The following is a 72,089-nucleotide window of genomic DNA, read 5'->3' as shown; positions in this document are numbered from 1 at the left end:
CCCATGAAGATTTTACATAGCTACGTCATAACCTACTTACTCCCAAATTTTGGTGCACTATCTCCGTCATGAGCGCCACAAAAAAAATAATAAAAACCGCGATTTTTACCCCTTATAACTACCCTCGTCAGCCACTCTGGTTTCCGCCTCTGGGGATATTACTTAGTTATGTCATGGTCTACTAATTCCCAAATTTTGGTGCACTATCTCAATCACGAACGTCGCAAAAAACCCCTTACATTTTTTTATATTCACCCCTGCCCCACCCCTTTGTCGGCCACGCAGCGTTCCACTCCTGGAGATTTTACTTAGTTACGTCATGACCTACTTATTCCCAAATTTTGGCGCGCTATCTCGATCATGAGCGTCACAAAAAAAATATTAAAAAACGGAATTTTGACCCCTTATAACTACCTTCCTTCCCGACTCTGGTTTCCGGCTCTGGGGATTTTAATTGTTTATATCATGGTCTACTTATACCCAAATTTTGGTGCACTATCTCAATCACGAACGTCGCAAAAAACCCCTTATATTTTTTATATTCATCCCTGCCCCCACCCCTTTGTCGGCCACGCAGCGTTAAGCCCCTAGAGATTTTACTTAGGTACGTCATGACCTACTTATTCCCAAATTTTGGTGCACTATCTCGATCATGAGCGTCATAAAAAAAAAATAAAATCCGCGACTTTGACCCCTTATAAATACCCTCGGTCCAAGGTTTCCGGCCGTTGGTGAAAGTCATGTACACAACTAACTCAACATATCCCCGTATAGTTTTTCCATATTACTTATCACGCACAAAATCCGCTCCCAGCTCTTAGACTACATGCATTTAATCTTTTTTGGGGAAATTAACATGTTAAATTTTCTAGCGGTTATATTAAATTCGTGCATTTACTAATATAATCTGTACAATTTATAAGATTATACAAATCAAAGAAAATACCATTTTATAAATGCAATAAACACAATTGATTTGTTTTTAGGCCCAATTCTAAATAAAATGTGACAACTGTCAGTTTTAACTAAAATGTCATGTCACTAAAATGTCTATTATCACGGACTTCCCTTTTTTTATAATTATTTGTGACACACTGAAAAATGCTCATGAAAAGAAGCATACCTATCTGATTTTTTTTAGTTATGACAGGCCTATATTAGCTCCTCAATGTTCATTAGATTTTTAATGTAATTTGTTTTGTGAAAATTTACTTATCATTTTTTATCTTTACGGAAGAGTTATCATAATAATATTTGTAATTAATAAAAATGATGTTAGTTATGGGTAATAATTTGAGAAAAACTTGCAAATTTTTTATATGCAACTATCCTTTGTCTCCTGGTAGATAGAGATCATCTCCCATAATTCAACCAGTTTTTCTGCAACGTTAGATCTTCCGTCCATCGTGTTGGCGGATGTCCTCTACTTTCAGTAAGTATCATTTCTTTTAGTTTCAGTATCTGCTTTGTCCATCTGACATTTTAACCAAGTGACCTGCCCAGTTCCAGAGTATTGCTATTCTCTCTATAGCATCAGACACTTCTGATCCTCATCGTAGCTGGTTGTTTGAGATATTTTATCGTAGAAAAATGCCCAATGTAGCACGCGCCATCGCCTTTTGGGCTACATGGATGTTTTGCACTGTTTCCCTCTTAAGATGATTTCAGCTCCGTAAGTCAAAAACGAGCAAGACGCATTGCTTTAAAGGTTTTTCTTTTAAGGAATATTGAGAAGTATGGCGATTTGAAAACATAATACAGCTTTCGGAAGGCTACCCAAGTCAGTCATATGTATATGATCGAGAAGCTTAACAATTTAATTATTTTTTACTATGTGAATCTTGTCACCTAAGTATTTATAGACCATTATCTGGTTTGTTATAGACCATTACAACAACAGAGGCAGCAGCAGGGATGGCAGGAGGTTCAACAACAATAGCTGGGGGAAGATGGAGAAGAAAATGAATTAACTAGACCCCCAACGCTAAAGGAGGTCCAAACGACAATCTACATACACAATAGCCATAAAGCCATAAAGTACCGGGAATAGATAAAATACCGGCAGAACTACTCAAGCAAGGAGGAAGGAATTTGACACAACAGATGTACCAGCTAATACGAGAGATATGGATAGAAGAAGAAATCCCCCAACAATGGAAGAAAGTATAATCTGCCCTATTCATAAAAAAGGAGACAAACTGTTGTGTCAGAATTATAGAGGCATCTCTTTACTTTGTTCGGGATACAAAATATTCACAAACATCCTTAATCGAAGACTTCAACCTCTCACGGAAAAAATCATCGGGGAATATCAAGCAGGGTTTAGGCAAAATAGATCTACCATTGACCAACTATTTACAGTTAAACAAATTCTAGCCAAAGCATGGGAATATGACATGGACGTTTACAATCTCTTTGTAGATTTTAAACAAGCCTATGATTCAATAGATAGAACAATTCTACCTAATATATTGGTGGAATTTGGCATACCATCAAAATTAATAAGACTAGTGCAAATGACAATGACAGAAACAGAAGCACAGGTATATATTCAAGGACAGACCACTGATACGTTACGATAACGCAAGGACTGAAACAAGGCGACGGACTGGCTCCAACGCTTTTTAATCTTATTCTTGAATATGTAATTAGACGGTTGACGGTGAGCGGAAATAACATACTTACAAACAAATCTACCCAATTAGCAGCATATGCAGATGATATAAACATAATGAGCAGAACAATGAATGCAGTGGAAGAAACCTACGTTTCGTTGAAACCGAGTGCAGAAGCAGTAGGGCTAGCAATAAATAAGTACGAATAAAACAAAACTACTCATATAAACCAGATCAAGTAGACCGGCGCAACAACACTTTATTCACGATATAGAACATGTGAATAGATTCACGTACATAGGAATGGATCTGGTCTCAAGCAATGAAGAAGAACCGGAAATAAATAGAAGGGTTGTGCTGGCAAATAAAGCCTATTTCGCGATGGGCCACATATTCAAATCGCGAGACGTACACCGGAAAACAAAACTTCGGGTCTATAAAACAATAATCAGGCCCATAGTAAGTTATTGCTGTGAAACATGGGTAGTGACACAGAAATCTGCCAATGCATTAGATGTGTTTGAAAGAAAAATATTACGTAGGATACTGTACCCAATAAGTGAAAATAACAACTGGCGAATTAGGTATAATAGAGAAATATACGAGCAATATAGCGAACCAACTCTAGCACAATACACTAAACGGCAGAGATTACGCTGGGTAGGGCACGTGGTCCGCATGCATGAGAATAGAATCCACAGAAAATTGCTAAATGCAAGAATGCAGGGAAATAGACCTCTTGGAAGACCTAAAAAGAGATGGGAAGACGAAGTCGATGAGGATGCCAAGAACTTCCTGGTAACGTGTTCATGCAAAAGAACAGCGGTAAATCGAAATGATTGGAGAAGCTTGTTGAAGGAGGCCAAGGCTCGATTTGGGCTGTAGTGCCATTGGATGGATGGATGGATTATCTGGTTTGTTAATCTTTTTTAGATGACTATAAGATTTGTCAACATCTAAATTTTAGACATATTTTCAATCCCAATTCTAAAGAGGCAAGACTGAGCTGATTTAGAAGGTTTTCGTCGTTCTGGGATATAGCAGCTATTAGCACAATAACAAAAACCTCAGAAGGCTAAGCTTTTTTCCGTTTATATTTAGGCCGTTTTCGGTCAGATTTAATATTTTACAAATTAGCCCAGTCGGGATACCATTTGACCTTGCATTAGGAGCTGCCCCAAATTTTATTTTTCTAATCTTTAGGGGGAGTCAATAGTAGTATAAATTTAAAATCTCGACTATATTTGACCGTTGCGTTAGCCGCCATCTTGATTTTAAACGAGAACCGTTTTTGCTCAATATCTCCGCCATTTTCAACTTTTCAACAAAAAATATACAAACTGAAATTGTTGAAAATGCGATTTTTTATAATTTCATTTCTTATAATTTTTTTCGTGCGGTCCAGATTTTCCGAGTTATGGGGAAAAACAGTGACAGTTAAAGCATAATTTATTGATTTATTGAATTATCTCGTTTATTATTACTTTTACAAAAAATTTTAACCTACACAAAAATGAAGAGAATTAAATTTTGTACAATTTTGATCTCTTTAATTTTTTTGATAAAATCAATATTTAAGGTAGTACGTATGCGGTAAATGCGCGAGCGTAAGACCCGATTGATTTTAAAGCAATTGTTTTTGTTCAATATCTTCCCCATTTTCGACTTTTCGACAATAAGTGTAAGGACTGAAATTGTTGCAATTACGATTTACTACAATTTTTCGAGAGAACCAGTGGCGGGTTCTCTCGAAGAGGAGGGGGGAATGGGAAAATTACCCCCAATGGGGTCCAAAATTAAAAACAAATTGTTGAAATATTAAAATATGTTAGCTGACATGAAACTTAATTATCGGCAGAAAAATTCAACCAATAAAACCCGCTAGTTAATAAAATTAACTGAACTTAATGCATATAAGTTATTATTTATGTCTTTTATGTACTTAGTTTAGTTGGTGTGTCATTGGAAGTTTCAAAAATTGTATAAAATATAATTCTCTTTATTTTTGTTTATGTACAATTATGTCGTAAAGTTAATAATAAATGAGACAACTCAATAGTTATGCTTCCCCTCCGCTTCCACTATTTTCCTCCTTAACTCGGAGAATATTGATCGCATAAAAAAAAATTTAAAAAGAAATTGTTGGAAATTGCGTTTCTAACAATTTTAGTTCCTACCGTTTTTGTCGAAAAGTTGAAAATGGCGGATATTAAGCAACAACGGTTCTCCTTTAAAATCAATTTGGCGGCTAATGCAACCGCGGAATTCAGTCGAGATTTTAAATTTACACTACTATTGATCTCCCATAAAGGATAGAATTATAAAATTTGGGTCAGCTCGGAAAAAGATTCAATTCAGTAATTATGCTCCCCCACCACTTTTTACTATTTTCCCACTTAACTCGGAAAATATCAACCGCATGAAAAAAATTGTTAAAAAGAAATTGTAGGAAATCATATTCGGAACAATTTAAGTTGAAAATGGCGTAGATATTGAACGAAAACAATTGCTACAAAATCAATCAGGTCTGACGCTCACGCCATTATCGCATACATACTACCATAAATATTAACTTTAGCAAAAAAATGAACGAAACTAAAATTGTGTAGAATTCTCTCTATTTTTGTATAGAAACATTTTGTCGTAAAACTAACAATAAACGAGATAATTCAATAATTATGCTCTATTTATATATAACTGACACTATTTTCCGCTATAACTCGGAAAATATCGATGACACGAAAAAATTTTAAGAACGGAAATGATAGAAAATTACATTTTCAACAATTTTGGTTGTTATACTTTTTGTCGAAAAGTTGAAAATGGCGGAGATATTCAACAAAAACGGTTCTCGTTTAAAATCAAGATGGCGGCTAACGCAATGGCGGAATTCAGTCGAGATTTTAAATTTACATTACTATTAACCCCATCTAAAGATTAAAAAAAAATAAAATTTGGGGCAGCTCCTAATGCAAGGTTACGCCTGTTATTCGTCTAACCCGACTTGACTAAATATATTTCAAAAGTTTAGTGAACAGCATTCGTACTTCACGTTGCATTAGGAATTTTTGAGTTTGACCACTACCACTCTAACACTAGCAATTGCGTAATGTTGTGTGTTTAATTAGTTATATGGGGTGGAAGGCATTTATGGAATAGAACTATTTTAGTCTATGTTGTAAATTTTTTTTTAAACGCTGAGACCCAATTTTTATATATAAATTTGTGTTTTTAAACATAAACTGAAATGCACAGAGTGATTCACGCAAGCGTAGCATATAATAAGCTTTATTTTTAATGGAACACCCTGTATATTTTAATATTTATAAAAGCTGCCTAACAAACTGATTTCACTGAACTATATCATGGATGATGTATTATGAATACTACAGGGTGAAATTTTGAAATTAATTAGGGTGATATTTTATCACAATTTTACTTTAAAATTAAGTTTATATGACTTTTTGGCTTCCCCTTTAAAAATCAAACAAACTTTATTTTACAATGAAATTGTAGCTTATTTCCAACAAAAATTGTAAATTGTATTAAGATGCCACAAAAAAATAGCTTCAGATCAATATTAAAAAAAATGTAGGTGCTTACCTAACACATGATACGAACAAATAAATAAATAGTAAATGAACACTAATAAATGCATCTTAAAGAGCCGTGAATATTTAGACAACTTGATCTTTACTTTGTAATCTTCACGCTAACATCAATATCATTCCAAAAGTCTAATATACAAACATATAGGCACTTTAATATATTAAAATATCGAGTTACTTCTTTTTATTTAAATTTTGGTTAAAGAAAGAACAGTATTGTATTTTAGTGCATTATATAAATATTGAATAATGTACATTTTAATATGTAAAAACAAAGACATTTTCTCTAATAATTTTATGATTGATGCAGATAATTCAAAATAAAAGTCTTTTAGTTTTCCTGATAAATAAACCTAGGAAATCCTTCTAAAAATCCACAAGGAAGAATTTCCTGTAACTGGCTTTATACCATTAATTACAAATAAAATTTAATAAAAAATTTTTGTCCTGGTAAAATGTATATTAGTTTAAAAATCCCCTATATGGCTACAAACATAGAAATAAAACGTTTTCGCTCTGTAACAAAAGCATCATCAGTGTTACAAGAACATGGTGAGCCAACCAAAAAAATACAAAGTTAAAAACCTTTCAAAAACAGACTAAAAGTCTTATATAAATTCAAACATGGCAAAATCCAAAGGATGAATATAATTCCTATGGATACGGCCCTAGGGCAACATATGACTCCCACACTACCTATTGACACACTTGCCACGTGTCGGAGTCATATGTTGCCCTAGGGCCGTATCCATAGAAATTATATCCATCCTTTGGATTTTGCCATGTTTGCATTTATATGAGACTTTTAGTCTGTTTTTGAAAGGTTTTTACCTTTTTATTTTTTTGGTTGGCTCACCATGTTCTTGTAACACTGATGATGCTCTTGTTACAGAGCGAAAACGTTTTGTTTCTATGTTTGTAGCCCTATAGGGGCTTTTTAAACTAATTTACCTTTTACCAGGACAACAATTATTTATTAAATTTTACTTGAAATCCTTATACTTAGCAAAATACTCTCAACGGCAAGAAAAAATGGCATATATAATACAGTCGAACCCGCTTATTGGAATAGCCTTCGTGCCAATCAAAAGTATTCCTATAACAGAGATATTCTAATAACCAATCATATATAGGTCCCTAGTAGAAACGTGCGAGGACCTCAAATTTTTATTCCTTAAACCGGGATATTCCTTTGAGAGGTATTCTAATAAGCGGGTTTGACTGTATTATTTTTTATTATTTATTATTAATAATTTTACCCGTCGCCATGCGACGGGGGGTCCAATCAATCTGCTGTCGTCTACCCAATACAGCCATCTACAATCACTCCACCCAATTTTTTCAAAATTTTAGTGTCACCAAACTTTCAAACAAATTAAAAATTATATTTTAACAATAATAAAAGTCTTGTATGTAGGTAATCCAAATATATAAATTAACATAATGCTTCAAATTATCTATTGTTCTTAATAACGTAACCAATATTTTTGTCAATTTTGCGAAAGTTTAAAAGTACTGATAAAGTACATAGTAGGTAAATACAAAATATAACCTTTAATCTCTACGTAGGGGGACCACATTATAAGGTACAAGCGCCACGATGGGTGACGAATTATTACATATATATTTTGGGTAGCCGAACACATATATTGTAATGTTATTAATAATAATTAATCTCAGGGTTTAGGGTTGTTTATAATGAAAGTCACGATACTCGGATCGAGCTATGTATTTCGTCTTTACCATACAAAAGTTGAACTCTAACAAAAAACAGACGCTAATAACATTGTCTGTGTGTCCTATTTGCATCTGCTGAACAATAAAATACAAACAACGGTCAGAAGACCACACACACGATATAGGTAACTTCACATTGTACAGGGCTTTTGAAAAGCCACGTGTTAGGGTTTGACGATCATATATCCGAGCATAAGATGATTGGATATGGACCTGGATGTTTATTCCTGTTTCATCGACTTCGAAAAAGCGTTTGACAGGGTCCGACATGAAAAACTAATAGAATTATTGAAAAACAGAGATATATACAGACGAGATTTACTAATTATTATCAATCTGCATTGGAATCAAAGGCCAATATAAAGATAGAAGAACAAGAATCCGAGAATATTGATATAAAGAGAGGAGTAAGACAGGGTTGTGATCTGTCGGCTACTGTTTAACCGGTACAGTGAAGTGATATTTCAGGAAGCGATAGCGAAGCTAAATGATGGAATCTCTATAAACGAAAGAATATTAAATAACATAAGATTCGCTGATGACACCGTTATAATGGCAGACGCCCTGGAATCGCTACAAGAATTGCTAAATAGAATTAACGATTATTGCATTCGATACGGACTAAAAATAAACAAGAAAAAAAACTAAATTTATGATTGTTTCAAAAACAGAACATGGAAATGAAAGGTTAATGTTAGAGCAAACCCAAATAGCAAAAGTGAAGACATACAAGTATCTAGGAACCTGGGTTGATGACAAAAATGACCAAAGCCAAGAAATTAAAGTCCGAATTGAAACTTCAAGGCAAGCATTTATAAAATTGAAGACTCTGCTTACAAACAAAGACCTTTAGTTGACTCTCAGATTGAGGGCTCTAAGATGCTTCATATTTTCTATATTGCTATACGGAATGGAAGCTTGGACATTGAATAGACAACACATAAAAAGAATAGAAGCGTTCGAAATGTGGTGTTACAGAAGAATATTGGAAATTCAGTGGGTTCAAAGGATTACCAATGTTGAAGTGCTACGACGTTTAAATAAGGAGTTAGAAATTATGAAGAGTATAAAAACTATAAAACTGGAGTATTTGGGTCACATTACCAGAGGAGAAAAATATGAATTGCTGAGAATTATTATGCAAGGAAGGATCCAAGGAAAAAGAAGCATATGAATAAGACGCATCTCCTGGCTGAGGAACCTTAGAGAATGGATTAACTGTAGTTCATTACAACGGTTCAGAGCAGCAGCCAACAAAGTGATCATAGCCATTATGATATCCAACCTCCGATAGGAGAGGGAACTTTAAGAAGAAGAAGAAGAAGAAGATCATAATATTACAGTCACCCTCCAGGGGCGTAGCGGTAGGAGTTAGTTTGCTACAGTCTCCCTCCTGGCCTCGAACTGTTTAGAGGGGCCAGCAGAAGTTGCAGTTTTCTTCCTGGGGCGTCCTCGTCTTCGTCTTGGCACTACAGGCTTTGGAGCTTCTTTCACGTTTGTCGGAGGTAACCGTTCTGATATCACGGCAGTTTTTCCGGATCAACTTCCACGACGTTCACTTGTTGATATTCCGATCGCAAGTCTATGGTGGACATATAAAATGTTCGGTTCGCGGCTTCTATCATATCATTTGTACGCAGTAACGGATACGAGGCACTAGTCGTTACAGTGTTTAAACGTTGATAGTCCATGCAAAGTCTCGTACCGCCATCTCTTTTTGGTACTAATACTACCGGAGCGGACAAAGCTCTTCCGTGTTCTTCGACGATGTCTTCCCCCAAGTGCCTATCCAATTCGGTCCCAAGCACTTCTCTCTTGGCAGGCGACACTCTATTTCCCTTATTAGCATAGCCGGCAGGCTCTCCCCCCATTCTAAAGGTATTCTTCCATCTTCTTTCGTTTGGTCGAGCTCGTTCATAATCTAGAGCTATATCTACGGAAGAGAAATCTATCGAGAATGCCTCCGTCTGGATACACTCTGGGCAGTTAGCCCTAATAAATACCGGTTTACCACAACCGTAACAAGTTAACGGAGTTGTTTAGGCTTTTGCGCGGCGAATTCTAAGTAATTGCTCTGACGGTAGCACTACCATACGCGAAGAACTCGCAATTTTTTTCGAAGTCGTAGGTCAATCGGTGGATTGTCGATCATGTAATTTTCGACACTTCGAACACCACAATAGCTGCATCGCGGCCGTTTTTTGTACGATTCTCGATTATGGGCTTTGTTTTCGTTAGAACAAAGTTTATCAAATACACTGGGGTGCAAAATTAACCGGAAACCTTAAAAATGGGTCATTTTTGATGTCTCGAATTTTCTAACCTGTTCTCCGATTTAAGTGATTTTTTAATATATTATAGCCTTATTCTTTAGCAATATCGCTGTAATCGTATTGTTGCTAAACAGTTAAATTTTCATTGTATACCGGGTGTATCAATCAAACTGTGTTTTTTTCTCAAAGTTCGTATCACCCTGTGGAATATTCTAGCATTTATAAAATACTGAGATTAAAATGTAACTATAGCCTCACGTTTTTTCAACATTTTGTCTGTTGATTCATTCGCTTATGTTGGATAATAAAAAAGTTAAGTACTTTAACAACTAACCATAGTTTTCATCAATACAGCGTGTTTTTAAAGAATAATTGGCAAACTTTAAGGGGTAATTCTGTATGAAAAAATAATGAGAGTGTGCTTTATCAACGGTATGTCTGCAAATGCTTCGTTTTCAAGATACGGGGTGTTGAAAGTTTTCTTACAAACTGACGATTTATTTATTGCTTTAAAACCGGTTGAGGTGTGCAAATAAAATTTGGTGGGTTTTAAGAACTAGTTATTGCACATTTTTTGACATACAATTAAGAAATTAATATTCACCATTGGCGCGCATACGGGTAATATGAGATTTGAGGTATGCAAATGAAATTTAGTGGGTTTCAAGAACTAGTTATTGCACATTTTTTGACATAGAACTAAAAATTTAATATTTACCATTGGCGCGCATACGGGTAATATGAGGGCTTATAATACCCGTATGCGCGCCAATGGTGAATATTAAATTCTTACTTGTATGTCAAAAAATGTACAATAACTACATCTTAACAGCCACCAAATTTCATTTGCATATCTCAACTGGGTTTTAAGCAATAAATAAATCGTCAGTTTGTAAGAAAAATTTCAACACCCTCTATCTCAGAAATGAAGCATTTGCGGGCATAGATTTATAAAGCAAACTGTCATTATTTTTTCATGTAGAATTACCCCTTAAAGTTTGTCGCACTTATTTATGAACACACTGTATTGATAAAGAACATGGCTAGTTGTTAAATTTCATAACTTTTTTATGGTCCTACTTAAGCGAATGAATCAAAAAACAGAAAGTTGAGAAAACTTGTTATGAATGAGGCTATAGTTGGGTTTGAATTTGTGTATTTTATAAATGCTAGAATATTCCACAGGGTGATGTGAAGATTAAGAAAAAAACATAGTTTCATTGGTACACCCGGTATGTAATAAAAATTTACCTGTTTAGCCACAATATTATTAAAGCAATATTAATAAAGAATAAGGCTATAACATATTAAAAAATGACTTACATCGGACAACAGGTTTAGGAAATTTGAGACATCAAAAATGGCCCATTTTTAAGGTGTCCGGTTAATTTTGCACCCCAGTGTATATCTTCAACTTTCCGTGCTTCTGTGAGCAGCTGAGTAAAAGTGAAAACGGAATCTCTGGAAATCTTTTCTCGAATCGCCTCGTTTAATAATCCATACACCATATCTAGCTGAACTTCTTCTGTAAGGCTGCCTGGTTCTAATTGCGTGAGAACATCCCTACATCGGCAAACGAAGATGTCCACTCTCGTTTTTTCGTCTTGCTCCTCGGGAAATAGCTCCAGGTACACACGATATGTCGATTTTTTCGGACCGAGCATAATTCTCAGTAAACGAACAAGTTCCTCCCATGTCGAAATAGTATCTTTAACGCCTTGATACCATTTCGCCGCAAAATCATCGAAAAGCATCGCGATTCCCCGAAATGCATTTTCGTCAGACACTAATGAACAATCTTTATAGATTTCTACGGCGCTAATTAAAGCATTTACGTCGGTGTCCTTGTGTCCATTAGTAAGCAGGGGTTTTTTGGTAAGGGGGGATAAAAAAGGTATACTACATTCATCTCGATTATATTGATAACTGATAAAAAAGAAGAATTGTTTGAAATGATGAAGGAACTGTATCGTATACAGATAGATCGAGCTCTATAGTGTTACCCTTCCTTATTAACTTTTATTTATTTTTAGCATGTAGGCAAAACGCTCGGACAGGTCGAATTTTAAAATAATCGGAGTATATTATATTATCAATGTTTCGAACTTTACGCGATCCCTCTTCAGGTGACAGGCATAAATTTGATTTTTTTAAATGGGAAAGTACATCATGTGAGACCTCATTTAAAAGCTTTTGAAATACTGATTACAAAAATGTATAATACTTTAATCTTTTTTAAAAGTGTAGGTGCAAAATTTCGATCGAATTCTTTTTAAATGCATTCATTTTTTTTTCAATCCTGAGAAGACTAATAAATATTTTTGAAAAATTTAAACGCAGAATTAAATATTACAGTATTATCGAGGGTGAAAAGCCCCTGAGAACTTCTATAATGTTTATTTTAATACGTCACAGGGGTAAAAAAGAATATAGTCTGATTTTTAATTTCAAATATATTATATCATTCAAATGAAACTTCTTGTTTATTCTAAGGACTGTCTACCCTCCGTATTAATGTAATCTTTCATTCTGTGTTTAAATTTTTCAAAAATACTTATTGGTTTTCTCAGGATTTGAAAAAAATTAATGCGTTTAAAAATAGTTCGATCAATATTTTGCGCTTACGGTCTCAAATAGGATTAAAGTATTATTTATTTTTGTAATCAGTATTTCAAAAGCTTTTAAATGAGGTGTCACATGATGTACTTTCCCATTTAAAAAAATCAAAGTTATGCCTGTCACCTGAAGAGGCATCGCGTAAAGTTCGAAACATTGATGCTATAATATACTATGAATATTTTAAAAATCGACCTGTCCCAATGTTTTGCTTATGTACTAAAAATAAATAAGTTAATAAGGGGGTAACACTGTATGTATTACATTTTATATTTGATTATCATAAATGCATAACCAATAAAATACTTACAAATTAAAAGCTATTAGAAGGTAATTAGAAGGATTAATCCCGGGATTCAATTCGACCATCTAAATATTTTGACCCTTCTTAATTTAGATATATTTATGGGACTCAATTTACCTCCGCCCCTGTAAATTACTGTAAAAATAGATAATCTGGACTTATCCATCTGCGACATGACCTTGACGACGCGTCTTTTACCGATCTTGAGCGATAGTTTACAGCATCGTGGAGCCGCCCAGTATTATCGCTGTTGGTTTAATTTATCACTCTTCATTTTACTGCTACTGCTAGCGTCAATTTCTCGCCCGCGGAGCCGTAGCCTAAGTCTCATAATATTCCCCACTTCCATTGAAGTTCTTCCATTGAAAACTCACATATGAAAGTATTGGCGGTTACAACGTTGTTCCAGCATAGCATTCAAATATTAAACTGATTTTAATAGTTTACCACTTTCCAAAAATTCAAAAATTAAAAAAAAGACAGCAATTGTCCTGACAGCATTTGAACCTGGGACCTCCCAATCCGTAGTCAAATGCTGTACCAATGAGGCTACGAAGGCATTGTTTTGACGGTTTCTCGGACATTATGACAAACCACGGTAACAAATAGACGAAGTGAAATATTAAATAAAAATGTTTTAATAATACGTATTATCTTAATACTCCCGAGGAAGACAAATCCAAAGACACAAAAATTATAAAAAATATATTTACTAAAAACACTAATACATTTTTTCCACGCCTTTTTTTGGACTGATAAATGTAACTTAAAAGATTTGGCAACGAACAACATACTGTATCTGTGCGCATGCGCGCAGAATAATAAAAATTCACTCCCTATCGCGCCTAAAGAAGTATAACTTCAAAAAGTAGTCAGCTACCTGGATCTTTGAGTGTTCCGAAAAAATTCTTATTACCCTGGACTACACGTAAAGTCCACTAAGTAATACCGAAACAGCCAATTGTCTGATAAATAATAAAAAAAAATAGAAAAAATCGTCCGAATAACCGAAACACTTTGAACAATATGTCGACTAATAATTATATACCGAAGCGAATTATGTCCCAATACTATAATTGGACCGCGTTATGTAATAGCGGATTAAACGCCAAAATTTAGTTTTGAGATAAATCGGTTTAAAGATTGTAAATTTGTTTTTGGTACTATTTCTAAAATATAGTACTGACATGTTTCATATTTAATATATTAATGCAAATGTAAATAGACTTTTACATGTGTTTAAAATTTTTTAAAAATAATTTATATTTTAAAAGTTATTCGATCAAATGTCGCTTAATTCGTTAATGATTTTTTAAGATATGCATGAGTTAAGATCCGAATACCGGATTAAGAGACATATTTGGCGCTTAATCTGATATTACCTGACAACGGATGTCTTTTAATTCGATATCTTAAACGTTAGTAAATATGTTATGTTTTGTAATAAAGAATTAACCGACTATTCGTGGCGCTTGATTCGTTATTACACTTACAAAGATGCGGATTTTTGTTTATGACAATGGATTATGTACCATTATTGGCGTTTAGTTCGATATTACAAATCCTAGTCTAAGATTTTTTTAATAAAATAAAAAATGTCGCTTAATACAGGCATTTAAAAACAGCTTTTTTTAAATTTTTTTACAAAAAACATATTTTTATATATAGATTTGCACCCTAGCTGCAAGATGGCACTAATATCTCGATTTTGGACTTTTGGCGGTTAATCCGTTATTACATAACGCGGTCCAATTACCGACTCACTTTGTTACTTGTTAACAAACAATAGGTCCACTAATTATTTATACCGAAACCAATTGTGTCCAAATATGAAAAAATGTAATTAGTGAAGCACTTAATTGATTTTAACTTTGAGTTAGTGAACACCGTTGCGAAAATGGTCCAAACTGAATAATTTAATAACAGTTTTATTGGGTATAGAAATTGAGTCAATACTCACAATCTTAAAGTTTATAGTTTTAATAGTTGTTACACAATCATGGGAAAAACGGTTTCGAGGCTTACAATTTCTGCCTCATCATCAGGCCTAGTACCTAAAGACATAACATAAAGTCTTTACAATTACAAACTACAAGCTAAAAATCACAAAAAGACAAAAATGTACATATATATATATATATATATATATATATATATATATATATATATATATAAGAAATACTGGATATTAGTGACTGTCAATATCAACAAACAAGTGGTTTATTAGGGTTGCAGTCAGAAGTTTGGCCAGGATATCAAAGAAACACTCTTTTGACTTTTTGTCTAGCTTTCGGGTATATATATATATAAATTATATATATATATATATATATATATATATATATATATATATATATATATATAATTTATATATATATATATATAATTTTCCGCATTCTCTATTTCATTTGTTTGTTTTCGTACGAGTGGTCGTCCAAACCAGTACCTGTGGATCTTTTGATCACTGAGTGTGTTTCAAAGATCTACATCTTTTGTTTTTTCATATATATATAAGTGAAGTTTCTAAGTCCAAGAACAACGTTTTTAAAAAGAACTTTATTGACAAGGGACTACTTACTACAGTTAAATGCAAAATAAGAGTGACGCTATACAATGCAAAAGTTTATTTATAAGCTCGGTGACGCCGAGGTGTGGTCGAGGTGAAGCTTGCTGACGCTGTCCTTTTATTATTGGTGATTTAGCAGTTCTGGTTTCTTAACTCCTCCGGGGCTAGATGAGAACTATGGGGTAGCATAGTTCGAAGAAATGGAAAATTTTCTGGTACCTTCTTTTCTTGTTCTGTGGATTCCTTTGGTGATTCTGGATTCGTATTTTTTCTGTATATTTGCCAAATGGTGTAGACAAGGAAGATGATTGCTATGACATATAAAATTATGGTATTAAAATTGACATGTTGAAAATGAATGGGAACTGTGTCTAGATTGTCTATTTTGTTTTCTTGATCTGCTAAAGCACTTTGAACATTATTTAATTCGTCTAATTTTATTGAGTCTATTTTTATTGTTTTAAAGTTTAGATCACTGACCGGGGTTTTTAGTAACACTTCTAAATTTGGCAGTTCCATTTTAACAAAGTTTGGAGTTTTTAGTTCAAATGATTTTAAAACGTAATTGTCTATATAAATTTCGCACGCACTATTGAGTTCGATTAAGTAACTACCGTTTAATGGAATATTGTCCGAATTTTTGTCGCATTTTTGAATACTAATCACTTTGTTTAGAGTTATTACGATCCACTTATTGTTTTCAAGTTTTTGAATTTTCATATTGTTAATTTCTGTTGGCACTGATTGACATTGATTTACAAATTTTGAGTACTGTATTAGTTGAACTTCGCAAGGGGCTGTTGGTGTTACTTCAATGGACTGGACATCGTGGCATAAATATTCTTGTTCTAACAATTTTTGACATTGAACGTTGGCAAGTGCATATTGGTATCGATTGGAAAGTAGGAACTTGGATTTTGGAATAATTGTTCTAAAATGAGTTTGGTATCGGGTCGGAAAGGAATAAAGATGATAATAATCATAGTCATTGATCTCAACAATGGGTAATTCAAGTACAAAAATTATTTTATTTGCTTTACTATAACTTTTTATCTTTATTATTTTTTCGAACAACAAAATATTTTGCAAATATAATTCAAAAGGGAATTTGTTATTTTTAAGGAATTTACTAACGTTTAAAATTTCGAGAAATAGTTCATCTGGGTCGGCTATCGAATTATGAAATGTATTTAGTTTTGAAAAGCTGATAGCAACTTCGATTTTTTTCTAGAAGATCATAAATAATTTGGAAACTAGTGTAAAATTGCGATACAAGTCTTTCTAGTGCAAAATAATGAAATGTCTCAACTTTTTCTATCTTTATATCTTTAATTAAGTTTTGAACTTCTGTTATTCGTGAACTTAAAATTAACTGGTTATGGGCTAAGATTTTTGTATTATTTTCAAAATTCTTTATTGAAGATCTTAATAAGGTGATTTGGTTTTTAACTATAGTTTTAATATTATTCTGATTATTTGTTAAAGTTGATATAGCGTCGTCGTAGCGTTTTGCATCGTTTTGGTCTAGGTTTCCGGTTATAAATTTTATTGCGGAACCTACACCATCAAATAGAGATCTTTTAGATCTGGTATTCCAAAAGGGATTTAATTGTCTTAATTCGAGATAAATTTTGTTTTCTAAAATTTGGATTAAATGATAGGAGTCTTGAAATTCTTTATTAAAGCTTAGAATTTGGGAAGTATTTGAAAGGGTATTTATCATGGAATCATATTGATTTTGTAGAGTAAGGAAATTTGTAGTAATGTTTGTAATGTCATAGATATGTATAAAAGTCCAAACATCTGTCTGAATTCGGGCTGTGCCTAAATGAAGGGGTAAAAGTCCGGGATTGTCGGTTAAGTTATGGAATTTGGATGTGTCTCGTCTTGCGTCGACGTTTGTTGTCCAGAGGGTGAACCTGCAACGGGAGGTTTCTTTAGTTCTTTAATATGTATAATTTCTGTCTGGTTAATGTCTTTTTTATATTTAAGTCTTTGTCGTACAAGTTCTACTCGGTTTCTGTCAAGAATTTTGGTTATTTTGTAGGGACCTAAGTATGGTTGATGTTTTTTGTTACGTTTTTGGGTATTAACTTTATAAACTACTTGTCCAATTTTAAATTCTGAATTTATTTCTCCTTGATCGTTTCGTTTATCAATTACTTTAGTTTTATTTTTTGTTATATTTTCATGTACATTTTGGTAAACGTGTTTTAATTTGTCTTTATGATTATTTATATATTCTGAATAGAAATTTTGGGAAAGAAATAGATCGTTGGGGTTTCTAGAATCTGTATGTCCGAAAGTTAGTTCAAATGGGGTAAATTTTGTGGAACTATGAATAGAATTATTGTAAGCTATAAGAGCATAGTCCATTAGGTCATCTTCGTTAGGATACGTTTGTTTTAGAAGTCTTAAATGTTCGATTAGTGTAGAGTGTATTCGTTCAGCTATTGAATTTGATTCATGGTGACCGGGAGTAGTAAAATGAACTTTGATTTTGTGAATTGCTAATAAATCTTTTATTACTTCATTATTAAATTCTCTACCTTTGTCTGCTACTATTAATTGGGGAATGCCGAAAGAAGTGAAGTATTTTATTAAGGATTTCGTAATGTGAATTGCGTTTTTACCTGGAATAGAATAAGCTTGAGCAAATTTAGTAAATGCGTCTGTGAGGGTCAAATATTTGTTACCGTCATATGTAAAAATATCTATATGAATAATTTGAAAAGGTTTGCTGGCGGTTTCCGTAAGCATTAGTGGGACATAAGGGGTGTGTCTACGATATTTATTTTTTTGGCAAATAGAACATTCGTTAATGTAATTAGTAATAGTTGTCTTCATATTTTTCCAGTAATAATTTTGACGTAATTTTTCAAATGTTTCGTTAATTCCTCTATGGTTAGTTTTTCCTTCGTGGTAGTTTTTTAATAAAATTATTTGTTCCTCTTCGTTTGCTACTGTATTAATTAATCTAATGCATTTAATTAGTTTCGGACCATTTTCAGAAAAATGTTTTAGGTAATATTTATTAAAATCATTATACAGGTTGTCTTTACTGAAGTACAAATAAAATGTAGTGTTAAGGTCTGTGTATGCCATAAGAAATTCAAAAATATCTTTTTCTTTATCAGTTTCAGGGATTTTTACTTTAATTATTTTATGGTTTTGATAAGTTTCATGAGTTATATCGGTTTTTGAGTAATCGTTAGGGTATACTAAGATTTGGTGAACTTTGTTATTTATTATTTCGTCTAAAATGGGTATTCCTTGATTCGTTGTTTCGTTTGCGGTTGTATGTTGTGTAGATTCGTCTGAGCTTTCGTCTTGTGTATTTATTTTGTCTGGAGGTATTCTTATATCAGAAATAATGTTAATTTTTCTCGATTCGTTATTGTCACTTGTTGAAGGTTGTGGCTCTAATGGATTCTCTGCAAAATTTTGGAGGTACTTTAAAATAACTTCGTCTACGTCTCCAGGATTATTTATTATTGATTCATCTTCTAATGCGTTAATTGTAATGCGAGATAGACAGTCTGCGTTTGTATTGTGTTTTCCTTTTTTATAAATAATTTTATAATCGAATTCTTCTAGTTTTAGACGCCAACGTATTAATTTTGAGTTTGGCTCCTTTAGACTAAAAAGCCAAGATAATGGTTTGTGATCCGTGTAAATGAAAAATTTTCTTCCGTAAAGGTATGGTCTAAAATGTTTACAGGCCCATACAATTGCTAATAGCTCCTTTTCTATAGTTGAATAATTTGTCTCTGATTTATTTAGTGTTCTTGAGGCGTATGCGATGGGTCGATCATTTGGTACATTTCCTTGTGATAATACGGCTCCAATTGCATAATTGCTAGCATCTGTCGTTAATATAAATGGTTCGCTAAAATTTGGGTATTGTAAAATAGGATCATTTGTTAATATTTGTTTGCAAGTTTCAAAACAGTCAATAAAATCTTTATCGTGGTTTACTTTAGAACCTTTTTTCAAACATTTGGTCATTGGTTTAGTAATTTTTGCAAAATCTTTTATAAATCGTCTATAGTAACCTAGTAATCCTAAAAAGCTTTTTATTTCAGTTTGGATTTTTGGAATGGGAAATCTTTTTATAGCTGCGATTTTATCAGGGTTTGGTTTTACGCCTTGAGGGGTAATTACATGTCCTAAATACATAACTGTTTTTTGTAAAAATTCTGACTTGTCTAATTGTACCTTTAAATTACTTTTTCTAAGTCTTTCGAAAACTATTTTTAATTTTTCAAGGTGCTCTTGTAAAGATGTGCTATAAATTAAAATATCGTCTAAATATACTATACATGTTTCGTCTGTTAGTCCTCTTAAAACATTGTCTATTACTCTCTGAAAAGTTGAGGGTGCATTTTTCAAACCAAAAGACATTCTTTTAAATTGAAAGTGGCCTTGTGGGGTACTAAAGGCTGTTTTTTCAACATCTTGTGGGTCTACTTCTATTTGGTGGAAGCCACTTGCAAGATCTAGTGTCGAAAAATAATTTGCTCTTCCTAATTTATCTAAAATTTCTGTTATGTTTGGTAATGGGTATTTATCATCTACGGTTCTTTCGTTTAACTTTCTGTAATCTATTACTAGACGCCATTTTCTTTTTCCTGTAGCATCTTGTTTTTTCGGGACCACCCAAATGGGACTCGAAAACGCTGAATTGCTATCTTCTATTATACCTTCTGCTAACATCTTATTTATTTGGGATTTAACTTCTTCTCGGTGAACTTCCGGGAAACGATATGATTTTGTATATATTGCAGAATCATCAGCAACTTTAATTTTATGTTTAATACTATTAGTAAAACTTAAGGGTATGCCTTCACAATAAAATATGTCTCTATATTGGAAACAAAGATTTCTTAGTAATTCTTTTTCTTCTTTGTTGCAATGATTTATCCTTATATTTTTTAAATTCCTTTTTAACATATTATCATCATTAATAGACGTTTCTTCGTCAGTTTCCATCTTTCTTATAAAATTAGTATTTACTATATCTAATGGTTCTATATCTAAGGGTTCAATATTACTTAACGTTGTCTTATATTCGCTCATATTCGTAATAGTGGTTATAGCAAAATTATTTTTTACGTTAACTACTGCTTTATGCATTTCGATTCCTTTACCGAAATTTTTATATTCTAGTATACCTAATCCTTCATTTAATTTTACCGGTATTTTGACTATTTGCTTAGTTCTAGGGGGAATAATTATTCTATGATTAAAAGTTGCTTTGGGATATAATATATTCTTTTTACTGGGTTCAAAAATTATGGGTATAGTTACATAAGGCGTTTTCATTTGTCTCGTGTTGACATTAATTGAAGCTTTTAATTTTTGTAACAAATCTATACCAATTAATCCATCAAAATTTTCGCTAAATTTAAAAACATAAAACTTATTATATTGGTTTACTTTAAAAATGTTAAAAGCTGGAATATTAATTATTTCATTGTGCATGGAAATTCCGTGAGCTGTCTGTATATTAAAATTTTCATAAGAAATAAATTTTTTATAATATTTATGCGCTAACTGTGGAGAGATTAAACTTTTGGAAGACCCTGTATCTAATAAAAATCTGGCATTGAGTTCAGGAATAATAATATGCGGTAAATCTGCTATCGTTGTATTTAAGTATATTATGTCGGATTTTAATTTTCTTGGGTCATGCAAAAATTTACGTTTTCAACATTTTGAGTTGGATTGTGATACGATCTTTCATTTGTGTTGTCTTGAGTTTGATAAGGACTGGATTGAGTTTCATAATTGTTCTCGTAATGCGGTACTGGATAGGGTACTGAACTTTGAATCAGGTTTTCGTAATCATTATTTTCAAAGGGGTTTTCGAATTGTATTTGATCGTTATTTATTTGTTGATTAAATAATTGTGTGGAAGTAAAATGTGGTCTAGATCTTAAAGAAGTATTTCGTGAATTTGTATCCATCGGTTCTGGCTGGTATTGATTTTGATTTTGATTTTGGGGTCGATTATTAACATATCTTTGTTGAAAATTAGGATTATTATTATTGAAGTATCTTGGTCGAAAATTAGAATTATTATTGTCGAAATTTCTTGGATTGAAGTTAGTATTATTATTATTGAAATTTCGGAAATGATTTTGGTGTGGTTGAAAAGTATTGTTAGGATTAAAATTATTATTTTGGTATTGCGGTCTGATATTTTGATATTGGTAAGGTGGAAATCTCATATTAGGGCGATTTTGTTGAAAATTATTTCTAGGAATAAAAGTTTGATTAGTATTATTGTTTCTCGTAGGAGTATGTCTCGATGAGGGTCTAAAAGAATTTTGTGAGTTTAAATTATTTCCGCGTTGTAACGAATATAGAAAATTCTCTTCTTCGATAACGAAGCACATAGCTTTCTCTAAACTGTCTGGGTTTCTCAATCTAATATTTGTTTGTAACGATAAGGGTAAGCCTCTAATGTAAGTTTTTAAACATAAGTCATCGTAACTTTGTATTCTAATTAATTTTTCTGGTGCTTTAATATTAAGGGTATTTAATTTTTGTGCTACTAAACTACGTGTTTCTTGGCAACGCATGCCAAAATTATAAGGGGTTTCATTTTTGAAAGGCCTCAACGTTATCAGGTCTTGGATAAGGCAATCGAGATCTCTCTGATCTCCAAAACTAAGATTAAGGACATCCTTTACAAGTTGCCATGTACTTAATTCTGTCCTAGAGCCTATTAACATTTGAGCTCTTCCATTTAATTTACCTAATATAGCTCGAAGTAAAAATGTATTCAAAGTGCCATCTGTTTGGCTAGCAAAATTAGTTATTAAATTTTCACAATTTTCAATAAATATGGTTAAAGTATGTGGATTACCATCATATGCTGGGATAGAATCTAAGTATAGTTTTAACAATTGGTAGTTTGTTTGAGCCATTTCGTTATCTTTATTACTATTTGGTTCTAAAATTGAATTTAATTCTGCTACAAGGCTACTTAAATCTAATTTACTATCAGTTTCACTCATTAAATAGTTATTCTTTTTATTCAGATACTATATCAACTTGCAATAAAATATAAAATATGTTTCAACTTCAAAATAATCAAATATTTTCAAAAATATAATAATATAATATAGTAATAATAATATTTTTCTTATTTAAAATAAAAATCTTTGTAAAATCATAAAATCTTAAAAAAAATCATTTACTGTCGTTAGCTCTCTGACTATAAGTATTCTCAAATATGTATAGGAAAATATAAAATGGAATAATAAAATGGAAAAAATAGGAAACACTTACATTAAAATGTAGAATTTCAACATTTCTGCCTATAGGATTCGACGATTTTGTTCTTCTCCCAGGTCTCGTTGAACTACTGCTTAAAATCTACTGCCTCTAGGGTTCGACGATTCTTGTTCTCTCCCCAGGTCTTGGTGATACCTTGTCTAAAGCTGATCTTGGACACTTTCACAAAAAGTTCGGTTTTCCGGTAAATCGTTAAAACGAAAAACTACTCGCGAAATCGTTCGATTTTTGTAACGTAATTTTGCGACGTAATTCCCGAAATATCCTACTGACTGCGCCAGTGAAGTTTTTAAGTCCAAGAACAACGTTTTTAAAAAGAACTTTATTGACAAGGGACTACTTACTACAGTTAAATGCAAAATAAGAGTGACGCTATACAATGCAAAAGTTTATTTATAAGCTCGGTGACGCCGAGGTGTGGTCGAGGTGAAGCTTGCTGACGCTGTCCTTTTATTATTGGTGATTTAGCAGTTCTGGTTTCTTAACTTATATATATATATATATATATATATATATATATATATATATATATATCAAGTAGTGACTCTTGAGGATGCAGTCAGTTTATTTGGCCCACAAGACAAAGAAAACTCTTTGACTTACTGTCAAGCTTTCGAATTATATTTAATTCTTTTTCAAGACATCTACAAAATTTATAAATATAAAAATTAAGTAATTACAATGTATATTTTGTTTACTCACTAGTCGTTGAGATTGGTTGAAAAAGTTGAAACTTTACTAGAAGGACAATCACACACATATTAAAATATTTAAATAATTTTAGTCAATCTATTACATTATGTTGTGTCCATGGTTCGTTGTTCAACATGTATGAAGTGTATACCATTTCTTTAGAAGGAAAGCAAAACCAGTAACAATAGTTTTTTTTATAATTACAGTTATTAATTTGATTGATGTAAAGTAAATTAGTCCAGTCAATGTGTCTACCAGCATAAAATGAATTTTTAATGGTGGAATGTACGATAGAAAATCAGATTATGATGTTGTGTCAAATGTTTGTTGATATGCTAATATGTAACAATAAATGTTACTTAATTTGTCTATATCTGACTTTCTATTTATACATTTTCTATTTTTCTGGATGTGTGTCATTTCTACAAATAAACTTTTCTGTTCATTTTTCACCCTCTCTAAGATTGACGCTTGTGAAAAATTAAATGTATGATTTAGATTAATTGAGTGATCTGCTAATGCACAAGCTTGCGATTTTTTTGTATTAATATCACTTCTGTGGGAAATTATTCTGCTGTGTAATGTCCGAGATGTTTCTCCTATATAAACCTTATCGCAGTCTGAGCAAGGTATTTGATACACAACTTTTGAACTTTCCTTAGTCGTAAGTGGATCTTTAGTTTTGGTGTATAAATGTGCTATAGTTTTAACGTTTCTGGTAGCAATTTTTATGTTTTCGAGTCCTTTAAATAATTTGAGAAGTTTTGGTGTTAAGAATGGAATATAAGGTAAAGATCCAAATGTTTGTGGTGTTGTTGGTACTAAGGTGTCGATTGTTGGGCTAGTGTTTCTTTCTTGGCTTGCCATATTCACTGTGGGTGGTTTTTTTTTTATATTGTTGGTATTGTCAATCAATGTGATGGAAGCTGGAGAGGTAGCAGTACTAAAAATTAATTTATTAAGTAGTCCTACTGGATAAGAGTTTTCCATTAATATGTTTTTTAGTCTCTTCAAACTCTTTTCTCTATATGTTGGATGAGATATTTTTATTACTCGACTTTTTTAGTCCCAAAATTAATTTTATTTTTGTTCTTGTAGGATGTTCAGAATAGTAATTTATGAATCTATTGCTAGAAATCGGTTTTCGATACCATTCTGTTTTGAGACTATTATCTTGAGTGCGATGGACTAGCATATCCAGAAAAGGGAGACTGTTGTTTTGTTCTCTTTCTGCAGTGAACTGTAGTTGGCTACATTGGTTGTTGAAAATATTTAAAACCTCATTTATTTTATCATTGGGTACTGCTAGGATCAAATCATCTACAAAACGTTTGACAAATGGAATATGAAAAGGTATTATTTTTAAACATTCTTCAATGAGATCATCAAGAGCATAATTACACATGATTGGCGATAATGAGCTTCCCATAGGAGTGCCTGCTGTTTGTTTGTAATAACGGTTATTAAATTTACAGATGTTGGTATCAAATATGAAATATAATATTTCTTTTAATGAATCTAAATTTAATGTGCAATGTGCCTGGATCTCATTCCAGTGTTTTTCTATGCTGTTTAGAATTAAATAAGACGGAATATTGGTATACAAAGATACCACATCAAAACTTACTAAAATGTATGTTTCTGGGATTTTTTTATTATTTATGAAGTTACTAAAAACAAAAGAATCTTTAATTACTATATCGTTGTTGAAATTGTATGCATTTGTTAAAATTGTTGTAATAAAATTCGCTAACTTACTATTGGGGGAATCTATTGAAGAGATTATTGGTCTCATTGAAAGAGTGGGTTTATGTACTTTTGGCAATGCGTAGAAACGTGGAGCTACTGAATTGTAAATTTTTAATGATTTTGATTCACTAGCAGAGATGTTGCCATTATTCGCTAATTTAGATACAAGCTTGTTTGATTTTTGTTGCAATGTACATGTTGGATCATTTGTGAGTTGTTTATAATACTTAACATCATTTAACAAAGATTGACTTTTATTTGTATAATCGTCCTTGTACATTGCAACAGTTATGTTACCTTTATCACTGCGGAGAATGTATAATTCTGGATTCTTAATTAAAAATCTTTTTGCTTCACAGAACAAGTCATTAAAGAAATGATTACTATTGTTTGTTTTATGCAAATAGTTTGTTATAATGTTTGTGCTTTTTGACCGAAACATATCTTTGTTATTAGTGTCAAATTTTGCAATTAGTTGTTCTATATCAGACAACAAGTCAGATAATTTAAAATCTCTAAGATTAGGAAAAAGACAAAATTTCGGTCCTAAGGCTAAAAACTTTTTAATGTTAAATGGAAATTCTACATTAGTTAAGTTATGAAACCATTTCTCTTGAAATTTAACAATCTCTCATTTCTCAACAATCGACACCTTAGTACCAACAACACCACAAACATTTGGATCTTTACCTTATATTCCATTCTTAACACCAAAACTTCTCAAATTATTTAAAGGACTCGAAAACATAAAAATTGCTACCAGAAACGTTAAAACTATAGCACATTTATACACCAAAACTAAAGATCCACTTACGACTAAGGAAAGTTCAAAAGTTGTGTATCAAATACCTTGCTCAGACTGCGATAAGGTTTATATAGGAGAAACATCTCGGACATTACACAGCAGAATAATTTCCCACAGAAGTGATATTAATACAAAAAAAATCGCAAGCTTGTGCATTAGCAGATCACTCAATTAATCTAAATCATACATTTAATTTTTCACAAGCGTCAATCTTAGAGAGGGTGAAAAATGAACAGAAAAGGTTATTTGTAGAAATGACACACATCCAGAAAAATAGAAAATGTATAAATAGATAGTCAGATATAGACAAATTAAGTAACATTTATTGTTACATATTAGCATATCAACAAACATTTGACACAACATCATAATCTGATTTTCTATCGTACATTCCACCATTAAAAATTCATTTTATGCTGGTAGACACATTGACTGGACTAATTTACTTTACATCAATCAAATTAATAACTGTAATTATAAAAAAAACTATTGTTACTGGTTTTGCTTTCCTTCTAAAGAAATGGTATACACTTCATACATGTTGAACAACGACCCATGGACACAACATAATGTAATAGATTGACTAAAATTATTTAAATATTTTAATATGTGTGTGATTGTCCTTCTAGTAAAGTTTCAACTTTTTCAACCAATCTCAACGACTAGTGAGTAAACAAAATATACATTGTAATTACTTAATTTTTATATTTATAAATTTTGTAGATGTCTTGAAAAAGAATTAAATATAATTCGAAAGCTTGACAGTAAGTCAAAGAGTTTTCTTTGTCTTGTGGGCCAAATAAACTGACTGCATCCTCAAGAGTCACTACTTGATATATAAATCTACAGTCAAGAATACCACCATCTTATATATATATATATATATATATATATATTATATATATATATATATATATATATATATATATATCTATATATATTTATATATATATATATATATATATATATATATATATATATATATATATCTATATATATTTATATATATCTATATATATATCTATATATGTATATGTATATATATATATATATATATATATATATATATATATATATATATATATATATAGAGAGAGAGAGATAGAGAGAGAGAGAGAGAGAGAGAGAGAGAGAGAGAGAGAGAGAGAGAGGGCGAAACACATTTCTAAGAACTGGCGTTCGGATATTTGATTCTATTCAAAAAAATTTTCCCAGCCCGAAATGGTGGATGTGTGAATTATTCGTAAGGGGATTTTTCCACATTCTCTATTTCATTTGTTTGATGTACATATATATATATATATATGTATATATATATATATATATATATATATATATATATATATATATATATATATATATATATATATATATATAACAACTATGACTTGATTTAAATTAAAATACATACAATAAAGCGGAGTAACCTAGTTGAGTCCCAGAATTTATAATCCGTCTTTCCAATAGCCGAGTTGAGACCCGAAGATGGGTAAATTGAGTCCCGTGTCTACCTGGGGCTTAGTCGGTGTACGTAATGATTTCTAGGAATGAGAAAACAATAATTTATTTTATAACACATAATTTTATTACAAAAATGTATACCTAAAATATTTACAGTAAACAATATAACATACGTTTACATGCTAAGTAAGGTATTTAAATGCCAATCTATGTACATTGTACATGTATGTTTTTGTTTTCAAATAAATGTGTAATGTAATATTCAAAAGTTCCATCTAAGTATATAAATGGTGTCCAAACCTGCTAAAAATTGTAAATTGTTGTTGCAGGAAAACATAATAATTTTGTTTTTTATGTCGTTTACCATTAGAAAATCCTCGTTTTTGTTAGTTTTCACTGGAGATGTTTTAATGTTCATGAGCTTCTTCCATACTTTTTGGCAATTTAAACAGAAGAGATCGTCGGGCGTTATACACATATTTTTCGGACCAATTCCACATCTTTGGTAGTCAACGTACTATATCGCCATTTCGTAATTCCTCATGCAAAATTTTCATATCACCCATTTTTATAGGTCGTTCACTGATATCTTTTACGGTATTTCGCTTCAAAAAGTTACTTAACATTTGACAATTGAGTATATCTTCGTTTAATACACTATGATTGTGGTCATTCATAATTTCCGTCACTAAGTTGTCCCCTTGGGTTTTAAAAATGCTTTACATTTTTCTTTCGTCTGCGCACAACAAATCCAACGCTTGCCGTCATTTTTTAAAGATTTGTGAAAACGATATTTGAAGCCAAGCCATTCAACATAATCAATTGTTGTTTTCCTTTTTCACTAAGAACAATTATCACATACCTCATTTTGACAATCAACTTAACACCGTATCGTATATGTACAGATACATCGCACTCTAATAAATATTTTGTGGTGTACATATTACTTTTTGTATTTGATTACCATAAATGCAGAACCAATAAAATACTTACAAATTAAAAAGCTATTAAAAGGTAATTAGAAGGATTACGATGCCCGGGACTCAATTCGACCATCTAAATATTTTGACCCTTCTTAATTCAGGTATACGGGACTCAATTTACCTATGCCCCAATCAATAAAGCAAAACAACTGTAGAATATTGAATTTAGTAGTCTAACTACTAAACTCAATAGTCTACTAAACTCTCTTAGACTACTAAATTCAATACTCTACAGTTGTTTTGCTTTATTGTATGTATTTTAATTTAAATCAAGACATAGTTGTTTTTTAAATATATGTACATTTTTGTCTTTTTGTGATTTTTAGCTTGTAGTTTGTAATCGTGAAGACTTTATGTACCGGTTGCCCCATGATTGTGAAACAACTATTAAAAATACAAACTTTAAGATTGCGAGTATTGACTCAATTTCTATATCCAATAGTATAATAGACTCACATTGGCAACCGTTTCATCATTTAATAATTATTATTGCTCAAGCGCACTTTTCTAAGGTGATTTTTCATTAAAACTACCGAAACACAAAACTCGATTTATCCCGTAATTTTCAAGTGAACTCCACGAGATGGGGGCCAGATTATAAAATATAAGCTACACGTAGGGGGACCAGATTATAAGGTACAAGCGCCACGATGGGTGACGAACTATTACAAAAATGTATTGGGTAGCCGAACAATATTGTAATGTTATTAATAATAATTAATCTCAGGTTCAAGCACTCTAACTAGATTCTGCCCTTAAGAGTAGAACTTGGTTTGGCGCTCTCTGAACTAACTAAAGTAAGACGGCTCTTGTTTCGGTTCATAACGAAATTATTATTTATTATTTTTATTAGTTCTATACTCCTATCCTTAGTATTGGTAACTAATATTTGTTGGAATTTTACCGTGCTGAAAAAGCGGGTAGTGAGATGCAACCTGATAGATCACCCTCGGCTTTCTTAGCTCTGGGAATTCGTTGGCTTGCAAATTTTAGAAGCCACGAATGGTGTAACCAGAAGATTATTTCTAATAAAGTTTTATTTTCAACATTTTTAATATTAAAAGTAAAACTTTCGTTGGTTAATAAAATAAGTTTAATTTTATGTATGTAATAGTTATTTTCCTAACTAGTGCGGAAAGTGATCCTTTCACGTACGAGACTGTCGTTGACCCGAACGACGCGATAGCGGAGTTCGGGCAAGCAGTTCGAGTGCGTGGAAGACACTTTCCGCATTAGTTAGGAACAATATTTTTTCTAGGGCTATACGTTTCGAAAAAAGCCACAAAAAATAGTGTTATATCAATTTTTATTTAGAAGTGAAAATACACAAATTAATTCTTTGACAAGGTTGTCAAAACCAAACTTTCAATATAATGGGTTACCACGACGATGATATTGGTTTCCATGGCGATGATTCAAAACCATTGTAATAGTCTGCTGATCTGACTTTTTATTTCAATATTATGTCAAAATAATTTTATTTCCCGGAGGGACCGCAGACGTTCGGATACAATTAGCGTCTCTTTGCAAAGAAAATGACGTCGACTATGCAAAGTAATAAGACACTTACTCAACACACACACACACACACTCACACACACACACACACACACACACACACACACACACACACACACACACACACACACACACACACACACACACACACACACACACACACACACACACACACACACACACACACACACACACACACACACACACACACACACACACACACACACACACACACACACACACACACACACACACACACACACACACACACACACACACACACACACACACACACACACACACACACACACACACACACACACACACACACACACACACACACACACACACACACACACACACACACACACACACACACACACACACACACACACACACACACACACACACACACACACACACACACACACACACACACACACACACACACACACACACACACACACACACACACACACACACACACACACACACACACACACACACACACACACACACACACACACACACACACACACACACACACACACACACACACACACACACACACACACACACACACACACACACACACACACACACACACACACACACACACACACACACACACACACACACACACACACACACACACACACACACACACACACACACACACACACACACACACACACACACACACACACACACACACACACACACACACACACACACACACAACACACACACACACACACACACACACACACACACACACACACACACACACACACACACACACACACACACACACACACACACACACACACACACACACACACACACACACACACACACACACACACACACACACACACACACACACACACACACACACACACACACACACACACACACACACACACACACACACACACACACACACACACACACACACACACACACACACACACACACACACACACACACACACACACACACACACACACACACACACACACACACACACACACACACACACACACACACACACACACACACACACACACACACACACACACACACACACACACACACACACACACACACACACACACACACACACACACACACACACACACACACACACACACACACACACACACACACACACACACACACACACACACACACACACACACACACACACACACACACACACACACACACACACACACACACACACACACACACACACAACACACACACACACACACACACACACACACACACACACACACACACACACACACACACACACACACACACACACACACACACACACACACACACACACACACACACACACACACACACACACACACACACACACACACACACACACACACACACACACACACACACTATACATTACACCTGAGTTAGTGATAAGTTATACAATTACATGGCTAAAGGTTCTAGTTCTAAACCAAGGCCAGAGAAAAGGTCAGAGAAAAAAAATTATTTCGTCGAATTATCAGTAGTAATAGCACAAGAGCTCTAAAATTAACGAATTTTTCCCGAGTGACATTTTGATAATTTTAATTTCACGACCCGAATAGTCCTGTCGCCAGGGGGGGTACAACGGCCTCCTTAATTCAGATGGACTTACCCAAGTTTTTTTATATATTTTGACCCGTAGAATACGAATTTTTTGGGTAACAGTTGATCCGGATGTCGATAAGATTGTTATAGACAAAGAACTTGAGGAATTACATAACAGCGATTTCTCGCAAAACAAAACATCTTTTTGTATTTTTTGGGTCATTTTAAGCAAAAAATATTCCTACAAGTTTTTTCGTAGAATGCAGAGTTTTTGAGAAAAACCGCGGTTGAACTTTCAAAAAATCGAAAAATTGCAATTTTTGAACCCGAATAACTTTTGATTAAAAAATAAAGTAGCAATTCTGCTAACCGCATTTGAAAGTTTAAGTCAAGTTATATCGGTTTTGATTATTTTCATTGCTAAAAATTAATTTTTTTATTGTTAAACTAATCTATAAACACATAGTGTTTCCCGTGCCTAATACATGCGTTTTAACGCATGCTACGTAGAAAATGCCTCGCTTGCACTTGTAGCTACTTTACCTACTCGTTCGATTTTAAATGAGAAATCATAGAAAACATCACTCACATACTAGGTGTTTATAGCTTTGTTTAACAATAAAGTAATAATTTTTTAGCAATGCAAATAATCAAAACCGATATAATTTGACTTAAACTTTCAAATGCGGTAAGCAGAATTGCTACTTTCTTTTTTAATCAAAAGTTATTCGGGTTCAAAAATTATAATTTTTCGATTTTTTGAAAGTTCAACCGCGGTTATCTCGAAAACTATGCATTCTACGAAAAAACTTGTAGGAATATTTTTTGCTTAAAATGACCCAAAAAATTCAAAAAGATGTTTTGTTTTGCGAGAAATCGCTGTTATGTGATTCCTCAAGTTCTTTGTCTATAACAATCTTATCGACATCCGGATCAACTGTTACCCAAAAAATTCGTATTCTGCGGGTCAAAATATATAAAAAAAACTTGGGTAAGTCCATCTGAATTAAGGAGGCCGTTGTACCCCCCTGGCGACAGGACTAGAAGGGGAGTGAAATTATGTCAAAGCGTCACGAGGGCAAAAATTCGATAATAATTTTAGAGATCGAGTGCAATTTGTTGCGATTATTTCATGAACAAAACTGTTCAAAACCAAAATTTTATTGTAATTTATTTATGTAAGTACAAATTTGTACATTAAACACACAGTTGTTACAAATATTTTGACAGTTGAAAGTCATCACTTTTATAATTTTTAAAACATTGTCATTAATGTCACTGAATGTATTTTTTCGTAGCAACGAAGGGCATCTGACGTAATATACTTGACGATGGGATATTATCAAAATTTATCGGGTATAATATCACAAGAGAGTGAGAATAAATTGAAAATATTGCGACAGTTTTTCGAAAATTTGTTGTCTGGCAATAGACACGAGAATCCTGCAGGGCTCGAGTGGCTATTGCCCAATGACAAAATGACAACAAATCTGAGTAAAAATGAAGCATTATTTTCTTATTTATTCTTATTGTCGTGTGATATTCGTAAGATTATTTTTTAATACGTATATTGTGGATATTTTCTTAAATGCGACAGTTGTCAAAACTACGAAACTGGTTGCCATTAAACAGAAACAATCTACTTAAAAAAATTCTATCAGTAATTTTCTACAGTAGATAATTCTCAGTATAATTTTAATCTGATTGGACAGAATTAAACACGTGATCAAATGTCTTACTATAGGATTGGAAGTTAAAATCATCAAAAAATAATCAGTTTAATTTTTATTTCTGTAGCTTTCTATTGGTCAGAATCTCCTATGAATGAAATAATCAGTAGTAATTGCACAAGAGCTCTAAAATTATCGAATTTTTCCCGAGTAACAATTTGATAGTTTTATTGAAATTCCCTTCGGGTCGTGAAATTATGTCAAAGTGTCACGAGGGCAAAAATTCGATAATAATTTTAGAGATCGAGTGCAATTTGTTGCGATTATTTCATGAATAAAACTGTTCAAAACCAAAATTGTATTGTAATCTATTTATGTAAGTACAAATTAGTACAATTATACACACAGTTGTTATAAATATTTGACGGTTGAAAGTCATCACTTTTATAATTTTTAAAACATTAATTGTCATTAATGTCACTGAAAGTATTTTTTCGTAGTAACGAAGGGCATCTGACGTAATATACTTGACGACGGGATATTATCAAAAATTATCAGTTTAATTTTTATTTATGTAGCTTTCTATTGGTCAGAATCTCCTATGAATGAAATAATCGCGCTAATTTCATTAAAACATGAACACAATGAGATAAATTTGAAATAAATGAGTAAATAATATCTAAATATTAGTCTATTGCATGTATTATAATATATTATAATTCCATATTATAAGATAATTGACTTTCCCGCACGCCGTGCGGGAAAATTTACTCTCACGCACGCCGTGCGGGAAAGTGCAACTTTCGGAAACGAAATGCGTGCCTGAAAGTGGCTCTTTTAGCACGGCCGTGGAAAAATGTGTTTTTTTATGCGAGTGTATTTATGTGTGTGTTGCATGGAGCCATGGGAGTGTGCGTGTGCATGTGTTAAAATTTTCCAATATTTCTCATTTTTGTTTGTTTGGGTTTATTTGACTTTTTTTTTTTTTTTTTTTTTTGGGAGGTGAGAATCTTCAAAAGACCGTCTGGGAAGGTGTCCCAGGTGTGTCGGATTCGATCCGTCACGCTTCACCGTGTCGAATCGCCTACCGACTAAACTCACCTCCTCTTCCTCCAGCCGACAGGTCTGGAACCGCTCTTGGCGAGCATGTCTGACCCGTCGACCTTACTCATAACTCCCCCCGGGCACCCTCTGCGTGCACTCCGTAGATTAAGCGGCCACTCAGCCGCCCCGTCCCGCACACACCCCGCACAAAGACCGGTCGGTGAAGACGACCGTCCCGTGCAGCCCATGTGCGGGTGGGGCGACCGGGGTGCCCCCAATCAAACATGAACTAGCAAAAGGATACCAGTCGACAGTTACGAGCAACTCCAAACATTCGTGCTTTCATCAATTCGCACTCACACTCATACCCATTCATTCTACAGTTAACAGGAAGCAGTCAGTGAAGTTGGGTGTAAAAATCCTCCCCCACTACCTGATACAAAACAAAAAACAGACTAAAACAAGACAAAACAGAAAGTAAACAAAACAATACAAAGGCGGTCAGCATGGGTTAGATGTAAAAGGTCCTCCCCCTGCTGACTACCGCTTACAACACGCAACACATTTGAGTAATAAAATTGATTTAAAATGATAAATATTGTATAAATAAGATTGAAGAAGTAAATAAGAAGATAAAACAAGATAAAATAAATAAATAAGTAAAACTAGTTAAAATAAGACAGACAGCGCAGGTTGGATGTAAAGGATCCTCCCCCCACTGGCTGCCATCTGCGACACAAAAATAAAAACGTTAAAAAAATAAATAAATAGACGGTCATCCCGCTTGCAGTCGCCTCTCTTTCTCCTCTTTGTGCTTCATTGTCTTCGTGACAAAAGCAATGATCAGGTCGAAGTCTCTCTTGCTATTGATAGCTTTATCAATTAGCTCGTGAGGCTCGCCTAGAGGGGATCCCAGTCCCAGCTGCAGCTCGGTACGTCCCGCCTGGTATGCAGGGCACACGAAGACGACATGCTGCGCGTCATCCACTACTCCACACTCAGGGCATAGATCGTCCACGGTTTTCCCTATACGATGAGTAAACTTCCTGAACGATCCATGCCCCGTCAAAAATTGTGTGAAATAGTAGCCGACGCGCCGATGCCGGCACTCATACCACCTCACCACATCTGGAATCAGGGATCTCGTCCAGGCCGCCTTCTCGACTTCGGCTGCCCATTCCCTCTGCCACATCTCTAGACTTCTTTTCCTTTCTTGTGGACCTGAACCTATTGCCCCGTTGCCCCTCTGGTACATTCGGACTCTTTCTCTGGCCAGGATGTGCACCGGTACAGACCCAGCCACCACCTGTAAGGCAATGGTTGATACGGTTCTATACGCGCTGCACACCCTGATCAGAGGTTTCCTTTGTGTCCTAAGAAGCACGTCTTTATACTTTTTCATTCGAAGGACCTCGTGCCACACTGGGGCTCCGTATAAAACTATGGATAAGATGGATTGTGCCATCACTATTCTCTTCTGGGATCCAGGACCCCCTATATTTGGCATAAATTTATTTAGTATAGAGGTCCTTTCTTCTGCCTTCCGACATGCTTCTTGTACGTGTTGTCCGAATTTAAGCTTGTCGTCGAAAATAATTCCGAGGTACTTAACCGTCTTTTGGGGTCTTATTACAGAGCCTTTATATCCAAATATTATGTCATCTCTCTTTCTTGGTCCCCTCAAGATAATGGATTCTGTCTTCTCTACTGCTAACTTTAGATCATTTCTCTCTATCCAATCTGCGGTCTTCTGTATTGCTTCGTTTACTTTTTGTATTATTCCCCTATTCATGTCGTCTTCGACCAGTAATGCTAGGTCGTCCGCGTATGCAATCGCTCTCACTCCTCTCTGCCTGTTTACTTCTAGTACCCCGTTGTATAGTATATTCCAAAGTAAGGGTCCCAGGACTGACCCCTGGGGTACACCCGCGGTCATTTCTTTCTTCTTTTTCTTCGATATGCATACGGTTCTTTCAGATAGGTAGTCCTTTATTATGTTGGACACATACTCTGGAGCCCCAAATTCGACTATTCGGTCTACTATGTGACCCCAGTTTGCTGAATTAAAAGCATTTTTTATGTCCAACAGAACAAGGACCACCCATCTTTTTTTACTTGCTTTAGCCGCGTCCCTTATCCAGGTCGCGGCATCGACTGTCGATTTACCTTTTCGAAATCCATATTGTTGATTTGATAGCACTCTTTGATCTTCCAACACGCCCTCCAGCCTCTTCTTGATAAGCCCTTCGTAGAACTTACCAAGGCAGTCCAGAAGGCATATTGGCCGATAAGAGGCTGCTGAACCGGGGGGTTTCCCAGGCTTTAGGAGTAGAACTAAGTTCGCTTCCTTTAAGTCCCTGGGAAACTCTTGCTTCTGCAGTAGGTCGTTGTATATTCTTCTGATCAAACCTGGTTTCTCCGTTGCTATTATTTTTATTGCCTCTGGTGGCAGCCCGTCAGGGCCGGGAGCTTTCCCTGTCTTCATCTCCTGACCAGCTATTCTAACTTCCTCTTCCGTGAACTCCTCTACCATCGTTGGAAATATCTTAATGAAATTTTGATGATCCTTGGTAGGAAAGAGGAGCTCAGCTGATTCCATCCGCTGGTCTTCGTCGAGTCTATATGGGGCGATTATTTTCAGCGTCTTCATAGTGATCTTGTACGCATCGCCCCATATATCTTCGTCCAATGCTTTTATCAGGGTCTGCCACTTTTCTTTTTTCTCTTGTTTTATTTTTTTATTTAAAGTTTTCTTTAGATCTTTATATATTTCCTTGAGCTCGAGGCTGCCCTGGCTTCTCGTATAATTCCTTCGAGCTCTGAGGCATCTCTCCCGTAGACCTTCTATCTCATCCGTCCACCAGTAGGGGGATTTTTTATTATCTTTTCTCTTCACGGTGGCCAAATTTGCTGCACTTTGCAGTGCTCTTCTCAGTTGGCCAAGGTCAGAAATCTCTTGTTCATTAATTTTCCTGACCTCCGATAGGTACTTGGTTTTGTTAAAATAAATCTCCGTGTGTCCTATCGGCCGCCTTATTCCCCCTTTAACCTTTATTTCGTATTGTATATACCGGTGGTAGGTGAATAACTGATCGTCAAGGACATCCCAGCCGTGCACTCTCCTGGATAGCCCTTCACTCGCGAACGTAATATCAATATGTGTTCGGCTGACCCCCCTTACGAATGTTGGTTTGTTATTGTTTAATACTTGGAGGCCAGCCTGGGCTATCCATTCATTCCATATTTCCCCCTTTCTGTGGGCACCCCACAACCTCGATTTCGCGTTAATGTCCCCGGCGATCATCACTTCTTTTTCGTTCGTGGCGGCGCTCATTATTTCATCTACAATTGCTTTGTATCTTATCATAGGGATATTTGGGGACACGTAGCATGCCAGCAGGCTGAAATCCCTCAGTTTGATGAGGATATGATTTCCTCCCCTGACAATACCACGCACCCCCAAACCCCTATTTCTAAAGAGCACCGCCACATTCTTCCCATTATCCTGGACCCAACCACCGGCTGATGTTATTTTTTTGTTCGGTTCCGGGACGATGAGCAAGTCTATTTCTAGCTTGCAGGCTTTTGCGTGGACAAGGTCGTGTGCTCGGCGTGCCCTGCCCACGTTCACCTGCAATATCCGTATACCAGGTTGATCCTTGAGGTCCACTTTGGTTCAGTTCCCAGAGGTCGTTTCTGCGTCGGACTCACGTCTTTCGAAAAAATTAAAAAGCATAAAAGCTAAAACAAATAAATTAATTAATATAAATAAAATAAATAGATACGGTATATAGATAAAATATGTAAAAGTAAAAGAATTCAATAAATAAAAGCGGTTTAGTAAAATTGAAATAATAGAGTAAAATAGAATAAATAAAATAAATAAAATAAATTTTAAAGATATAAAATAACACCTAGGTGGGCTGTATATGGGCCCACCTTCGTTTTCCAGGGAGTCTATTTTATGTTTGGTCAGTTCGTTTTAGGGGTTCCCCTCTCCTCCCCTACCGTATACAAGGGCTCGGTACGACGGACAGGCCATCCTGTCCATCCTATGCCCTTCTTCTTTGCATACCGAGCAGTACGGTTTATTACCGCAGCTTGCAACGGTATGTCCCGTTTGGAGACAATTATAGCAGCACGCCGCCCTGCTCTCTTCCTTGCATTCGTAAGTGTTGTGCCCGAACTTTAGGCACTTAAAACACCTAACTGGGTTGTGTCTCTCCATTATTGGACACACAACCCACCCTATTTTTATTGAGCCGTACCTCCTCAGCTCTTCCGCTATGGAGGGGCGTACGGCTATCGTAGCTACCTGCTCCCCATATCTGTTTGTTCGTAGAACCTTGACTTCTATCTCTCTCTCAGGAACGCCTGTATAGCTCTTTATCATTTTCTTTAGAGTTTCCTCACCAACCCCAGGGTCCAACCGCGTAATCGTGAAGAAAGTCTCTTTTCTTCTGATTGCCGTGTCCATCCCGTTCATTTTGCTGTCCAGTTCAGCCCTCAACTTCTCCGCAGCCCCTCTTCCCTTTAACTTTACAAGGAGATCTCCCCCATTCGTTCTTTTTAACTTCTCTACTTGTAGACCGATTTTTCCAATGTCGATTTTTTCTCTCATTTCGCTAAGAACTTCGTTATATTTTTTCCCCCCCATCTTTATAAGGAGGGCTTCTTCTTGTTCTGACTTCTTCTCTACCTCGAGTTCCTTCCCTCTTACTATCATCTCCCATGAGATACTTTCCCTCCGCCCCACATATTCGAGGGCTTTCCTTATGATCTCCTTGTTAAGGTCGTTACCGGCTACGACCCGTACAACCTTTGGTGTTTCATCCATCTCTTTCTTAATTTTAGTTATAGCCTTTTCTGCTAGGTCGTATATATCGCCACCACTTTCTTTTTCTATTCCAGCGACAAACGTGTACCAAATTGTTTTTTTATTTTCTTTCCTCCTAAAGTTCTCAAGGAATTTGATTTCTCCCTCGTTCACTTCCTCTAGTGTTTCTGCCAGATCCTCTCCCACGTCCTTTATTATATTTTCTACCCCTTTGTCCTTCGCATCCTTTTTTGTTACTATCAGACATGTTTTCTTCTCGACCGTTTCTCGTAACCCCCCTTGTTCCCAATTTGTCTTTATATATGCTTTCTCCTCCCATTTGCTATTACATATACTCATGAAGGTTTTTTTTCCTCCCCCCATGTTTAGAGCCCTTTTAATTTTTTCTTGCTCTTCTCTCTGTCTTTCTTGTTCCACTTTTAGCTTACAGTGATCGCATTTTACTTCTTGTTGTGTTTTTTCGGCTATACTGTCGTCTTCTTTTTTGTTGTTAGTGGATTTTATGACCCCTAACAGTTTTTTTAATTCCGTATCCATCTCCACCTTTTCCCCCTTTTTTTCGCTTAGGTTAGTAAATATCTCTATTAGTTTTATATTTAACTCTACGAGTTTCCTGTTTATTTTTTGTTGTTTGGTTTCGTTAGGAAACTTAATACTCTCTTCCAGTCTCTCCCTCTTCAGATCATTTATTCTCTCTAGACTGTCCCCTTTCCTTTTCTTCTTATTCATGGTTTCATCATCAAGCAAGAAAGAGGCTAACACCCTCTCCTGAATATTTTGCCATCCTTTTTCTATTTTTTCCACTTCCTCTTGTGATCTTTCCTCCCCTATCTCATCGTCATCATTTTCACTGCTTTCCAGCATTTCATCCCCTACTAGTGTCGACTGTTTTGGGGCAGTCGACCTGTTCATCTTCTGTTTCTTTTTATGTGAGTTTATGAGCTCCCTCTCAAAACTGTTCATTCCTTCTTCCCATTTCAAGTCGTCAGGCGACTGTTTTTTCCTATTCTCATTTTCCATATCCGTTCCATTGTCCGTGTCTCGCCGATGGTCGTCTTCACTCGCCCCCGTCTGTTCAGAATTGTGTTTATTGGTACTCATATAAATTCCCACGAGTTGGGACGTACTATACGTCTGGCGCGGCAGTGCGCCCTTACCACGCCAAGGCTTGGTTACTTCGGGAGGTCGCCAGGTATCCCGAAGGGATCGTTTGTGATGCTCTAACCCTCGCATCTCTCATATCTTTGGCACGATGCCTTCCACCGTGATAGTGGGGATTGTTTTATTGAGGTTTACTCCTCTAGGCTTTTTTTCACGGTTGCCTCCGGACGCAGTGGCAGTTTGTATTCACAGGCTACCTGGAGTTTCCGCGTAACTGCTGCCTCCCCTGTTACGCGGGATTTGGAATGGATGTGTGGTCGGGTAAGACATGACGGCTACTCGTAGTGGGTATGTCGAAGAAGTTTTCGAATAGAAATTTGTGATCAGAGCCCGATGGCGGAGCCCCCCGCACACTGCTTTGGGGCCCCCCATCGACCCCCGGTCACAATGCTGAGGTGGACGAGATTAACTTTTAGGGATTAGAGTAGCCGTAGGGAAGTTGGAGGGTGATATACATCTGCTGAGGGCGAAAGGCGTCGCAACTGCTCGCCTCAGTTGCGACGCCTTTTTAGCGTCCAGCGGCGGTGTCCGGCGCTCACCCGGTGCACAGTCGCTGGACGCTGGGACTGTCCTTGGTTTCACCGGTCGTGCTCCCCTCACAACTTTAGGGACCACGATCGGTTACTCGGCCCTCCCACCGTCGTCGAGGTAGAAATACAATCCCAGGAGGGGGGTTTATTTGACTGAGGACATTAAATCCATTCGCCAATTTTACATTGTATTAAGTTAGTTTATCACAAGCACAGAAGAGTAATGTGTTGAGTAAATGACTTGTTACTGAGTAAAGTCGACTTTATTTACGAAGAGGCGCTTATTGAAACCGAACATCTGCGGACCCTCAGGTGAGTACTATTTCTAATCATAAGTTCCATTAAAAATATAAACAAACTTAAAACTATGCCAACAAAATATAATAAAAATACGGTTTCAAAACTTTTTAAAGGCAAACGTGCAGAATTTAAACGTTTAGTAGTACTAGCAAGTGCCATTGCTTTTTGGTATTTCCAGTCATTGTTTTTCTGAAAATGATCTATAAAACCTCCTTCTCGTAATAGACTAAAATATCTGTTAAATGTATTTAGTTGCGGATGGTCCTTTAAAACCGCAAGTCCCATAAACATAGGACCTAACGTAATGTGAGAAACGTGGAACATGGATTTTCCTTGCTCATCAAGGAAATAAGTAGGTAGAATATACTGCAGATATCGAAGTGTTGTAGTTGAAACCAAATATTTTCTAGTTGCTGTTATATTTAAACAATTTTCATAATTGCCACATTCTTCCAGTAAATTGTTATTAAAAATTATTTGTTGAATTGGATCAATAGAAATTTTAAAATGGATGGAAAAGGCCATATCTGTAAGACCGACTTTTAATCCGTATTTTAAAATATCCTCTTCGGTGTTGTACAAGTTGTAACTAAAACCACCTTTCAATATATCAAACATTTTAGTCTTGTACAATGTAGTAAATATGAGTGCAAATAGTAAAAACGTAGTAAACAGTATTTTAAAAGAATTTTTTTTTATTTTTATAGGAGCCCCACCTTCTAGTAATATTCTCAACAGTGTAAATGTTGGTATTTCGCTTCCAGAGAGAATAATTTTTTCAAATATATAAAAGAGAAAATGAATTAATGTGACCAATCCTAAAAACCAACACCATATAGTAAGAGAAAACTCGTCGCAAATAATCCTAAGATAATTTGTTTTTTCTCTTCTTGGAAAAACGTAAATCGGTGTATCACAAAGGATAAAAACCGATTTTGAGTAAAAATATTTTTCTGTGCCGACAGTGAGGAGAGGTCCTACATACAAATCGAAATTTCTTGTTACAAATTCTGTAGCCATTAAATGTGAACTTGAAGATGTATTGCTTACATAATATTTTACTTTAATTTTCAATCTTTCCGTAATTAATTTTATTATGGAGATGTATAATCCAGACGTACTATTATTAACATATGGTGGAGAAAACGGACATATTGCTCTTAATCTTCTGTTTTTCTTCTTTCCAATAATATTCAGTGGATAAATACTATGCCCGTAGCATTTTGTTAGTGACAAATACTTATGTCGCATATTTCTATTGTAGGAATTTGTTTTGTAATTATGTCTACTAGCATTAATGATATCTGTTACAATCAAAGCTTTGTTCACAAAATAATATTTCAACAGTTCAGAAATATTCCTATTAAAATGTTTAATTATTATTATAAATACAGAATAACGGTTAAGCCTTTCCTTTATGTAAAGTGTTTGTAGATTGTTTGATATATTCCCTGAAATAATATAAAAAGTGGGTTTCTTATTGAAAAGTTTTAACTCTTGCTCAGTGTCGTAATATACAGCAGGTCGTGATATTCTGATATTTGTATTGACTAAATAAATATTTTCATCTGTTGGACTCCCTGGAGTTATAATTTCATTGATACATGCGTCTAAAGCTGTAGTTAAATAATATCCTAAAACAAAGAAAAATATTTAATCGAAATGTGCAAAAGTTTATAGTTGTCTGATGATGTAGGAATGCTGAAATGAGGTCATAAAACTCTGTTAATTATCGATTTAAATACTTTGGTTGACGAATGAGAGGTTCTCCTATGCCATATAATAGCTTTATTCATCAAAGAGCACGTTTTAGTATCGAACAGGTTATTCCACCACCATTCTTGTCATCTAACAAGGTATAATTATAACCTACTCCAAGCGCTTAGTCTTAGGTTATATAGGTCTTACCGAAGTGTATCTCTTACTTTATTAAAACACATTCTCATAGATAGTTCTTACCCTATTTCTATTATCAACAGCTTTCTCTTTATTAGGATCAATGGTAATATTCCTTCATGGCCCTTACCCCGTCCCGAGAAAGTGACTTGTGAAGCAAGCATTAGGAACCTTTGAAGAAAACAAAATCGTGACCTTATGACGAAAGACTAGATATTTAAAAATCGGAAGATCGCAGAGGACGTACAAATCCTAGATTACACGATCAAAGAGATCTCCTACAAAGCATTGAGAGCTGTTTATTACAGAGGCGTATTATGGATTTGAAGAGATTTACTTCAAAACAATCAGAGGTCTCCATAGTTCCAATCAGAGTCCTGCAGGTGTACCTCGAGTGTAGTAAGGCAGCTTCGACAGAACTTACTGGGAAATAGGAGTCTGCCGTACATTGATGGAGAGCTTATAATATAGGAGATCTGCCGAAGTTACAAAACAAAATACATACCGAAACAATGATTACTCTGCACCGATTGTGCTATCTTAAAAAAAGCTAAGTATTACAGTGAATACAAAACAATATCATTAATAAGTTACGTTCTCAAATTATTCTTAAAACTAATGCACGCAGAGCAGCCGGAGATGGCACTTAAAGAAGAAGAAGAGGAATGCATGCTCGTATAAATAAAAAAACTGAAAGAAGGATGATGAATAGAAACCAGAAAGGCGTTATTTGCTTTTAATGTGTTAGCTCAAAGATGCATGGATATGAATGCGGATGTTCATGTTTATTACGTTGATTTTGGAAAAGCATTTGACAAAGTAAGTAGAATGACAAATGAGGTGTCAAATGAAACTTTATAATCCACGGATGGTACTAAAGGTGAGAAATTTGACTTAGGCTGTCTGTCCGTCTGTCCGTCCGACCGCGAATATAGCTCCTCCGTCACTATTCCAGGTACCATAACAAATGAGGTGTCGAATGAGCGATATATCATTCGACCTGCCTTAAAAAGATGAGAAAAAATGTAAAATTTTGGTTTTTATATCATTTCCGGTTAAAGGATTCTAACCGGAACTGTCATAATATAGTCTCAGAAATACATGTACACATCAATCAAAGCGTATTGGAAAGTCAAATTTGAATTAGTCCTGTCGCCAGGGGTGGGGGGGTACAACGGCCTACTTTATTCAGATGGACTTACCCAAGTTTTTTGCATGTATTTTGACCCGTAGAATGCGAATTTTTTGGATAACAGTTGATCCGGATGTCGATAAGATTGTTATAGACAAAGAACTTGAGGAATTACATAACAGCGATTTCTCGCAAAACAAAACATGTTTTTGTATTTTTTAGACCATTCTAAGCAAAAAATGTTCTGGCAAGTTTTTTCGTAGGATGCACAGTTTTCGAGATAAGCGCGGTTGAACTTCCGTTAATGAACCAGAATAACTTTTGATTAAAAAATAAAATAGCAATTCTGCTTACGGCATTTGAAAGTTCAAGTCAAATTATATCGGTTTTGATTATTTGCATTGCTAAAAATTAATTTTTTTATTCTTAAACAAAACTATAAAGAGTAATAAACACCTAGTGCGTGAGTGATGTTTTCAATGATTTATCATTTAAAATCGAACAAGTAGGTAGAGTAGGTACAAGTGCAAGCGAGGCAATATCTACGTAGGATGTATTAAAACGCATGTACATATTAGGTATGGGAAACACAATATGTTTATAGCTTTGTTTAACAATAAAAAAATGAATTTTTAACAATGCAAATAGTCAAAACCGATATAATTTGACTTGAACTTTCAAATACGGTAAGCAGAATTGCTATTTTATTTTTAAATCAAAAGTTATTCGGGTTCAAAAATTGCAATTTTTCGATTTTTTGAAATTTTAACAACGGTTATCTCGAAAACTATGCGTCCTACGAAAAAACTTATAGGAACATTTTTTGCTTAGAATGGCCCAAAAAATACAAAAAAATGTTTTGTTTTGCGAGAAATCGCTGTTATGTAATTCCTCAAGTTCTTTGTTTATAACAATCTTATCGACATCCGGATCAACTGTTACCCAAAAAATTCGTATTCTACGGATCAAAATACATAAAAAAAACTTGGGTAAGTCCATCTGAATAAAGGAGGCTGTTGTACCCCCCCTGGCGACAGGACTAAATCTTTAGTTTCGGTTTTGAAGTCATTTCTGATTAAACAATTATGACCCAAAGTTTAGTAAAGATGGCTCAAAATTAGTAAAATCGTATATCAATCGAATCAAAGTTACACGAAGAGTTCAAATATCGACTTTCAGTTCTACTTTCGATTATTTTGGGTGAAAACCTAGGACTTACGAAGTCCAATAACTTGTTTTTATGAGAATACTTTTTATTAATTACTCTCTATATGAATGTGTATGAATTAGAAAAAAATAATTGTCCTTGCTTTAATCGCCCTTCAAAAATACATATCGCCATTTTGCCACATTCCATCTTAGTCCAGTCGGGTTAGACGAATAACAGGCCTAACCTTGCATTAGGAGCTGCCCCAAATTTTATTTTTCTAATCTTTAGGCAGGGTCAATATTAGTGTAAATTTAAAATCTCGACTGAATTCCACCGTTGCGTTAGCCGCCATCTTGATTTTAAACGAGAACCGTTTTTGCTCAATAGCTCCGCCATTTTCAATTTTTTGACAAAAAATGTAAAAACTGAAATTATTGAAAACACGATTTTCTATAATTTCATTTATTATATTTTTTTTCGTGCGGTCGATATTTTCCGAGTTATGAGGGGAAAATAGTGACAGTTGGAGCATAATTATTGAATTATTGAATTATCTCGTTTATTATTAGTTTTACAACAAATATACACCTGTACAAAAATGAAGAGAATTAAATTCTACACAATTTTGATCTCTTTAATTTTTTTGCTAAAATTAATATTTAAGGTAGTACGTATGCGGTAATGGCGCGAGCGTAAGACCGGATTGATTTTATAGCAATTGTTTTTGTTCAATATCTACGCCATTTTAAACTAAAATTGTTCAAAATATAATTTCCTACAATTTCTTTTTAACAATTTTTTTCATGCGGTTGATATTTTCCGAGTTACATGGGAAAATAATAAAAAGTGGTGGGGGAGCATAATTATTGAATTGAATTTTGTATCCGAGCTGCCCAAACTTTATAATTATATCCTTTAGGAGAGATCAATAGTAGTGTAAATTTAAAATCTCGACTGAATTCCGCGGTTGCATTAGCCGCTATATTGATTTTAAATGAGAACTGTTGTTGCTTAATATCTCCGCCATTTTCAACTTTTAGACATAAATGGTGGGAAAGAAAATTGTTGGAAATGCAATTTCCTACAATTTCTTTGGCACAATTTTTTTATACGATCAATATTCTCCGAGTTAAGGGGAAAAATAATGGAAGCGGAGTGGAAGCATAATTATTGAATTGTCTCATTTATTATTAACTTTACGACATAATTGTACATAATCAAAAATAAAGAGAATTATATTTTATACAATTTTTGAAACTTCCAATGAAACATCAACCAAACTAAGTATATAAAAGACATCAAACGACATTATATACATTAAGTTCACTTAATTTTATTAACTAGCGGGTTTTATTGGTTGAATTTGTCTGTCGATATTTTAAGTTTTATGTCAGCTAATATATCGTGATGTTCCAACAATTTTTTTTTTAATTTTGGACACTGTTGGGGGGAATTTTCCCATTTCCCCCCCCCCCCTTGTAGACCCGCCACTGGTTCTCTCGAAAAATATTAGTAAATCGTAATTGCAACAATTTCAGTTCTTACACTTTTGGTCGAAAAGTTGAAAATGGCGGTGATATTGAACAAAAACAATTGCTACAAAATCAATCAGGTCTTACGCTCGCACCTTTACCACATACGTACTACCTTAAATATTGATTTTATCAAAAAAATTAACGGCATTAAAATTGTACAAAATTTAATTCTCTTCATTTTTGTATAGGTAAATATTTGTTGTAAAACTAATAATAAACGAGATAATTCAATAATTCAATAATTATGCTACAACTGTCACTATTTTCCCCTCATAACTCGGAAAATATCGACCGCTCGAAAAAAATTATAATAAATGAAATTATAGAAAATCGTATTTTCAATAATTTCAGTTTTTACATTTTTTGTCAAAAAATTGAAAATGGCGGAGATATTGAGCAAAAACGGTTCTCGTTTAAAATCAAGATGGCGGCTAACGCAACGGTGGAATGCAGTCGAGATTTTAAATTTATACTAATATTGACCCTCCCTAAAGATTAGAAAAATAAAATTTGGGGCAGCTCCTAATGCAAGGTCAAATGCTATCCCGACTGGGCTATCTAGTTTTTCATCATTATGAAGGTAGACTGTATAATGGCCATTTAAATTTAGTCAGTCTTCTTAACCTATTATTACGATAAGGACAATACTTAGAGTTATAATAAAATAAAAACACAAAACAGTTATTATAGTCAAAGAGCTGTGAGACATTTTTGAGTAGGTATTTTAGGCAACCTGAAAATTTTTCAGGTGACTCTTCTATGGTAGCCTAATACAAAAATGCCGGTCTGTATATAGGGTAGCGGTTATTTTCCCCCAAAATCCCCCCAAATTTAAAAAAAGGGTAAAATTGTTATTACAAAAAATATTGTTGATATGACTTGAAAGTAAATTTAAATATTCAAATATAAAGAAAATAAACTGACCCTGCGGTTTGAGGGCGATTTTAACTCTGCAAGATACTTGCATGGGCGCCCCAGGATTATTTTCAGGGGGTGCATCTGAACTTCAGAAGTTTTCATCTGAATCTGTACATACTATTAACGGGTATAAAATATACGGCAATGGGATAAGGTTGATCAATCTATGCGAGGAGTATGAACTTAAAATATACAACACATTCTTTGAACATAAGGACATCCATAAATTTACTTGGTACCAACATACACGTGGACTTAAGTCAATCATTGACTATCTAATCTCGAGACAAAATGCAAAATTTAGCATCCAGGATGTTAGAGCTTTCAGAGGGGCTGATTGCGGATCAGACCACTGCTTACTAATCGGTAAAATTTATGTTCCATTTATACCAAAACAAAATAACTCCGAAGAAAAAGAACACAAAAGGAATTCATATGATCCAGAAATAGAAAAATATAATATTAATAGCTTACAACATGAAAGTACACAATATCTGTACCGTAACAGACCTGAACAGAAACTAAGTCAAGAACAAAGAACAACCGAAGAAGAATATAATCACATAAAAGCATGCATAAAACAAGCAGCACAAGAAGCACTAGGAAACTTAGAAAACGGAAAGAAACCAGAATGGTGGGATAAAGATATCGAAGAGAAAATAGAGAAGAAAAAACAACTTCACCTACAACGTCTACAAAATCAGGAAAACGTTGAGATTCAACAACAATACAGGGACCTAAATAGAGACGTAAAAAGAGAAGTGATTAAAAGAAAAAATGCAACCTGGATCAAAAAATGTGAATACATAGATCAACAATTAGGAGGAACTAGGAGTTCAGAAGCATGGAAGATGATAAAGAATGTCAGAACATCATATAAAGGTGGACACACAATTAAGAGTATATCTGATGCCGAATGGGAACAACATTTTAAGGAATTATTGGTAGAAAAACGACCACAATACATAACAAGAATACAAGAAAAAGAGAATGATATACAGAGTGAACACGAAATACAACTAGATAAAACCAAAGTGGAAGAAGCTATTAAAAATATGAAATCCCGGAAAGCACCCGGAGCTGGAGGAATTAATCCTAAATTAATAAAATATGGACCACCCAAACTATGGGATATGCTTAAAAATCTTTTCGAAAGATGCCTGAATGGAGAAAAAGTACCAGATGAATGGCTAACATCACATATTACTCCCATACATAAGAAGGGACCTAAAAATAACCCCAAAAACTATAGGGGAATTGCAGTCATCAGCACCATTGGAAGATTATACTCCAGGCTATTAAGAAATGAAATAGAACAAGAAATTCAAGGAAAGCAAGCTGAAGAACAAGCTGGTTTTCGTGCGGGACGTTCAACGGTAGACAATCTCTTCACTTTAAAAATAGCACTAGAAAAAAGAATACAAAGAAATCAGGAAACCCACATCGCTCTTATCGACCTAGAAAAAGCCTATGATAGTGTCCCCATTATAGAACTATGGAATTCAATGAAAGACATCGGTATCGATGGAACACTCATACAAGCAACTAGAATGTTGTATGAGACCACTAACACCAGAATCAAAAACGGCAAAAATTTCACTGAGGCATTTAATACTTCAAAAGGCCTCCGACAAGGATGTTGTCTATCTCCCACTCTCTTTAAAATATACCTTGACCAATCCTTACAGTGGTGGACAAAAGCAGTAAAACCGATGGGACTGGAAGTGGGAGATGACTCCCTATTTACATTATACTTTGCGGACGACCAAGTTGTAATAGCCCAAGATCAAGATGACTTAAGCTATATGATACGGAAGCTAAATGAGCATTACCAACAGGCAGGATTAGTAATAAATATGGATAAGTCAGAATACTTCATAGTGGGAAACGAAGACATTGAAAACCTACCATTGGAACAAGGACATATTGTTGGTGTGAAACAATGCAAATATTTGGGAGCTATATTTAACAAACGAGGAAATAGTGAAGATGAAATACAACACAGGATCAATAAAGGTAGAAGCATCACTAGATCCCTCAATTCAATTTTATGGGACAAAGATATCAGGAAGGAAACAAAGAAAAGAATATATGAAAGTATAATGAAGAGCGCTACAATCTACGGTGCAGAAGTTTGGGACATAAGTGCAAGAAATAAAAAGAAGCTACTTAGTACAGAAATGGACTTCTTGAGGAGAAGTTGTCAGGTTTCCAGATTAGAACATGTAAGAAATGAAACAATTAGAGAACGTATGAAGGTGGAAAAAACTATAATGGACGATATTGAAAAGAGACAGCTAACATGGTTCGGGCACGTTAAAAGAATGAATGAGACTCGCTGGCCGAGAAAAATATTAGAGTGGGTCCCACCGGAGAGAAGAAGAAGGGGACGACCACGGAGAAGCTGGAGGGACAATATTCAGGACGCAATGGATTCGAGGCAATTAGATGAAGATACGTGTTACGATAAAAAAAATTGGAAGCTGGGTATGGAGAGGCGGCGACAGCCGTAGAAATCCATTGTATATATATAAAATATACAACTATACATGCATAGCTATATAGATTCCTTCCAGACAGGGAGGTGCAATTGTTATTTTGACAGGGTATTTTTTAATTTTAAAAATAAATATTCTAAAAAAAGACAGTTTTTTTTTATGAAATTATCCAATTGCCATGTGGTCAACTAAATTACACGTGCATATAAATGATACCGCTATAGGTAAGCAGCAGTGTGAGAAAGAGCGTATACCGATAGCTGTTTGCGTCCTCTGTTGTAGCTGAACGAGTCCGTTCGCTCGAGAAAATCACGTGACCTGGCGATATCCATGTTGTTGTGCATCGAAACGTTCTGAGTAATTATTATATTATATTATAGTTTTTTAAGTAATTTTTCTTAATTAAAGGAAAATAATACGTATTATACAATAGATTTTGTAAATATGATAGAAAAAGACAAATTTATTATTATAAATATATAGGTAGAAAAGTATAAAACTATAAACTAAATTAATTCTGTGTCCGAATCTTGTACTTCTTGTTCAACTCCTCATGTGAGCTTAAATGTTCATTCTCTTCTTCTTCGTCAGACTCACCTCGAGACTCTTCTACATTCCTCGTCTACATGATCTGTAAATAGTTGTAATATGTATTTAGAATTAATTAAAAATTAATCAGTGATTAATTAATTGAGTTGCTACGTATTCTCTGTCCTTTTATACGGAGTCGAAGCCTGGACAATCACGGGCGCATCTGAAGAAAGACTTGCCATTGTTGAGATGTGGTGTTATCGAATAATGTAAAAAATATCATGGACACAACACTTAACAAACAGGAAAAAATGAAGAAAGATGACAAAGGCAAAAGAAATACTCAACACTATTAAGGAAAATGAGCTAAAATAAATATACATTCTCTTCTTCTTCGTCAGCCTCCCCTCGAGACTCAGATTCTTATACCTGAACTGTAAATAGTTGTAATATGTATTTAGAATTAATGAAAAATTAATTAGTGATTAATTAATTGAGTTGCTACGTATTCCTACTTATATAACCAATGCTTAATAATTTTCCTTATATAACCAATCACACCACGTTTTTGAAGTTATACTTCTTTACCGACGATATGAGGGTGAATTTTTATATGTTAAAACCTATGATCCCGGCGCATGCGCATTGTAACATTTTTTTATATACTAGGATTAGTTAACAATTAATTTACCCGTTGGATTAAATTTTAAACCCACTAGTACGCATTACGGGTACGCCTATGGCCGTTTCCGTAAATAACTACCCCTGGCTAATTTTATTACCCTAACGGTAGAATTAGCGGTATTGGCAAATTCGCTGTCGGTATGACAAACGAAAATAACTGGAGTCTATTATTATAAACGGAACCATTCTTTTATTGCAGCTTTGCGAACACAATGTTTTGGAAATAAACCTTGCCCTTATTTTATATAGCTCTTGCTATTGTTATCTGTTTCGCGTAGAAACCTCCCAAAGTTTACTAAGATTCCGTTAGGTATTCCATTCTATTCAAAGAGGGAATGGGCATTATCAGGTTTTATGATCACTTTCGGTTTCGGTAATATTTCAATTAACTTTCCCTTTCGAAAACCCCCGTTAGGTTCGTTGCTTCCTCTTGCGGTCTGTTTGAAGCGTGACCCTATTTCAAAGGATCTATTTTTTTTTAACACTTTACAACTCAAATAACGTTACTTTACTTAAAAACGCAAATAGGTCGGTTCCTTTTGAGAAATGCAATTTTTTTGAGAGGGGATATACTCCCACTTTTTTTTAAAACAAGCATCGCAAAGATTGCGAAAAGGACTTAGCGGCTGAATGGCTAGAAGAACAGACGTGTGTCTCTAGAGTACCGTATATCTGATCTACCGTATATCTGATCTACCGTATATCTTATCTGAGTGATATTCACTCTCGTATCGTATCTGTAATTGGATCTAACATCCGCTTAGATTCAATTACCAAATAACTTCAGTGTTTGCTTACTAAGTAAAGTAAATAATATAGAGTCAGTGCAAATTAAGAGGCAGAGCAACTGTAAGTGTCTTAATAATCCTACCTAAAACTATTTCCAAAAATAGAGCAATCTAAGGGCTATCTACCTCAACATATCTTCATCTGTGGTTAAGGCTAACCTCCGATGAATCTCATCAGCGATTTCCTCAATAGTTTTTTATTCATTAATAAAACTTTTCATTATCAAAACTAAGTACAAACATTCACTAATATAATAGCTGTGCGATTGGCTTTTTGTTTATAAAACCACGTGCGGGGTGGTTTTTGATTTTTGAACAGTAAACGTTTGTTAACTTGGTATGCTTTGCATTCAATTTTATTACATCTTTGTACTTTATATTTTCTATCAATCATTTAGTTTACCATATCAGTTATCTCGAGAAAAGCCCTAACCCAGTAAAGAGAGATTTCTCATTATAGATGCTTGATTTGTTTTTTTTTTAATTCATAACCAGGCTCTCTTTACTATGTTTTTAATTGTGCATGTTTTTGTTATAATATGTTACTTGTATTTATTCCATCATAATTTTTGTTTATTTCTAACTATACACCACAACACATTAATTGTTGGTGCAGTTTTGATGGGTGTATATACATTGTTTTCTCTTTATTTCTTGTGCTTTTTTTTTGGACTCACCCTTCTGGTGAGCCATTTGTTTAATGTATTGTTTTTTATTTATTTTATTAGTTTTATTTATCTACTCATAATAAATTCCCTGATAATAAATTACCGCTAAATATTTACTAATTAACTGTCTATATCTTTTCTTGTATTTGGTCTCAGAACCTCATTATCTTTTCTTACCTACCTGTTTTCGTTTCTAAGGTTTCTTAATTTTCCCCTTTCAACCCCAAAAAGTTAAGTGGCGCCCTGTATCTCTTCTCTTATCTTAGGTAACTTTACCTATCTATCTTTTTATTTGTTTCTCTCTCTTCTCTAAGCTACCTTCTCTTGTCTTATCTTTACCTATTTCTTCTATTGGCTCCCTTCCACGTTCCAAAAGCTAGTTTCGAACCCACGACTCGCTCTCCACCTACCATCTCGCGGGTCTAGGACGTTTCATCGCCGCCGTTTCGATGCCGCCAGTTCGATGCCGATGCCGACCGATTCATCGCCAGTCAATTAATCGCTATCTGATATATTTCCGAATTTTCGACAGTTACAATTATTAGTTATTTTTAGTATTAATTAGGAATTCTAGGAAATGCGAGATATGACGGCGATGAAATGGACTGGCGATGAACCGGCGGCATCGAAACGGCCGGCGATGAACCGGCGGCATCGAAACGTCCCATTCCGCCATCTCGCTGCCGTCGCAGTGTCTCCATTGGTGACCTTTCTAGCACCATCCAAAAAAAGGTTTCCGAGGTTACAGCATTATAACTTTGTTCTGATTGGATGTTCAAATGACATGTCAAAAATTATTCAATATGGCGGCTGTGGTACAACTGTAGTTTGATTATTTATGGTTGTTGCGTTTTAAAATTTTTGTGAAAAGAAACAACAAACAATAGTTAGTTAATAGTTATACTGCCTTTTTAAATAGTTTTCACATACCTATATTTTTGGACTTTTGGACTATTTTGGACAAGGAAAACTCATTCTAATTTGGTAAGTAGTTTTTATTATAATCATATTGTAATTATACATTTGGATTAGGTTGAAATACAGTAGAGCGTCGATTATCCGAACTAATTTGGGGACATAGGTGTTCGGAAAACCGATTTGTTCGGATAATCGAACTACAATATATTGATACATATTTATAGTCATACATATTTATCCACAAGTGAATAAAAGCCATATTTATATACCTACATATTTATTTATATCTTGATAATGGCAACTAGCAACTAAACAAAAAAGTGCAGTCTTTGCAACAACATAATTATTTTTGGATACAATATTGAAGAAAATTGAAGATATTTTAAGCGTTAATTACTAACGCTTGCTCGGTATTCGAGTGCGGGACGCGGGAGTTGATAGTTCAAATAAGCGGTCGTTCGGTTGATCGACGTTCGGATAATCGACGCTCTACTGTACATTTATTTTCTCAAGAATGGGGATTTTAGAGAGAAATCCCAAATTAGGTCCGATTTTTATTTTTAAATTATGATTTTTTGGCGTAGATTTATTTATCTAGTAGGTATGTAATGCTTTGATTTACATACTTAATTTGATTACCAACAAAAGTTCTACCAATCTTCATCTAATATATTGTTTTCTTACTGTTTTGTTATATTTTAATATTTTCTTCCACAAAATTTAAACTACATAATTTAATTATATTCAAAACCACTGTCAAACAGTAAAACGTTCAGTTACCCTATTTTTCCACATGACAAATAATGTGGAATTGGACGAGTGAGTCTAGGCTTCGATTACGAATCAAAGCGCCCCGAAAGTCACGGGTTCGATTCCCGATGCAAGTTTTTTTTTTTACATTTTTATGCATTTTATGATTGTAAGTATATTTGTTATATAATTTTTCTTTTCAAAAAATGCGTATTTAAAATTTTTGCCAACAATTATTATCGTTCAGAAATTATTTTTTCTTTGTGGCATTTTTCAATGTGTTTGTGTGCGTTTTATTCTTTTATTTTTTTAAATTTTTGGTATTGCCTTAAAAATCACATAATATGTAGTAGAAGTATAACTTCTTACGTGCGTACAAAGTACACACACATTCTTTTTTATTTCCTAGTATATGACCAAAGTAGCTCATGTTTCTTTCCTTCATAGTGTTGAGTATTTCTTTTGCCTTTTTCATCTTTCTTAATGTTTCCGTGTTTGTTACGTATATTTAACATTATTCGATAACTCCACATCTCAACAACGTGGCGCCCTGTATCTCAGATGCGGCCGTGATTGTCCAGGCTTCGACTCCGTATAAAAGGACGGAGAATACGTAGCAACTCAACTAATTAATCACTAATTAATTTTTAATTAATTCTAAATACCTATTACAACTATTTACAGATCATGTAGAAGAGGAATCTGAGTCTCGAGAGGAGTCTGACGAAGAAGAAGAGAATGAATACTTAAGCTCAGATGAGGAGTTTGAAGAAGAAGTACAATATTCGGACAAAGAATTAATTTAGTTTATAGTTATTTTAGTTTTATACTTTTCTACCTATATATTATTTATAATAATAAATTTGCCTTTTTCTATCATATCTGCAAAATCTATTGTATACTACGTATTATTTTTCTTTAATTAGGAAAAAGTTACTTAAGAAACTATACCTAATATATAATAATTACTCTAACGCTTCGAGAAACAACAACATTACATGGATATCGCCAGGTCACGTGATTTTTCTCGAGCGAACGGACTCGCTCAGCTACAACAGAGGACGCAAACAGCTATAGGTATATGATCTTTCTCACACTGCTGCTTACCTATAGCGCTTTTCATTTATATGCACGCGTAATTTGTTTGATCATCTGGCAGTTGGAAAATTACACCCTCCCTACCCGGAAGGAATGTACATAGCTATGCATCCATGCAAGTATCTTGCAGAGTTAAAATCGCCCTCAAATCGCCTGGCCTGTTTAGTTTCTTTATATTTGAATATTTAAATTTACTTTAAAGTCACGTCAATGATATTTTTTGTAATAACAATTTTTACCCTTTTTGTTTAACTTTGGGGGGGATTTTTGGGGAAAATAACCGCTACCCTCCAGCCAGACTGGCATTTTTGTATTAGGCTATCATGGAACAGTCACCTGAAAAATTTTCAGGTTGCCTAAAATACCTACTCAAAAATGTCTCACAGCTCTTGGACCATTATAATGGAGATTATGAATTGGTTAGGAAATATTCTTTATTGTATTTTAAACTTACCTGAAATAATTGAAAAATTACTATTAGCAAAGCAACATTTTACACAAAAACATAAAAAAAATTTAAACTTCATCTGATAAAAAAATCTTGATATGGACAAATAAGTATATATTTTCAAATTAACTCTATTTAGAAAATATATTTATTGGTAGATATATTTATGCTTGGGGTAAACGATTAATTCTTTTAAGCATTGGTTCTAACTAATGGCATGTCATGGATAACATTATTTAATAAGCTAATTAGTGGGTATAAATATGAATCTATGTACGAGTTGTAATGGTATAGGTCTGACGTGGAAAATAATGGGGCTTTTATGTCACATTTCTTTATACAGGGTGGGGCATTAGTGTGACAAAGTCCAATTACTCATTTGTCGTAAGAGATATGAAAAAAAGTTATTCACATAAAAGTTGGGGAACGGATAGGACCATAATTTACGGGTGCTTTGATAGCACCCGTATTGACAGGGTGATACAAACTTAAGTTTTTTTAAATGGAACGCCCTGTATATTTTTACAGTTTTGGATTCTCCTCGACGTCTTCTTTCTCAAAATATAGGATTTTGTAATATTATACGAGGTAGTTTAAAAGATAATTACGTTTTATTGTTAATTTCGTAGCAACATTCACACCCTGTAGAATTGTGCTGATTTGACATCAAAGTTTCTGTTTATGGTCAAACGATTTTTAATCTAGTCTACTGTTATTAAACAATTATAATATAGCAGAAAGATTAATATTAATATACAGGGTTGGTCAAAACCCGGAATGAGTATTTTCTGAGTTTTCTTAAATGGAACACCCTGTATTTTAGTATTCTAATGAAATGATATTTCATGGTACTTTTTTATTTCTTAAGCATTCCCTATACCTATGTGCTTTAATTTTTGAGTTATTCGTGATTCTTTAATCCAAACAATAATTGTAACAAAAATTACGTGAAATTTTATTAGGTGGCTGTGCAAATATCCAATCGAAAATAATTTTTCGAAAAAAAAAGTAGATATTAACCTAGACTGATCCTCAATTTTTTAATTTTGAATGAGAAATCCAAATACCTACGTAGTTAAGATTGTTGGTGCGTAAAATATAAATAAAATGATACAAGATTCTACCTAGCTGGCTATGACAATAAATTTGCTAAAACATTTGACATTATACTATCTTTATAGTTACAGTTGCTTCGTTACCATTACTAATATGAATTTTTCTAATGAGTAACTGATCAAAATAATTTTTGTACTAGGAAAGTATAAAAAAATTGTGTTACTAGCAATAAGAATTTTTCATCAGCAATTCCCTGATAGACGAAAACCAAGAAGAGAAACTTTTGAAAGTACACTAAAACGATTTCAACAGTCTAGGTCTAGATAGTTAGAATATAAGAACGTTCTTCCTAATATGCAGATCCTCAGTTACACTATGGATTGCATTTAATTCATTTTATTCATTTACAGTCGTTTTTATTCGATCAGGTTTCTGGTAATTTAAATATCCAGTCCGTTGAAACCGTTTTAGTAATATTTCAAGAGATTCTCTGCTTGGGTTTCGTTTATCAGGGAATTGTTGATGAAAAATTCTTATTGCTAGTAGCACATTTTTGGTACCCTCTCCTAGCACAAAAACCATTTTAATCAATTACTCATCAGTTAATCATTAAAAAAAATAATATTAGTAATGATAACGAAGCAACTGGAACTATAAAAATAGTATAATGTCTAATGTTTTAGCAAATTTATTGTCATAGCCAACTAGGTAGAATCTTGTATGTTTTTATTCATATTTTACGCACCAACAATTTTAACTACGTAGGTATTTGGATATCTCATCCAATATTAATAAATTAAGGATCAGTCTAGATTAATAACTACTTTTTTTTGAAAAATTATTTTTGATTGAATATTTGCACAGCCACCTAATAAAATTTCACGTATTTTTTTTGCAATTAATGTTTGGCTTAAAGAATCACGAATAACTCAAAAATTAAAGCACTTAGGTATAGAGAATGCTTAAGAAATAAGAAAGTACCATGAAATATCATTTCATTAGAATACTAAAATACAGGGTGTTCCATTTAAGAAAACTCAGAAAATACTCATTCCGAGTTTTGACCAACCCTGTATATTAATATTATACTTTTCGCTCTATTATTAAGGTTTAACAATAGTAGACTATATTAAAAATCGTTTGAGTTAATAAAACGTAATTATCTTTTAAACTACCTCGTATAATATTACAAAACTCTATATTTTGAGAAAGAAGACATCGAGGAAAATCCAAAAATGTAAAAATATATAGGGTGTTCCATTTAAAAAAACAAAAGTTTGTCTCACCCTGTTAATATGGGTGACCCTGTATATCTGAAAATATTTTTAAATTATGGCCCTATCCGTGCCCCAACTTTTATGTAAATAACTTTTTTTGTATATCTTACGACAAGCGAGTAATTGGACTTTGTCACACTAATGCCCCACCCTGTATGTATGTATCTATATGTTGTTCTGAAGCTATTTTCTTGTGGCATTTTTATAATGAAGTATATTCAAATGGGAAATAAGCCACAATTTTACCTAAAAATGATTTTATTAACGTTTCGACGCCCAAGTCGGGTGTTGTTGTCAAAATACAAAATAATATTAAATAAACAAAAATGTTGTTGCTTAGTAAAAAATTCTTCTAATAATTTATTTAATCTGACTCATTTATATCGGCAATTCAGACACGTATTATACATTTTAAAGTAGACGACTTTAAAAATGATATTGCCAATATTGATGAGTTGCGTTCCTGGGACGACTTTACTAAAAGATAGTTCATTCGATTACATGAAATCAATCCCAACTCAAGAATAGCCGCCACAAAAAATCATAGCATGTGATCTGTCTTTAAAAAGACAACCAAATGCAACGGTGGTACTGAAATTCTCGCGTTAGAGATTCCATAGTAAATCACGAGGGAAAACCAGGAAAAACCTCGTGATACTATCCCGACATCGCAAGTATTTGGGTTTACATTTAGTTTACTCTCAAAACTAATACCAAATTCTGACTTGATATTTTAAATTTTAAATAATACTAAAATACTAAATATGTACTAACTCGATATGTTACTGATTTACTAATTGTGGTATTTTCTTTCTATTGACTTCCTCCTTTAGTATGGGTAACCACATCCTACTGCATTCTACCGAGGAATTTGCGACACAATTGGTTTCATTTAGCATAATTAGAGCCGCTTCTTTGATTTTTCTCTTTTTACTATGTGCTTCTTTTAGGACTATACTTGAATCTCTCCACTGAACTCTATGTTCATTATCCCATGCGTGTTGACATATTTGAGATCTATCAAATTCTCTATTTTTTATATAAGACTGATGTTCATTTACTCTAACGTCTAATGGTCTTGACGTTTCACCTATATAAAATTGTTCGCATTCACAAGGTATTTTATAAATACAATTCTTTGTTCTTTCTTGTTCACTGTTAGGTTTAGTTTTAGATAGAATAGATCTCAATGTGTTTGTTGTTTTGAATGTTGTTGATATGTTGAATTTATTTCCTATTGTTTTAAGTTTCTCGGATAGTCCTTTTACATATGGTATTGATATTTTCCTCGTATTATTTCTTGTGAATGTTGTAGGATCCCGTTCTAAGTTGTTCTGTTCCATTCGATCCAATCTTGACAATTCCTTATTTATAAGGAATTGTCAAGATTGGATCATCATCAATCCAGGAACGCAACTCATGAATATTGGCAATATCATTTTTAAAGTCGTCTACTTTAAAATGTATAATACGTGTCTGAATTGCCGATATAAATGAGTCAGATTAAATAAATTATTAGAAGAATTTTTTACTAAGCAACAACATTTTTGTTTATTTAATATTATTTTGTATTTTGACAACGACACCCGACTTGGGCGTCGAAACGTTAATAAAATCATTTTTAGGTAAAATTGTGGCTTATTTCCCATTTGAATATACTTCATTATGTATCTATAATTTACAACTTAGATCGGAAAAATAGTTATTTATGTATTAAGAGAGAAAAGTGATACATTATTGCTTGAGAGTAAGTTACCGCGCGACTCGTACCGGAGAGCGGTAATTACTCGAAAGCAATAATGTCACTTTGCGTTTGTAATACATACAACATTTTTTCTACAATCAATTATTAATAAAATGAAACTATTTTTAAATCATTAACTTTATTGTAACTATTTTATATCTGTCATCATAAATAATGTCATAACATTAACTTTTATATCTTTCAGTTTGAATGTTCAATGTGTTTGTATTGTATGGTTGTACGGTTGCTACGGACGACGCCGACGCGCGGTAATCAAACTTTAACGCTCTAGAGCAGAGGTCGGCAACGTGATGCCCGCGAGCACCAAGGTGCCTGCGAAGCAATTTTAAGTGACCGCCATTCCTTTCACCATCTTAATTGAAAAATTTAACCAAACAACTCTTTACAAAACTAATTAAAAACGGAACTTTAATAATTTAAAGCTTATTCAAAGTTTTAAAACTGAATTTCAGCGACATCAATATAAAACTAATAGAACAACTTGCTACGACCCTGCTCACATCTTACTAACCTAACGAACATGATACAAACGCTCCGAGCGGCGCCGGCATATCTATACGCACCGTTATGTTTCCTCACCCCCGCGCGTCTACTAACTCCGTCTACCTGCCTGCTACCATTTCATGCGCCACGTGCTAACTAACCTGTGTTAATTTATTTTTATCGTGAATTTATATTAATTTGGAGTTGTAAGTATATATCTGTGATTGTTTAATTCTTTATACATTTATTATTTTACTGTTATTTTAGCCGCCATGGAAAATAAAAGAAAGAAGATAAAGACACATCATTTTAATGCCGAGTGGGAAGAAAAGTTTTGCTTCATTTACTATAAAGAAAAAAGTGTGTGCTTATTTTGTAATTCAAGCGTAGCGGTTCCAAAAAAGTGTAATGTGGAGAGACATTTCATTACCACTCACAAAAAATTTAACACAACTTTTCCAATAAACTCGGAAATTAGAAAGAAAAAGATATCGGAACTTAAACTCAAGTTGACTAAGCAGTAAAACTTATTTGTCAGATCAATTTCTCAATCAACAAAAGCAACTACTGCCTCTTTCAAGATTGCGCACCTTTTGGCCAAGAAAATGAAACCGTTTGTAGAAGGTGAGATTATTAAGGAAGCCATGTTATTAAGTACCGAAACACTTTTTGACGACCATAAAAGTAAAAATGAAATAGTAACAGCAATAAATGGGTCTAGGAAAGTTGGTCGAGAACACTCGTCGACGGAAAATTGGTCGACAACATTTGGTCGACAAACAGTTGGTCGAATGCACAATTGATCGAATGGACAATTCGTCGACGAACATTTGATCGAATGAAATTTTCGTCGACAAACTGTTATTTATCTTTACGATAAAGGGATTAATGGTGACAAACGACCGACGGGTTGTGGGTTTTTATTTTGTGAACTGGAATATTTTATTAGGGTGATTCCATTTCAAATCACTCAATTTTGGATCAAAAAAACTTTTGGATCTTCGTTTTTTCTGAAGCTTGGTGTATATCTTCTGCGGGACGTAAAAATAAGAGATTTAAGGTCAAAAAATCTTCTTCTTTTTTTTCTCAAAATGTTATTTTAAGCGATTTTACAGTGATTTGGTATTTATTTAACAAATTTGCATTTTCTCTCGTAAAGTATCAATGGAAAAATTAATATTTTATTAAAAAGTACTCAAAAATGTCATTATATGGCATTATAACAAGTTAATTTGATTCAAAACAAGCTTTTGATCAAATTTTATAGTGTAGAAAACGTTAAAATACCGCGTTTTACATTTTACTCCATTCCCAAAATACATCATAATCGATTTGGCTGAAAATTTGCCCGCAGACAGCCAAAACATAGGACTTTGAGTGGTTAGAACGATTTGAATTATATTACAATACCAAAAAAGTTACATGCAATATCATAGTCAAAAATATAGGCGTCTACTGTAAGTATGTACAATTAACTCGGAAAACATCGACCTCACGACAAAAATTGTTAAAAAGAAATTGTAATAAAAATACAATTTATTTGGAACAATTTCAGTTCCTACCATTTTTGTCGCAAAGTTAAAAATGGTGGAGATATTGAGCAAAAACGCTTCTCCTTTTCCAAAAAAAATTAAGATGGCGGCTAACGTAACGGAGGAATTCATTCGCGATTTTAAAGGACATCGCACACATCTTATGGAAAATATAATGTCACTCAAATTCAATAAAATTTATACGAATAGATTCGTTTTAAATTAACGGTCAATTCTTATCATTGCGCCAACTCTTAATTATGATTAATTACGGCGCAAATTGCAATTAAAGTTTATCGAAATCACATTTTTGGAGTTCATAAACGTGTCAGTTATAATCACTATTGCTCTGGGTGCTATTGAAAACAGCTTAAACCCCGCTGGGACTTAGCGGATTAGTGAAACTATTATAATAAGATGCTTAATAGCCCGAGAAGATTTATGAAGTTACCGATAATCTGGGTATTTTAAAATATTTTTCTCTTTAAACTTATGTACCTATCCATTTGAATTCAGATTGATTTATATCAATTTGTGCTCTTATTATTGAAAATTAAGAGTTGGCGCAATAATAAGAATTGACCGTTAATTTGAAACGAATCTATTCATATATATTTTATTGAATTTGAGTGACATTATATTTTCCGTAAGATGTGTGCGATGTCCTTTAGCTACTATTGACCCCCCTAAAGATTAGAAAAATAAAATTTTGGGCAGCTAGGCATGCAAGACCAAATGCTATCCCGACTGGATTAATATACTTTTGAGTCTTATATTATTGCATGTAACCTTTTTAGTATTGTAATATAATTAAAATCCTTCTAACTACTTAAAGTACTATGTTTTGGCTATCTGTGGGCAAATGTTCAGCCAAATCGATTAGGACGTATTTTGGGAATGGATGAAAATGTAAAAACGGTATTTTAACGTTTTCTACACTATAAAATTTGATCAAAAACTTGTTTTAAATCAAAATAACTTGTTATAATGCCATATAATGACATTTTTGAGTCCCTTCTATCACAGATTAACCCAACATCTATGGGTTAATCTGTGCTTCTATTAAAATACATATTATTTTTTCCATTGACATTTTACGATAGAAAATGCAAAGGATACCCCCCGTTAAGATAGGCAAAATGCCCTCACTACCAGAATTCAATTTTTTTTAATTTTTTTACGTTCTATGCAATTAAAAAATGAGATAACGCGGATTTTTAGCTCGCCATCCCCCTTACCCCTCCTCCACAGCCAAAAACGTAGATTTTTAGATTTAATTTTTTTTAGTTGGGCTGAAATTGATTTAAAAATTTCAAACAATTCACACGTATAGCTGAGGCTTGAGGCTGTGGCTTGAGGCTTTCACAAAACATGTCCATTTTTTATGGACTCGTCGGTCGAGTGTACATAACCTCAATTTTTTTTTTTTTTAATTTATAACTTTTTTTCGAAGATGGCTGCAGGTCCAATTTTGCATTTTGTGTATTTTATCAAAAACTATCTATCTGATTTTTGTCAGATTTTTCCGTCAACTGGGCCATCTTGAAAAATCTGGAAAACAGTTTTTTAGGGGGTTTTTGGGGACTTTCTCCATTTTATAGACTTCAAAATAGATCAGCTCAAGGTTTTGTTGATAGATCATTTATAATTTGAAATAATTGAGTATTTTATGATATTTAAAAATTGGGCGAATCACTTTTAAACCCCCCAAAAACCATGTTTTTTAAAGTTTTGTAAGGGTTTTTGCAGGTCTGATCATATTTTTTGAGGTCGATACAGCCTGAATATTTTTTTTATTTTTTTACGTTCTATGTGATTAAACCTCCCCCTTCCCCTTTCCTCACATCCAAAAATGTAAATTTTTAGATTTTATTTTTTTTTAAGTTGGTTTGCTGGTTGGTTGGTTTAAATTATAAATTACAAAAAATTCACACGCACATCTGAGGCTTTTACAAAACATCTATTTTTATGGACCCGAAGGTCTAGTGTACATAACCTAAAAAAAATTTTTTGTTTTTTAATAGGTACGTATAACTTTTTTTGGCGATGGCTGCATGTCTAATTTTTTTTTTGCGTTTTGTGAATTTTATCAAAAACTATATTTCTGACTTTTTTCAGATTTATTCGTAAGGTGCGCCATCTTCAAAATTCCGGAAAACTGTTTTTATTTTATGTAGTTTTTTGGGATATTCTCCATTTTATATACTTCAAAATAGACTAACTCAAGGTTTTTTATAAGTTACGTACATATAATTTGAAATAACTGAGTTTTTAGGGACATTAAATTAAAATCTACCTGGGTCTTAAAATGAAGGTACTAGTTGAGTTATAATTACCTAAAGAGTAGAAAACTAGAAAACTAGAAAACTACCGATAGAATTTTTTAAGCAGATTGTTTCTATTTAATAGCAACCTGTTTCCTAGTTTTGACAACTGTCACATTTAAGAAAATATCCATAATATACGTATTAAAAAATAATCTTACGAATATCACACGACAGTAACAATAAATAAGAAAATAATGCTTCATTTTTACTCAAATTTGTTGATATTGGGCAATAGCCACTCAAGCCATGCGGGCTCTCGTGTCTATTGCCAGACAAAAAAATTTCGAAAAACTGTCGCAATATTTTCAATTTATTCTCACTTTCTTGTGATATTATACCCGATAATTTTTGATAATTTCCCGTCGTCAAGTATATTACGTCAGATGCCCTTCGTTGCTACGAAAAAATACATTCAGTGACATTAATGACAATTAATGTTTTAAAAATTATAAAAGTGATGACTTTCAACCGTCAAAATAATATTTATAACAACTGTGTGTTTAATTGTACTAATTTGTACTTACATAAATAAATTACAATAAAACTTTGGTGTTGAACAGTTTAATTCATGAAATAATCGCAACAAATTGCACTCGATCTCTTAAATTAATATGGAATTTTAGAGCTCTTATTCAATTACTACTGATAATTTTTTATTTGTTTTAATGAATTGGGTTTTCAGCAACGCCATTAAATTGATTATATTATTTATATTGATTAGTTGATGAATCAACTGAAGGATCAAAAACGCAATTATAAACTGCACTCAATATCAAATACGGTAATTGTTCCGATTTTGTTAAGCAACCTTCACTAATCATTTTTATATATAATAAACCGAAAGACATTTAAATACTTCAAAACCCCCCTGGTTACGCCTATGGTAGTTCTTGTAAAATAGTTGATTCATTCGCAAAAATGGTTCTGTTGATTTGTTTTACGAATGTCTAAGAACGCAGAAATGTGTGAGTTGCTATCTTTTTCTGTCTCACAGTCCTTGCATAGGTCCTTGTCACGTAACTGAATCAATCATTGGTTCCGTGCTTCAATGTTTCGTTTTGAGCCATGGACTCGAATGACATTAAGGGAAGACGGATGACATCATGTCTTTGATTGATCTGGGACGAGGTCAGGTCGCAAAGTGTGGGATTTTGAGGATCCTTTTCCATCAGCGAAAAAATGCAGCTCGAGTTTATGAAAATTTACCGTCATGTACCTGACTGAGTACAACACCCAAACCAAAATCTGAAGCATCACACTGAACCACAAAAGGACAATTAAAATCTGGACAGGAAAGAACCGGTGCCTTTCCGGTTCATTTCAAATAAACCTTGTATTTTTACGAGTTAGAGCTGTAAGTGGAGCAACAAGTCAAGAAAAATCTAGAAGAAAACGGCAATACCAGCTTGTCATACCTATTAATCGTCTAATATCTGAAATGGTTTGTGGAGTTGGAATATTGATAATTGCCTCTACCTTCTCAGGATCGACTAGCAAACCTGACGAATTAACGATGTCAGCAAGATATCGGAGCTCCGGCTTACAGAATATACACTTCTCCCGATTCAGGGTAAGTCCAGCGTTAGTGATTCTGGGGAGAACTTCTTTCAGAATCTCTAAATGTTTTGAGAAATCCGGGCTGATAACAATCACGTCATCTATAATGGAAGACCAAAGGCTCTAAGTCAATTCCAATAACGTTATCAATAAATCTTTGCCAAACGTCTGGAGCGTTAACCAAAAGACATACGTTTAAACTGAAACAAACCCCTACTCGGTACAGTGAAAGCTGTATGTCGTCTCGATTCCTTGGAAACCGAAATTTGCCAATATGCGAATTTGATGTCTAACGTGCTGATGTATTTTGCATTACGAAGCTTGTCCAAAGTTGCGCTGACAAATGGAATTGGATAGGCATCAGATACAGTAATCTTATTAAGAACACGATAATCTACACGAAATATTTATTGGCCTGACTTCTTTTTCACCATGAGAATCGATGACGACCAAGGGGAATTAGACGGTTCAACAATGTCATTTTGAATCATCTCGTCAAGCTCTTGATTTACTTGCTTTTGAAGCGCATGGGATAATGGGTATTATCGCTGTTTAACTGGAGTCGATTCAGTTTTAATAACCAATTCCACCAAGTCGGTACAACCAAGTCCAGACTTCATTTTAGAAAAACATTCGTCTAGAAGTGAGTTCAATGTTGATTGTCTTCACTCAATATGTCTCTGAATTTAATAGAAGCTATCTGGATGTCATTGACATCATTAGAACGAAAGGACCATTCATTTGCTCTAAGATCTGGAGTTATTCCCATTCGCGTCCAAAAATCAATACCTAAGATGAGAGTGTGAGGAAAATCTGGCATAACTAAACCTCCAAAACTATCACCTTATCTTGAACACAAAACGGTAAAACAACATATCCTAAACATCCACAATCTCTCTCTCTCTCTCTCTCTCTCTCTCTCTCTCTCTCTCTCTCTTTCTCTCTCTCTCTCTCTCTCTCTCTCTCTCTCTCTCTCTCTCTATCTATCTCTCTCTCTGTCATATGTAAAGCGGCATGACACATGACGTTCTTCGAGTACTAGCTCCGTGGTGGTATTAATTTCATTTCCGTCTTTTATTTTTCAACATGTGCTCTTAGAGTCAACTAGTTTTGTTTGTTGATCCAGCTGCTTTTAGTTTCTCAGAATTTTAAAATATTGTAGTAAATGTCACTTAACTTGCTCGTATTTGTCCTATAATGGATTTAATTTTTGTCTTTATTGATGTAGTACATTTGCGTGGCCTGTTATGTCAGAATGGTGTACACGTACAGGATAGTTTTGCTGTTTTGTAGTCACTTTTATGCTGCATTATCCTTTGTTTTAACCACTGCGGTGTTTGCCCTATATATTATTGGCCATTACATTCGGGACAAGAAAGTTGGTAAATGAGGTGACTTTTATTTAGAATCTATTAATTACGTGTCTCGTCTTAGTGCGATTTCGCTTGCACTACCTATTAACGTACATATATTCTACATAGCATACTAGTCAGATAAACTTTTCAAGACAAATTGTATAATAAAAGTTAAGACAAAAACCAAATAAAAGAAAAAAAGCACATTAATACTCTTTATTAATATAAAACAACAAAGCACAAAAAACATATATGATAAAATATTAATAGAATTATCCAATATCATGAAAGAAACTACACCAAGTACATTTTATAAGGTAATTTATTTTTTAAACCAGTGAGACTATAAAACATCATCTGGCATATCTCATCTGAACTGAAATTAGCACAAACAATTCCTGCAAAATTGGAAGGCTATAAACTTAAATATATATATTTTTGTATGCTGTGAAAATTTAAATATGTGAATACTATTTTAATACTGGCGATGAATAAAGTCCAAAAGCACCGTGAGAGTAACATAAGTATCTAAGAAGAATAAAAGAAGAATAAAATGTGTAATTAAATAGAATTGTATGCTATTTGCTTTTATATGTAACTTTGCATCAATGAACCATTAAATTCCGATGCTATGGTCAACTGTCAAATCAAAGAAAACATCTCATCTTTAACTCCATCTTTAAAAGTATAGTGCTCTATGGATGAGAAACATGGTAACTTACTAAATTCCTGGAGCGGCACCTACTTGCATTGGAAATGGACTTCTGGAGAAGATCAGCTAGAAAATCAAGACTTGAAAGAATACAAAATGACCAAATCAGAAATATAATGGGAGTCAAGTCAACCATCATAGATGAAATTCAAACGAGACAACTGATCTGGTATGGTCACAGTATACAGAGGTTCCACAGTAAAACCACTCCTCTGTCGGCGCTTTGATCTCAAGAAGTAATACCGGCAGTACGTAATTGACAATTCACCAGTGGTGGATGCGGGTTTTCCCTGTTAAAATCCGTACGTTTCCATACGACTAGCAATGCGAGAGTGGGGCAAAAACGACTACGAACATTGCGCGGTCACCATGCGCGACTACAGATTTTACTTCCAATTTTTCGGAGAGTGGTTCTACTGTCCCTCCTAATACTATGGTATTGTCATGTAGAAAGAATGGACGACGCCAGGCTTCCATTTTAAAATGGATACCAAGGAAAAGAAGAAAGAGAGGAAGGCCAAAACAATCACAGCTAGCCGGCATTCAGAAGGCAATATCGGAAAGGAACCTTCACTCTGGCGAATGGAACGACCGATGAAACTGGAAACTAGGTACCAGAAGGCGGAGAACGGTATACAAACCGGCATAATAATATAAACATCAATGAACCATATTTATAGTAAAGGAACATATATGCAGTTCACAAAAATATCGACAAATAATAATTGAGAAAGACATTTTGAACAACTTTTTGAAAATCAAACACTCAATCAAGAGAAACACCCAGTTAAATGATAATGAAAACACAACTACTGATAAATGGCAAATAATAACCGATATGGTTATCAAACAACACTATCCCCAATAAGCTGAGCTATTATTCATATACACAAATAATATTGTCAAATTCCTAACCATTTATGTTAAGCATGTTTGTTAAAAGAAAACAAAAAGTAAAAGTCATTAGTAGAATTCCAAACAAATTTAAAGAGTAACTTACATATGAATCACGAGAGCAATGAGATTGTACAATACAGCAGTCTTGCAGCTACTAATAGCCTTTTTATCAGTATGACTAGATATTAGGAGTAGTGGATTTTAGGTTTATCTTTTACAGTAATAAAGGATCAGTATTTAAGATCCAGCGATCTTGCTGGAGCTCTGGAGGTTCTAAGGATTTGATCGCACAAAGCATGATAATACTCATACATGTTACTGCTATATATATTTCACTTCTGCAAAAAGATTTAGAATTCTCACTAAATGTTATCATTATTGATAGTCAGTTATGGTGAGTGTCAACACTAAACAGCGCAGACGAAGAGAAGGGGCCTCACTTATTATACGGTCGGTTAAAAACACAAACTTTTACTTTACTTTGTCTTGTCCGGACATGTCATTCACAGAATTTCGGCCCAGTGTCGGGCTACGTCGGTTCTATCTTTGTTGGCGAGGCACAAATCTTCGAGGGTACGCCGATGAGGACAGCTTCTACATGTACGATGTTCCATATTCTGTATTTTTCCACAGTCATAGTTCACATGATCTTGGTCTATTTTCCCCTTTTTACCTGTTTGATTATACTGGAGCGACCCCTCCCGTTCTTATCCTAGGTATTCATAGTTCTCCACTTTTTAAAGTCTGATTGGTCGGTCCATTGAACCTGGGGAAGAGGAAAATATAGATTTGAGAGTAGCGTTGATTTCATACACCCCATTACTAACATTTAATTTTCGTTAGCTTTCTGTGTATGCTATTCCTAATTGTTACTTTCCGCCTCGTTTTTATGCAATGTTGTTTAACAGTGGGGGACCGGTCCAGAGTTACTCCAAGATACATATAATAGGTTGGTTTGTGTGTTCTTATGTACATATTACAATTCCACGCACTTTAGAGTTTTCGCTTGGCTTCCTTTACGCGAAAGTGGAAGGCACACACTTGGGATTAAAAGAATTGGGTCACAGGGAATTCTGCAGGTAGTACGATGTCATTGTTTTTAAGGCAGCTTTGAGTTTCTCCTCCACCTCCTTAAAACCATTTCCTTGAGCACATATTCCAAGAACGTCAGCATAGAGGAAGTGCTTAATTTCAGTCAGCGTGGGTTGGCCGTTTGCATATATATTAAAAAGCATTGATAGTAAAATACCCGTTGAAGGAAGTTCTTTTGAACTATCCACCTACTTACTGTGCCCCCAAACATGACGAAAAGACGTCTGTTTGAAGTAAGGAATATACGACCCAATCTAGACGGTGGTCATTGAGAGTGAGGTATAATTTGTGGAGCAACGTTTTGTACCTTAATGTGTTAGGCTGCTGTCAAATCTACGACAACAGTCCCTGTTATAAGTTTTTCTTCGAAGCCCTCTTCATTGTGTTCTGTTAGAGAGAGAGAGAGAGAGAGAGAGAGAGAGAGAGAGAGAGAGAGAGAGAGAGAGAGAGAGAGAGAGAGAGAGAAAATTTATTGTTTCTAAAAATGAGTATACATTTATAAAACAGAACGTGGTATAGTACAAACACAGTACAAGATACATTAAAATACTAACTATATAATTTCCATAATAAAAAAAATAATAAAAAAGCCATCAATTAGCGCAACTGTCCTCAAAAAATTCCTCGATACTATAATAACATTTAGATAATAAAAACTTCTTGATTGCTCTTCGGAATACAAAAATATTGCTTGAGGATCTTATATTGAGTGGTAGGTGATTAAACACTTTCTTTCCAGTGTAAATAAATGATTTTTTAATTAGTGTAGAAGAGGGAATTGGAAGTGGAATAACGTAAGTTAGACGAGTGTTATAAAGGGAATCTGTCCGAATATTCTCTTTATGTTTTTTAAAAATTAAGCACGCTAATTCAACGATATATATATGCAGGGAAGCGTCAAGATACCATGTTTCCGGAACAGAGGCCTGCATGATGTACCAAACTTGACCTTGCATAAATATCTAAGTGCTTTCTTTTGTAGCATAAAGATTCTACTAAAATGATGAAGAGAACAGCTACCCCAAAAGGCAATACCGTATCTCAAATTAGATTCAATCAGGGCCACATAAACACTTTTTGCAATCTTGAAATCCAAATGGTGTGCAACTGATTTGACAGCAAAACAACCCGATGATATCTTTTTGCTAAAATATACAGTGTGTTGCTCAAACTTAAGTTTATTGTCAATATAGAGACCTAAAAATTTGTTAACAGTGTCAGAACAAATGCCTTCATTACCCAGAGTAATGTTGTTTAGATCATTCTTAAAAGAAATTAATTTGGTTTTTGAAAAATTAAATGTCAAATGATTAGCTTTGCACCACTCTAAGATTTTTAGCATATCACTACTAATAATCTTGTTCAGTACCTTAGAGTCCTTGTTTTGTCATAAAATTGTGGTATCATCTGCAAATATAGTAAACTGGCCAATAATATCGAGGTTAATTATGTCATTAAAATATATCAAGAAAAAGATAGGACCCAAGACAGAGCCTTGAGGTACGCCACAATTAATAAAGATATTACTAGAATAGCGCTCATTGATTGATATTGACTGGCATCTGTCTTCCAAATATGAACTGAACCACTTTAGAGTAGTGCCTCTAAAACCATATCTTTCCAGTTTATTAAGAAGTATTTT

Source organism: Diabrotica virgifera, chromosome 2, assembly GCF_917563875.1.
Source record: "Diabrotica virgifera virgifera chromosome 2, PGI_DIABVI_V3a".
In the NCBI taxonomy this organism is placed as follows: Eukaryota; Metazoa; Arthropoda; class Insecta; order Coleoptera; family Chrysomelidae; genus Diabrotica; species Diabrotica virgifera.
Note: the sequence above shows the minus strand (reverse complement) of the source record.